The 72,089-nt window shown below is 45.8% G+C and overlaps 1 protein-coding gene and 1 pseudogene across 1 annotated transcript; both read right to left on the reverse strand.

Annotated features, from left to right (window-relative positions):
* Positions 1–34,091: 34,091 nt before the first annotated feature.
* LOC147973876 (uncharacterized) lies at positions 34,092–49,803 on the reverse strand (annotated as a pseudogene).
* Positions 49,804–70,828: 21,025 nt separating this feature from the next.
* Positions 70,829–71,375, reverse strand: LOC147973877 (uncharacterized). The gene is made up of 2 exons (XM_087524816.1): positions 71,240–71,375; positions 70,829–71,136 (listed from the first exon to the last, which is right to left on the reverse strand). Exons 1-2 carry the CDS (start codon positions 71,373–71,375, stop codon positions 70,829–70,831), a joined length of 444 nt encoding a protein of 147 aa, XP_087380942.1.
* Positions 71,376–72,089: the final 714 nt, after the last annotated feature.

Here is a 72,089-nt window from a genome sequence, read left to right on the forward strand (position 1 = left end):
AGATAGTCGGGCTTCTCAGCCTTTTTCATTTGTAGTTGTCTGTACTCAGACAAGTTAAGCTTCCACATGTGCTTGTTGCTTGTATGCTCTGTATGTTGGTCATGAGACCATGTTTGTAATATCTCGCTCCTCGGAGCCTAATGAATAAATACTTGAGTAGTAGAGTTATGTTGTGATGCCATGTTGTATTTACACATATCGAGCATATTGTGTGTATGATTGAAATGCTTGGTATGTGTGGGATCCGACAATCTAGTTGTTATCCTTGGCAACCTCTCTTATGGGTAAATGTAGTCTAGTGCTTCCATGAGACACAGTAGTCCGCTACAGCCTGGTTCACCGGAGTCCTGCTAGCCCAGCACTACTGCTCAGGACACTTGATTGGCCGGCATGTGTTTCACTTCGTTCCTGTGTTTGTCCCTTCGGGGAAATGTCACGCGGTGACATCCGGAGTCCTGCCTAGCCTGCTACAGCCCGGGTTCCCGGAGTCCTGTTAGCCTAGTGCTACAGCCCGGATTCACACGCTGCTGACCGACATGCTCGATGATTCATGTATGCCTGTCCCCATAGGTTGGTGCCACTTTGGGTTCACGACTAGCCATGTCGGCGCGGGTTCTCTGTCATATGGATGCTAGCAACATTATCATATACCTGAGCCAAAAGGCACAAACGGTCCCGGGCCAGGTAAGGTGGCACCCATGGGAATACCGTGCGTGAGGCCGCAAAGTGATATGAAGTGTTACATGCTAGATCGGTGTGACTTAGGATCGGGGTCCTGACAGCTTTGGTATCAGAGCCTGACTGCCTGTAGGGTTACCAAGCCAAACTGGTCGAAGTTGAGTCTAGAAATTCCTTAGTTATATACGGGGATTGATTGTGGAAGGGTACGTAAGGCTCTTTTTACTCCTTTACCTTATGCCCTTCTGGTCTGAGTCATCCTCTTCTCTTCTATGGGGATTGTAGGATCGAAAGTATGTCTAGAGGGGGGGTGATTAGACTACTTGATCAAATAAAAATCTAGCCTTTTCCCAATTTTAGTTCTTGGCAATTTTAGCTATCTTAGCACAAGTCAAGCAATCTCCACACAATTCAAGCAAGCATGCAAAAGAGTATATGAGCAGCGGAAAGTAAAGCATGCAACTTGCAAGAATGTAAAGCGAAGGGTTTGGAGGATTCAAACGCAATTGGACACAGGGATGTTTTTGTCGTGGTTCTGATAGGTGGTGCTATCGTACATCCACGTTGATGGAGACTTCAACCCACGGAGGGTAACAGTTGCGCGAGTCCACGGAGGGCTGCACCCACGAAGGGTCCACGAAGAAGCAACCTTGTCTATTCCATCATGGCCGTCGCCCACGAAGGACTTGCCTCACTAGCGGTAGATCTTCACGAAGTAGGCGATCTCCTTGCCCTTACAAACTCCTTGGTTCAACTCCACAATCTTGTCGGAGGCTCCCAAGTGACACCTAGCCAATCTAGGAGACACCACTCTCCAAGAAGTAACAAATGGTGTGTTGATGATGAACTCCTTGCTCTTGTGCTTCAAATGATAGTCTCCCCAACACTCAACTCTCTCTCACAGGATTTGGATTTGGTGGAAAGAAGATTTGAGTGGAAAGAAACTTGGGGAAGGCCAGAGATCAAGATTCATATGGTTGGAATGGAATATCTTGACCTCAACACAAGTGTAGGTGGTTCTCTCTCAGAAAATGTGTATTGGAAGTGTAGGTATGTTCTGATGGCTCTCTCCATGAATGAAGAGTGGGTGGAGGGGTATATATAGCCTCCACACAGAATCTAACCGTTACACACAATTTGCCAAACTCGGTGGGACCGAATGGTTAAACTCGGTCGGACCGATTCAGCAAACCTAGTGACCGTTAGGATTTTCGGTGGGACTGAGATGCAACTCGGTAGGACCGATATGGTTAGGGTTAGGGCATAACGTAATCTCGGTGTGACCGATTACACAAACTCGGTGGGACCGATTTTGGTAATAAGCTAACCAGAGAGTTGGTCAGGTAAACTCGGTGGGACCGATTCGCTCATCTCGGTGAGACCGAAATGTTACAAAAGGGAAACAGAGAGTTTACAATGCAATCTCGGTGGGATCGATCGCTCATCTCGATAAGACCGAAACGTTACGAAGGGAAACAGAGAGATTACAATCCCATCTCGGTGAGATCGAGATCCCTATCGGTGAAACCGAATTGCTAGGGTTTGTGGCAGTGGCTATGACATTTGAAACTCGGTGGCGCCGGATAGATAGAATCGGTGGGGCCGAGTTTGACTTTTGGTTTAGGTCATATGTGGATGTGGGAAGGTAGTTGAGGGTTTTGGAGCATATCACTAAGCACTTTGAGCAAGCAAGCCATTAAGCAACACCTCATCCCTCCTTGATAGTATTGGTTTTTCCTATAGACTCAATGTGATCTTGGATCACTAAAATATAAAATGTAGAGTCTTGATCTTGAAGCTTGAGCCAAACTTTTTGTCCTTAGAATTTTGAGGGATCCACTTTCCTCATCCATGCCATGCCATTCATTGAGCTTTTCTTGAAATATTAATCTTGGGATAATGTTAGCTCAATGAGCTATATGTTGTTAGGAATTACCAAAACCACCCAGGGAAAGTTGCACTTTCAGGGATTAAGAACTAGGCTTCTCATCTTTCTATCAGGAACACGTGTTGCTAATCCATAGACTTATAGAATTGATAGTTTCAAGCCTCAGTTCCGTTCCTACTACTTCCGTATGTTGACAGTTGATCTTGGAACCTTGATATTGTGTTATTGAGTGGTTATGCCACCATTTTGCAGGATGTCTCAAATCTTTTGAGCATTTACATCCGTTATGCTGTCCGAGTCATCCCAGGTTTCTAAGTAGTCTGATGCATTTGCAAACCCCTTCCTCATGTTTCTGATGTCCATTTGGGCTAGATTAATCACACTATCGGTGAGTTGAGGTACTCTGTTGCCTCGACATATATGGTGGAGCTATTATTATGACCCTAGGTGTTTTAGGGAGTCACCTAGTAATCTAGCCATGTTTTGTGTTCTGGTGTGATGATTCTGGCCACCATTCTCGAAAGCATTCCATGATGCCATTTAGTAGTAGGTATTCTATTCCTGGGTTCTTGAACCCGAGATTCACCCTACTTACCTCATGTTGATAGTGTTTGCTCGTTCCTTTAGGATATTAGTAACCTTGCGACAGTCCTCGAGGTCCGTGGTATTTCTTTCTTCCAAATACCATGAACCATTAAGGCAGCAGTTCTTTGAACCAAAATATTACAATCAGAGTACTCTTGAGGAGTTCTCCATTCATAATTGTGATTCTGCCAGTCCTACCTTCCTGCATGGGTTGTCTGGAAGAAACTTGTTGAACTTGGTTCGACATACTAATCTATGCATCCACAACTCAGAAAGATATATGTCCTCTTGAGTTGTCCCTCTTCATTTGTATTCCGACCATCGCCTATCAATTGATAGTCAGGAGTAATTGTGCATCCATGTTATCGATGCTTATTATTCTTGTGGTCCGTTAAGCCATTCTATTTCAGAATGACTAGGAGAAACAAACTCCAGTACCTCATCCATATCTAGGATTGGGTCAGCAGTTGTATTCCGCAGATCAAATGCAATCAAGTTTTTGTTATGTTCTACCCTGAAGTATTACCCACTTTATGCTAGGAATGTCATGAGAATTGCACCATCTCTTATACATTCTTGACGCAGTGATACTTCTTGCCATCATTTTTCATTCCTCGGTTTCAATCTCCCCCATTTTGGTAATTGATGACAACATATAGATCAAAGCTTCGACAAATGATAATAAGAGTGAAAGATATTGTCGCTTTGAGAAGTATGTGAAAAGCAAGAGCTCCCCCTAAATTTGTGCATATCTTAAGATTTGCTTTGGACTGCAAATGCACAATGAGTTAGGATCATGGGTTACTCTTCCATGTCACATACATCTTGGTGGAGCGCTCAAAATGAGAAGAATTAAATACATGCACCGATCACCAAGCAAAGTGAATGATCATATAAGGATAAGTAAGATAATATCATCTAACAAGCATAAGTGTAGCTTATGATCAACCACATGATCATCAATGTCTCACAGATAATAGCGTAGTATCTTAAGCAATCAAAAGACAAACAAAGTTCAACCACCAAAGCAAGAGAGAATAAAAAGCAACGCTCTCTCTCGAAGCCTATGATCTATACATTTTTCTCCCCGTTTGGCAACAAGTTACCAAAAAGTTCATAGAAAATGCATAGCACTAAAACGACTCTCAGGCTTGGTCTTCAGGTGGTGGTGTCCGGAGAACTCCAAGGACGAAGGCTTCAGTTGAAGTAGATGGAGCTGCTGGGGTAGGTGCTGGAGCTGGTTGCGCTGGAGCTGTAGCTGGTGCAGATGAAGTGGCTCTAGTGTCTGGTACAGGCACTACAACAGATCTCTGAGCTCGAGGCACTCTGGAAAATGCATCAGTGGTTGTCTTGCCCTTCCTCTCCTGCATGTCATCCTGTAGCTGCTCCACAACAGACTGAATCTCAGTTACTTTGACATCTAAATCATAGAATTTTTGTTCCACGATTCTTTCCAGGCTCTCCTGGTTTTGAGTTAGGGTGGCCAATCCCTTCTCAATTCTCAGAGATGATGCTATCAAGTAACCAAGCTGGTCCTGCTTGCTTTTCAAAAGGTACTCAGATTCCTCCTCTTGAGTTGGCATCTTGGCATCCTTCTCTTTCTTTGCCTTCTCCTTCTTTGCTTGTGCTTGCACTGAGGAGGGTTCATCTTCATTCATCACAACTTGGTTGTCCTCAAAGTCAGGATAGATAGGCAAGTGTTTATTATCCAACAAGTATGTGCATGTGCCCATCTTTGAGTTTATCAACTCCTGGATCTGTGGGGCATATCCACAACTTCTTTTCTGGTCAGCTGCATTCCTCTTGATAGTCTCAACTATAAGGCTCATGACCTTGAACTTCTGTGGCACATCAAATATATGTAGCAAGTTAATTGAATGGCCTCTGTTCATTCTGTGATCACCCGACTTAGGCAAGAGAGTGTGCCTAAGGATCCAATTGATTGTAGGCAGCCCTGACAGCAAGTGTTTTACTGACCCAAAATGTTAAGTCTGAAGATCATCTTCAGGAATCTCCTTGTACATATTTTCCATAGAGTTGTGATCCATCTTCTTCTTGGCATAGACATCCAAGTCATCTTCTTTTTCCTCAGGAACATTGATCAGATTTGCCCATTCCTCAATAGTTGAGTGGTACCTTGTACCTTCAGACATCCATACTATCCTGCCATCTGGACAGAAGTGTGCTATGGAGTAGAATTGCATTATGAGCTCCTCATTCCACTTTGTGAGCTTCTGCCCAACAAAGTCTGCAACTCCACAAGCACTGAAGCTGTCAAACACACCAGGATCGTGTTCCTCATTTTCCTTGATATACTTCCAATCGACCCACCTCATTTCACACACTATAGGCTTCTTGTCCAGCAGCACTATCTCATAGAAATCCTGCTGTTCCTTTGTGTGGATCCTGTAATCAACAGCAGTCCTTCTCCTGGTAGCATATGGATCTGTTTCTCTCCATTTCCTCAGTCCTGAGTCTCTCCTGATCTTCATGTTCTCAGCCACAGGATGAGCATCATTGTGGTCTGGAATTTTTGGCTTCAATTTTCTCAGAACATGCTCTTCATCTTCTTCTTCAGCAACAGTCTCAGGCACTGGGGCCTTGTTCTTCTCAGCAGCTGGTATGTTTCTGGTATTTCTCTTTGGTGCAGTCTTGGGCTTGGAGGCAGCTTTGGGTGCTTCTTTGGGCTTTGATGTTGCAGCCCCTGTCCTGATAGCATCACCCATAAGCTTCTGTGCCTTGGGTGCTGGTGCAGCAACCTCTTCTTCCTCTTCTTCTTCCATCATGGAAGCCTTTCCCTTCACTCTGGCCATGGTCTTCTTGACCCTTTCCTTCCTTTTCTTCCCTTCTGCAGCAGGCTCTTTGGGTTGAGATTCCAAAGATGCTTGAGAGGATGCTCTGGCCTTAGACATTGGTTGTCTTCCTGCTGGCCTTTTGATCTTCATTCCTGGCTTAACTGCAGCTGAGCTGTACTCCTTCTTAACCACTTTCTTCTTTGATGTGGCCTCATCCTCAGTGGCCACATAGTCTTCATCCTCAGACTCTGAAGTTTTCTTCTTACTTGCTCTAGTGGCAGCCTTTGGCAAATTGCTTGGGGTGCTCCTTCTACCATCATCTGAACTGCTAGAGGGACTAGTGCCCTCACTCAGGTGAACCTGCTCCTCTGACCTGTTCTGGCTGTCACTCTGGTCAGACATGTTGCAAACACTAACTGCAGACCCTGTGAATAGATTGTAGATGAGATAGAGTGGATGAGCATCACAAAATACAGAGATTTTTGCAAAAGAATGAGTCAAAAACTTAGTTTTAGTTTTCCACAGAAAGCATTTCGGAACAACCGATTTGCAAACTCGGTGATACCGAAGCAGCTGTTGGAACCTAAACTAGTGAACTCGGTTAGACCGAGTCACAGTTTGGTGGCACCGAGACTGCTAGGGTTTCACAAAGTCCTGAACTCGGTCACACCGATTTGCAATTCTCGGCCAGACCGAGAACCACATGTGCAATGGCCTTGGCCGAATCGGTGGAACCGAGTTCTGCAACCCGGTGGGTCTGAGATGGTTTCGGCGGAAACCTAACCCTAAATTTTCGATTCAACTCTAATCTACGGAATGTTTTGACAAGATAGAAGCGTTTCAATTGTGGTAAGAATCATAATGAACACAATGTGCTAGGAATCGGACAGGGATAGCACTGTGATCGAGTCCATACCCTAGTTCGGCGATGAACTCGCTACGGCGGCAACGGCGGGGAAGAATTCCATTGACGGCGGCGGAGACCAGCGACAGGAGGCGGCTGGCGACGAGGAGGACGATCCGGAGACCCAGGAGGCAAAGCGAGCTATGCGCGGGCGAAGGGGTTTCGGACAAATTTCCAAAATTTTGCCCATGAGTATATATAGCCCGACCGTGTCGGTGTGACCGAGTGGAACATCTCGGTGGCACCGAGATGCATAACTGTTGACAGTTACAGCAACTCGGTGTGACCGAAAAGTTCAAATCGGTTGCACCAAGATTGAAAACCTAGATCTACTTAGTGATCTCGGTATGACCGAAATGGATGAATCGATCAGACCGAAACACACAAAGAAGTTTTGGAAGTTTAAGTCTATGATGAATCAGGGACTCCGAGTGCTCCTCACACAGAGTGGTTTGAATCTGACTTGATCAAATTTTGTGATGTAGCATGAATAGAGTTTGAGACGAGAAAAGCATAGATAGCTAGAGAGGGTTCTTAGGCATTCTGGTCCATCCACTTGGCAAAAGAAAAGAAAACCAATCAATCAAAACAACAAGTGGATGTCCTCGTATAAGTAAAATATGCAATCAACATGCTCACACAATAAAATGGCAATTGAAATATGTGGCAAAGCATGCACAACCAATTCTAGCATCTATCAAACAATTTGCAATGACTAGGTCATCTATATATGAGTATATTGACTTAGGAGTCAAATGAGAACATTTGATCATAGGTCATACTCATCGTTTAAGCACAAGTGGGGTTACCACTTTTACATAAAGCATTGTTGTGTTCACACCATTAGAGTTGCTTTAGCTCAATTCTTAGAGTAAAGCTCCCCCTAGATGTGAGATCCCCCCTAAGAGGGATGAACTAACCTAGGGTTTTGTCCATGATGACTTCATGTAGATGTTGAAGATGTGGATGCTCAATGTTGATGTAGATCATTTGGAGCTATCCATTGGAGTGAGTTGCACTTTCAATGCCTACACGGGTTAGTCCCAGAAGGAACAAACAAGGATATCCATAGACATAGAGTGATGCACACACAAGATGATGTCTATGAAAGCTTTTAGGTTACCTTGTCCCTTGTCTTACCAACAAGAGGGTTTGTGACTCCTTGAACTAGTGCAAGATGTGGAAGTTGATTGGACTTGTTCTTGCCAAGATGATAAGAGTGAAGTATGTTGGCGGAGTCACCCTCAAGAACTCTCTAGTTCTTCTTCTTCGGGATCCACACCATCTTGATGGAAATCCTCGGTGTTGTAGTTGTACTTGATGAAGTGGAACTTGAAGTAGTCTTGGGAAACCACTTGACCAAGGCCTTAGGAGCTTCTTCAAATGCATCAATTTCCTCTTGAAGCTTGTCCTTGCCTTTGTGCTTGTGGTCCTGTGGTGGAAGATCATCTTGAGCCTGTGTCCCTTTGAGAGAAGTAGGATCATACTTCTCTTATTGAGGAACAAACTTCGTCTTGGGGTATTGATCTTCTTCACACTCAACTCCATTGGCATTGAACTTTCGTTCAAAACCAACACCTTGATTCTTCCGGTGCCTTCCTTGCTTGCGTACAATTTCCTCGAATTGCTTACTTCCGGCAAGGCTCTTGTAAACACCTTTGTCTATAATTCCCTTCAATAAGCTATTTTCTTGCTCAAGTGTAACTTGGCTAAGAGAATCATTAGTGGAATCAAGAGAACTACTAGAAGCAACAATATTGGATTTAGCATGATTATTGTTACTACTAGAGGAAGAATCTTTCTTGTTCTTGTTACTAGACTTGACTTGAGGCATGTAAGTGGATAAGAGTAAACGCTTGGCAATGTAAGAAGAACTTTTCTTGCGAAGATCATCATTGATTGCTTTTAAGAACTCATGCTCTTGCTCAAGGTTGAGCATTTCAAAGCGCAATTTCTCATGAGTCCTTAAAAGTTCTCGATGATCTCCTAAGATAGTTTCATGAGCTAACTTAAGAGTGTTTAGTTCTTTAGTTAGAGACTCAATATTCTCCTTATCATTGTCATTCGTTTTATCTTGATTAGCATGATTAATTGACGTTTCATCATAGTATTCATCACTAGAGTTGTCAACAAGTAAATCATCATCACCAAACAAGTCATCTTCATCACTATTGAAATCAACATACTCGGGGTGTGATACCTTTGGGCCTTTAGCCATGAAGCATGTTCCAACTCCTTCATTTGGTGAATCAAATATGTTGTAGGAGTTGGTTGTCACAAATGCTAGACCGGCAACACCTTCATCTTGAGTATATTCGGAGTCGGAGTGATAGCTTCCCTCGGAGTGGTTGTCGGAGTCGGAGCCGGATACCCATTCACCAACATGAGCTTGATGTCTTCGTTTTGTGTAGCTCCTTGATGACTTGTCCTTTCTTTCCGAATCCTTGATTCTCCATGAGGGTCTTCGTTCATAACGACCATCTCTACTCCTTCTTTCTCTAGATGGTGATTCTTCTCTTCTACTTCTTCTCTTGGGAGAATCTTCTCTTCTCTTGTAGGGGGGCGTACATTCATTGGAACAGTGTCTGGGCCTTCCACAATTGTAGCAGTTTCCTCTCGACTAGAAGATCTTTTGTCATTGTAGGACCTTGATTTGGAGCTTCTCTCTTTGCTCCTACTCTTCTAGAACTTGTTGAACTTCTTCACCATTAAGCTCAATTCTTCATTGAAGGTTTGTTTCTCACTCGATGATGTGGGGGCTTCACATGAGCCTTTGTAAGCACCACTTGATTTGTTGTGAAGTTCCTCTTTATCCTTGAGTGACATCTCATGAGCAACAATTCTTCCGATGACTTCCGTTGGCTTGAGATCTTTGTAATTGGGCATCATTTGGATCAATGTGCACACAATATCATATTTTCCATCCAAGGCTCTTAGGATCTTCTTGATGATGAATCTATCGGTCATCTCTTCACTCCCTAAGCCAGCAATCTCATTTGTGATAAGAGCAAGCCTAGAGTACATTTCAGCGACACCTTCACCATCCTTCATTTTCAACTTGTCAAGTTGACTTTGAAGCACATCCAACTTGGATTCCTTGACGGAGTCGGTACCTTCATGCATGTCAATCAAAGTATCCCAAATTTCCTTTGCATTCTCAAGACGGCTGATTTTGTTGAATTCTTCGGGGCACAATCCGTTGAAGAGGATATGACAAGCTTGAGCATTGTATTGTAGCATCTTCAACTCATCCGCGGTAGCTTCATGATTCGGTTCTTTCCCATCAAAGAATTCACCTTGCAAGCCAACACACACAATAGCCCAAACGGCGGGGATATGTCCAAGAATATGCATTTTCATCTTATGCTTCCAACTAGCAAAATTAGTACCATCAAAGTAAGGACCTCTATGGTGATAATTTCCCTCGCTAGACGCCATACTCTCCTAGGTTGTGAAACCAAGGCTATGACCACCAAAAGCTATGGAAATCAAAGCAAATGGAGACCAAAGCTCTGATACCACTTGTAGGATTGAAAGTATGTCTAGAGGGGGGTGATTAGACTACTTGACCAAATAAAAATCTAGCCTTTTCCCAATTTTAGTTCTTGGCAGATTTTAGCTATCTTAGCACAAGTCAAGCAATCTCCACACAATTCAGGCAAGCATGCAAAAGAGTATATGAGCAGCGGAAAGTAAAGCATGCAACTTGCAAGAATGTAAAGGGAAGGGTTTGGAGGATTCAAACGCAATTGGAGACACGAATGTTTTTGTCGTGGTTCCGATAGGTGGTGCTATCGTACATCCACGTTGATGGAGACTTCAACCCACGGAGGGTAACGGTTGTGCGAGTCCACGGAGGGCTCCACCCACGAAGGGTCCACGAAGAAGCAACCTTGTCTATTCCATCATGGCTGTCGCCCACGAAGGACTTGCCTCACTAGCGGTAGATCTTCATGAAGTAGGCGATCTCCTTGCCCTTACAAACTCCTTGGTTCAACTCCACAATCTTGTCGGAGGCTCCCAAGTGACACCTAGCCAATCTAGGAGACACCACTCTCCAAGAAGTAACAAATGGTGTGTTGATGATGAACTCCTTGCTCTTGTGCTTCAAATGATAGTCTCCCCAACACTCAACTCTCTCTCACAGGATTTGGATTTGGTGGAAAGAAGATTTGAGTGGAAAGCAACTTGGGGAAGGCTAGAGATCAAGATTCATATGGTTGGAATGGAATATCTTGACCTCAACACAAGTGTAGGTGGTTCTCTCTCAGAAAATGTGTATTGGAAGTGTAGGTATGTTCTGATGGCTCTCTCCACGAATGAAGAGTGGGTGGAGGGGTATATATAGCCTCCACACAGAATCTAACCATTACACACAATTTGCCAAACTCGGTGGGACCGAATGGTTAAACTCGGTCGGACCGATTCAGCAAACCTAGTGACCGTTAGGATTTTCGGTGGGACTGAGATGCAACTCGGTAGGACCGATATGGTTAGGGTTAGGGCATAACGTAATCTCGGTGTGACTGATTACACAAACTCGGTGGGACCGATTTTGGTAATAAGCTAACCAGAGAGTTGGTCAGGTAAACTCGGTGGGACCGATTCGCTCATCTCGGTGAGACCGAAATGTTACAAAAGGGAAACAGAGAGTTTACATTGCAATCTCGGTGGGATCGATCGCTCATCTCGAGAAGACCGAAATGTTACGAAGGGAAACAGAGAGATTACAATCCCATCTCGGTGAGACCGAGATCCCTATCGGTGAAACCGAATTGCTAGGGTTTGTGGCAGTGGCTATGACATTTGAAACTCGGTGGCGCCGGATAGATAGAATCGGTGGGGCCGAGTTTGACTTTTGGTTTAGGTCATATGTGGATGTGGGAAGGTAGTTGAAGGTTTTGGAGCATATCACTAAGCACTTTGAGCAAGCAAGTCATTAAGCAACACCTCATCCCTCCTTGATAGTATTGGTTTTTCCTATAGACTCAATGTGATCTTGGATCACTAAAATATAAAATGTAGAGTCTTGATCTTGAAGCTTGAGCCAAACTTTTTGTCCTTAGAATTTTGAGGGATCCACTTTCCTCATCCATGACATGCCATTCATTGAGCTTTTCCTGAAATATTAATCTTGGAATAATGTTAGCTCAATGAGCTATATGTTGTTAGGAATTACCAAAACCACCTAGGGAAAGTTGCACTTTCAGGGATTAAGAACTAGGCTTCTCATCTTTCTATCAGGAACACGTGTTGCTAATCCATAGACTTATAGAATTGATAGTTTCAAGCCTCAGTTCCATTCCTACTACTTCCGTATGTTGACAGATGATCTTGGAACCTTGATATTGTGTTATTGAGTGGTTATGCCACCATTTTGCAGGATGTCTCAAATCTTTTGAGCATTTACATCTGTTATCATGTCCGAGTCATCCCAGGTTTCTAAGTAGTCTGATGAATTTGCAAACCCCTTCCTCCTGTTTCTGATGTCCATTTGGGCTAGATTAATCACACTATCGGTGAGTTGAGGTACTCTGTTGCCTCGACATATATGGTGGAGCTATTATTATGACCCTAGGTGTTTTAGGGAGTCACCTAGTAATCTAGCCATGTTTTGTGTTCCGGTGTGATGATTCTGGCCACCATTCTCGAAAGCATTCCGTGATGCCATTTAGTAGTAGGTATTCTATTCCTGGGTTCTTGAACCCAAGATTCACCCTACTTACCTCATGTTGATAGTGTTTGCTCGTTCCTTTAGGATATTAGTAACCTTGCGACAGTCCTCGAGGTCCGTGGTATTTCTTTCTTCCAAATACCATGAACCATTAAGGCAGCAGTTCTTTGAACCAAAATATCACAATCAGAGTACACTTGAGGAGTTCTCCATTCATAATTGTGATTCTGCCAGTCCTACCTTCCTGCATGGGTTGTCTGGAAGAAACTTGTTGAACTTGGTTCGACATACTAATCTATGCATCCACAACTCAGAAAGATATATGTCCTCTTGAGTTGTCCCTCTTCATTTGTATTCCGACCATCGCCTATCAATTGATAGTCAGGAGTAATTGTGCATCCATGTTATCGATGCTTATTATTCTTGTGGTCTGTTAAGCCATTCTATTTCAGAATGACTAGGAGAAACAAACTCCAGTACCTCATCCATATCCAGGATTGGGTCAGCAGTTGTATTCCGCAGATCAAATGCAATCAAGTTTTTGTTATGTTCTACCCTGAAGTATTACCCACTTTATGCTAGGAATGTCATGAGAATTGCACCATCTCTTATACATTCTTGACGCAGTGATACTTCTTGCCATCATTTTTCATTCCTCGGTTTCCGTGTTATTGTAACCGGAATGCCGACAAGTGAATCATGATGTGTGAAATCAATACTCCGAGCAACTCGTTGCTTGGTAGTAAATGGATAATATTCTCATTCTTAGCGTGTTGGTTATTGAACTACCATTCTAAGATTAATCTTGCTACCTAGTCCATATTTCCTGGTGCACTCCTCGATCTTTGAGTTAGGATTGAATCCCTTGCTCTTCTGATCATGTCGTCTTGCCTTGAAAAGCAAGATTGATCTCGAGCTTAGAGACATATTGTGGTTTGTGATGTTCTGAATGTCTTCTCGGAAGTATTACCAGGTTGTCACCCGACCGCTATGTTGAGTTCGTGATCAAGTTGGTTTCTTGCAAACCACCCTTTTTCTCCAAGAATCTGTGTTGGATACCCTGAACTAGTCGCTCGAGCTAAACAACAACTTGCAGAGTTGGAAGATAAAAGCTTAATCCACTTAGTTCATTCCAAAGGGATATCCTTGTGTTTGTGTGTTAGTTGAAGAAAGATGATATCTTCATCGATTGTTCCTCGTGATCGGTTGTTGGATCTGTTGTATTCTCAGAACTTTGATTTGAGTGTGGGCTTTCCTGAAATCAAATCAGTACCAACGATATTCGTAATGTTGTCTTACTCTTGGCTGACTCCTCGAGCATACACCATTACATCTTTTGGTCTGACCAATACTATCACATTGTTCACATAATGGGGAAGTCCAGTGATATGGAAATTCCGATGAGTTGCTATTGAGCCCATCAGCAGCATTTTGTCTCCTCCATGATTTGTGTTGAACATCCAGCTAGTGTTGGAAACTTGTGTAAGCATTTTCTTCATGCCCCGTTCATGAAGTATATGTTTGGATGAAAGAAGTGACTTCCTTTGATTCACGTGCATTTGATGTAAGTTGCCGCCGTGAATTCGAGAAAGTTTGTTCTGCTTCCTATGGAATCATCCCAAGTCAGTCATGCATGTGTGAAGTATTCTATGGTCTGATAGACTGATCATGTTCATTCTATACGCATCCCTAGCACACCAAGCCACTGATTGATTTGTTCAAGATAAAGGAGTCTGTTCTAAAGTGTTAATCCTTTAGACTTCCGCGTGGAGACTTCAATATCCTTAATTATGGTTCCCCAACCTGAACTTGGTAGTATTTTATTATAAGACTACCACGTGGTCACGCTTGTCTCGGACAACATATTCACCTGTTTGTAGCAAAACCAGCTCATATTTTGGAGCTTACTACCGTAGTCCATTTCTCGAGAATCTCGCAACGTAGTTTCATCGATTCATGTTGCAAACTATCATTTTTCTTTCTAGATTCGATGAGTCTGGAATATCCTGACACCAACCAGATCTGAATCTCAGGCAGATGTGATGGTTGGGACGTTTTCCCAATAGCTATAATATTGGTCTCTCGGTAACCGGTAAATTGGATGACGTGGCCAACATACCCAACCGGAAGACCTATTATTGTAGTATCTTGTTTGAAGAAGTTGGCCACTTCCCCACAAGGATCTCGTAGAATTTATTCCAATAGTAGTTCCTTATGGATTTTTGTGTTCCCGAAGTCCGACCTTTTACTTGATGTCCTAGATACCAAACCATATCAATAAATGGGTTATGCTAGCACATCAAGGAGAACATTAGAAGCGGAGTGCTAAATGTCTCTCAGTCGATCATCCAGATTTTGATCCCTTGGCCTCGCTAAGGTGAAATCTGAGAAAGTGTTATCTTTCTTTGCATCTGCATCCTCCACCATTATTCATCATGGTAGTATGTTGTGTTGCCAGGATCGTTGACATGGATATTGGTAAAACTTATTGAATATGGGAATGCTCAAGTTCTTGAGAGCATGTGCAATCACTAGGATTTATCATCGGCATTAATTGGGATCTGCTCTCAGTTTCCTCGGTTATGCTATAACCTTTCCGATAGTGGAATCTCTCTCTACTGTTGGGTTTCTCCCCAGTTACTAGAATCATTCCCAACATTTGCATTTTGTCCCCAGCTTGCACCCACCATTGTGCCCTTTCACTATGATCCGCCTTCTCAGCAGTTATTGTCCAAGATCATCTTCAAAAGTGGACCTCCCATGGGTCCCATCCATCTCCGATGATAAGCAAAAATCATCCCTTGCGTTGTCTTCAACAAGGTAGTCCACATCATCCATCCTAGTCCGGGTATGTCATCCCTTCGTATTCCGCCAAACGATTATTCTGATTTTCCCTAGGCTGGTATGAAGAGTTTCAATGATCTCTGAATCAAAAGTAATTCTTTTTGCCACTTAAGGGAATATCTCTGCGAGTCACCTTATTCTAAGATGTCTCGTTATGGTATCATGGCAACTCAACTCCTCGCTACGTTGACAACCGTTCACCACCTTCTTAAGCGTGAAATTGTTGTCTATCTAGTGAACCATCGTCATCTTTTACACTCCATCCCCCTGGAAGTATGTTTCATGTCTCAGCTCGAGAGATGTTTTATATCTCACCCCAAGAGTTGATCTTGAGTTGCCCGATCTTTGAGAAGATCGATTCCGGTAGAGTTCCTGTCCGTCGTCATTATGTTGGATGAAGATCTTGAAAGGAAGGACGCCAAGATTGATCTGAAGCAGTTGGATCATGAAGATTGTGTTAAGCCTTGCATCCCCTTTGTCTTCTCAGCTCACGTCCTGAATCTCGGGACGAGATTCTTGTATAGTGGGGGTGAGTTGTCACATCCCTAGCTTCTGGCATTGCACTAGGTTAGCTTCATGTGTGCATCATGTTTAAATTTTGCCTAAACTTCAAATGGGGATGTTCAAACCCTAGCACCAAATGAAATCCAACTAGGATGACAAGGAAATATTCTCAATGATCCCAAAATTCCTTTGGAAATGTTCATCATTTCTGATAAAGGTAAAACCCTCTGCCAAAAATGATAAACATATTTCTAGGTCATTTCTGGATTTTTTGAATTAACTCATATTGTACTTGAATTGGGGCATTTAAATCCTATAAATATTTTAAATGCTCTAATAATTCTGAAACTAGTTGAGGGCTGTTGGGAATAATTTCAATAGTGCCCACAAATATTTTTAGGATTTTTGGAAATGCTCTGGCATTTTTAATAAAGAAAAAACAATTGCAGAAAATAGAAAATAGAAAAAATTAATAAAAGAGAGATAGAGAGAGGGTTTTTACCTGGCACTCACCTGGGCCTCACCTGTTTTGGCCCAGCCCACCACCTGGCGCTGCCAGTTGTCGTCCAGCTCCCGCCAGTCAGACACCGCGCGCGTGGTCGCCGCGCGTCGGCACGCGCCCAAGCCACCTCCTGCTTCCGCCGACGCTAGAGGCTAGCTGGACGCGCCACGCAACCGCCCCAACCCCTCTGGCCTATCCACTCCTTCTCTCCCCTCCTCTGCTCTCTCCTCGCAGCGCACCCGAGCACAGCTGCAGCCGCCGCTCGCCGTAGCCATGGCCACCGGCCACCCCACGCCTCGCCGACGCGCCCAGAAGCTCCGCCACCTCATCCTCCACCCCCTCCCCGAGCCACGCCCCGTCGGAAGCCCTGCAGCGTCATCCCCGACCTCGTCTTCAACCTCTGACCGCCGGCAAACTTACCAGGGATTCGCGAGCTCCAGCCCCTCCCCGGCCTCGCTGTTGCCTCTACTGGAATCGTTGTGAGCCCCTGCCCCTTTCCCCTCTCTCCCCGTGCTCGTCCGCGCCTTCTAACCACCGTAGCCATCGGAGCCCATAGCTCCTCGCCGCCGGCCATGTCGCCACCGCGACCACGGTCGTGCAAGCACGCGTCCGAGCCCACCGCTGCACTCGCTGCACTTCCGCAGATTGATCACGACCATCCACGGCTCCAGACATGCCACGCAACGCGCAAACCGCTGTTGGCCGAACTCCGGCCGCCGCTGCGAGCTCCCTTCCGACGAGCTCAGTCCACCCCGGGTGCTCCCGCTTGCCCCGTTAGATGCGCGTGATCGCCAGCTCCCCGTAGAGCCTCTCCACCGCTCATTTGGTCGCCTGAGTTGCGATTCCGAGCGACTCCGCCGTCTCTGGCGTTGCCGATGACGAGCCGTGGACCAAGTCCGGCGAGGTTGACTCGTTTGACCTGGGGTTTAACCCCCAGGGTCCCTGACGTGCGGGCCTGTCTCTGTTAATGTTTAGCTAGATTAGATTAGTGCTAATTAACCCTGACAGTTGGTTTAGAAACTGACATGTGGGTCCCCGAGCATAATTAGGTTAGTCTAAATTTCTGTTAAGATTAGTACTAATACGTGTGGACCCCACATGTCAGCTTTGACTTTGGTCAAGTCCATGTTGACTGGTCCCACCTGTCATCCACCCAAACCAGCCTGAGTCACTGACGTATGGGTCCCACATGTCAGGTTTGACTTGGCCGACCCAGTTGACCTGCTGACGTCACACCTATGTCATGCTGACGCAGTAAAACATTTTTTGGATTTAATTTTATTCAGGAAATTCCACACAATGCCCAAAACTTCTAAAAATCATAGAAATTAAACTGTAACTCCAAATGAAATAAATTATATATGAAAAATTATCAGAACAATCCAATCTATCCACCTGTACCATTTTCATGCATGTTAGAACAACTTAAGGCCACTGTTTAGGACAAATCAAATGAATGGTATTTAACTAACCACATGTGGAGTTTGAATTTGAACTTTGGGTTCAAACCAACTTCATTTAATTGTGTTGCTAGTTGCATTAGCTCAATCAACAACACATTGCCATGTCATTATCATGCATCATGTTGTGCATTGCATTGCTTGTGTTCCTTCTCTGTTGCCGGTGGTTGTCCCCTCTCGATAGACGTTGTACCGATGCTGTAATCGTTGACACTGATGAAGACCCAATGATATTTTTAGAAGTGCCAGGCAAGAAAAACCCCCTTGTTCATTTCCATACAATCCCACTCTCTTGCTCCTGCTCTCTTTTACTGCATTAGGACAACAACGTTTCAACTTTTACATGCTGCGGTAGTTGAACCCCTTTCCTCTGCATGACCTGTCATTGCCATAGTAAATAGATGAAACCCACTAGCATGAGTAGGAGTTGTTTGAGCCCTCATGTGCCTACTCATTCATGCTTGTTTTTCATGCCTGCTATTGCATAGAGTTGTGTTAGGTCTGATTCATCGGGGATGAATCAGAGGTGTGTGAACATGTCCTACTGTGTGTGAGCTAAGATGTGAACACGATTTAGTAAAGGTAGCGGTGAGAGGCCATGTAGGATTACATGGTGGGTTCTCTCATTGAAACCATCCTTAGGAACTGAGTTCTGTGTTTGTGATCCATGAAACAGCCACTACGACACATTGGGCCCTAAAATATGACCCCGATCGACTTACTGACCCCTCTCGTCCTCTGTCCAGGAGTTGCAACTAGTTTCTGGTGTTTATAGGTTATGTGTTGGCGGCCGTGCGTAGTGCTGACCCTAGGGGCGGGCTATGATGCAGTAGATACACCGTGGTCGGGTATGCCGGGCGCCCGTTTGGCGTCTCGGGACCCTGTACACATAGTTTGGGGCCGTTGAGGACACCCCGGCCGGATTTCCTTGCGGATGGAACCCGAATAGGCGATAAACCTGGACTAGAGGCTTGTGCGGTTAGTCAGGTCGTGTTCTACACCCACGTCAGCTTTCGCTTGAAGTCTGCCGAGCATGTCGTGTGCAGACGCTAAGTGGTGCAAACATGTGTGACGAAGTACACCCCTGCAGGGTATAAAACTATTCGAATAGCCGCGTCCACGGTAAAGGACTTCTGGGTTGCCTATAACAGTTCATAGACAAGTGGAAGTGGATACTCTAAAATGCGCAAGAGAAGCGTGAGTGCTATGGATGGCATTCTCGTAGGTAGACGGGAGCGGATCCATAGTGGCGTATGGATTGGTGAATATGTGCACTCGTGTGCGCCACCTCAAAAGAGTTACTTGCAGTCGTAGTTTAAGATAGCCACTGAGTCAAAGCTGGCTTGTTGTAGTTAAACTCCACCCCCCCCCCCCCCAGTTGATACCGATGCATATGTAGCTAGTTCTGATGTAAGTCTTGTTGAGTACTTTTGTACTCACGTTTGCTTAATTTATGTTTTGCAGAGAGACTTCAGTCTCGCTAGTAGTTTCGCGTGGGCTTCGACGTTTATCTTGATACCTCAGCTTCGATCTTGTGCCCTCGGCGGGATTTGGTAGATAGTCAGGCTTCTCAGCCTTTTTCATTTGTAGTTGTCTGTACTCAGACAAGTTAAGCTTCCGCATGTGCTTGTTGCTTGTATGCTCTGTATGTTGGTCATGAGACCATGTTTGTAATATCTCGCTCCTCGGAGCCTAATGAATAAATACTTGAGTCGTAGAGTTATGTTGTGATGCCATGTTGTATTTACACATATGGAGCATATTGTGTGTATGATTGAAATGCTTGGTATGTGTGGGATCCGACAATCTAGTTGTTATCCTTGGCAGCCTCTCTTATGGGGAAATGTAGTCTAGTGCTTCCATGAGCCACAGTAGTCTGCTATAGCCTGGTTCACCGGAGTCCTGCTAGCCCAGCACTACTACTCAGGACACTTGACTGGCCGGCATGTGTTTCACTTCGTTCCTGTGTCTGTCCCTTCGGGGAAATGTCACGTGGTGACATCCGGAGTCCTGCCTAGCCTGCTACAGCCCGGGTTCCCGGAGTCCTGTTAGCCCAGTGCTACAGCCCGGATTCACACGCTGCTGACTGACATGCTCGATGTGATTCATGTATGCCTGTCCCCATAGGTTCGTGCCGCTTTGGGTTCACGACTAGCCATGTCGGCCCGGGTTCTCTATCATATGGATGCTAGCGACATTATCATATACGTGAGCCAAAAGGCGCAAACAGTCCCGGGCCAGGTAAGGTGGCACCCGTGGAAATACCATGCGTGAGGCCGCAAAGTGATATGAAGTGTTACATGCTAGATCGGTGTGACTTAGGATCGGGGTCCTGACAATATATGGTCGAGGAATAACACCAATGCTGGCCCGCATTGGGGATGCTCCGGTTGTCCCACACTTTTTTCTTAAATGTGTATCGGTGGTAGGTTTGGCTATGGTCCCCGATCACTAAGCGATTGCTGCGATCTGCCACCGCTAGCTTCGTCATGATGCTGCAAAATCCGTTGAAGCCTCTTAAACCAACATGAACTGGCTAGCTTTGGAACTCCGAGGATGTGGTGGATCCACGGCCTGCCAACCACACAGTTCAGCTTCACCGGGACTGTCACGGTGTACCGCCTCTGAGACACCACACAACCGTCGTAGATCACCTATTACCACCATAATTATGTAACACGTCGCTTCCAGCCTCCCAAGACTCACAGCAACGTAACGTGCCCCTTCCAAGACACACGCCACCACTGCTACAACAGATGGTATTCTAGATCGTCTGTATGCCCCGTCTCCATGTCGACCACACGGGCTTTGTTGGGCAGCGGGGCGCCGAAGACCAATGAGGACAGTGCTTCCATTCTTTACCCAACATATACTCCCTCCATCCAGAAATATTTGTCCGAGGAATGGATGTATCTAGATGTATTTTAGTTCTAGATACATCCATCTGTATCCATTTCTACGACAAGTATTTCCAGACGGAGGGAGTATTACATAATAGTGAATCTAATAAGAATCCTCTGCTAGTTATGCCATTATACAAATTGTCCAAATGACTAAGATGCTAATTAGACTGAACACACTAGTAGAAAAGGGGGCAAAGGTCCAGGCCGGGTCAGCCCATTAGTCCCTGTTCAGTCCAGAACCGGGACCAATGGGGGCATTGGACCCGGTTCGTGAGCCCAGGGAGCCGGCCGGGCCACGTGGGCCATTGGTCCCGGTTTGTCTGGACCTTTTGGTCCCAGTTGGTGGGACGAACCGGGACCAATGGGCCTCGCTCCTGGCCCACCACCATTGGTCCCGGTTGGTGGCTTGAACCGGGGCCAAAGGATCCCCTTTAGTCCCGGTTCATGCCACCAACCGGGACCAATGAGGTGCCTATATATACCCCCTCGCGTAAGAGCAGAGCACACTGCTCTATTTTTTCTGGCCGAGGGGGAGAGGGCTTGGTGGTGCTCTAGCTCACCTCCTATGCACACAAGGTGTTCGATGGAATGCCCGAGCCACACTACTTAAGCTTTCTCCTCTCCAAGCTCGACCTCCAAGCTCCATTTTCCTCAATATTTGACTAGGTTTAGTGGTCCGTCACACCCCGTCCCCGTCTTCACCGCCGTCGATCACCCGCGCCGAGCTCATCGTCGGCACCACCGTGGTGAGCCTCTTGTTCTTATCTTCTTTCTGAAAGAAAAAAATATTCTTACTTGTATGTTTACACATATACTTGTATTATTTTCTTACTTTTATTATTTCATCTTATATAGTGCGATGGTTTTGGTACCCGCCCCCGTCGGCCCTCGTCATGTCTATGATTCGAATGTGGTATATATATTATCTTTATAACTGTTGGTTCATTTATTGTTTATAATGTGACATAGATTTTATTTATCTAGGATGTATGTGAACCGGAAATTCCAACCGACCCTATTGTCGAGAGGATAAATTTAGTTGAAGAAGAAAACAATTTCTTGAAGGAAAAATAAAAAAATTGAGGAGGAGAAGAAGATATTGGAGTTGCATGTTGCGGATGTCGTCGATGATCACAAGATCAAGATGGATGCAATGCGCTTGAAGATGAGAAAGATTAGAAAATATGCCATTCATACCGAGGCTTGGTATCATTATGTCGTTGGATCAATTGTTACCTTGGTTGCGATTATGATCGCATTTATTTTCGCATTGAAATGTTTTACATAGTTTCAATGTATGGTTTAATTAATTAGATGCTCTGGAGAGCTATATGTTGTTAGATGAGAACTATGTATGTACTTTTGTTTTAATGTGATGATGAACTTCTATTAATTTGGACACTTAATTATATATAATGCACGCAGATGAACCGGCAATGGATGTACGGTGACAAACACACCTCCGAGTACCTTAAGGGCGTGCATGAGTTTCTCGATGCGGCTGAGGCAAACAAGCAGAATGGTTTTATGTGTTGTCCATGCATTGAATGTGGGAATACGATGTCTTACTCTAACCGGAAAATCCTTCACTCCCACCTGCTTTACAAGGGTTTCATGCCACACTATAATGTTTGGACAAGGCACGGAGAAATAGGGGTTATGATGGAAGACGGTGAAGAAGAAGAGTACAATGACAACTATGTGCCCCCTGAATACGGTGATGCTGCAACGAGGGGAGCTGGTGAAGATCAAGAGGAACCAGACGATGTGCCCAATGATGTTGCAACGGGTGAAGCTGCTGAAGATCAAGAGGAACCAGACGATGTGCCCGATGATGATGATCTCCGCCGGGTCATTCTCGATGCAAGGACGCAATGCGAAAGTCAAAAGGAGAAGCTGAAATTCGATCGCATGTTAGAGGATCACAAAAAAGGGTTGTACCCCAATTGCGAAGATGGCAACACAAAGCTCGGTACCATACTGGAATTGCTGCAGTGGAAGGCAGAGAATGCTGTGCCTAACAAAGGATTTGAGAAGCTACTAAAAATATTGAAGAAGAAGCTTCCAAAGGATAATGAATTGCCCGACAGTACATACGCAGCAAAGAAGGTCGTATGCCCTCTAGGATTGGAGGTGGAGAAGATACATGCATGCCCTAATGACTGCATCCTCTACCGCGGTGCATACAAGGATCTGAACGCATGCCCGGTATGCGGTGCATTGCGGTATAAGATCAGACGAGATGACCCTGGTGATGTTGACGGCGAGCCCCCCAGGAAGAGGGTTCCTGCGAAGGTGATGTGGTATGCTCCTATAATACCACAGTTGAAACGTCTGTTCAGAAATGGAGAGCATGCCAAGTTGATGCGATGGCACAGTGAGGACCGTAAGAAAGATGGGAAGTTGAGAGCACCCGCTGACGGGTCGCAGTGGAGAAAAATCGAGAGAAAGTACTGGGATGAGTTTGCGAAGGACCCAAGGAACGTATGGTTTGCTTTAAGCGTGGATGGCATTAATCCTTTCGGGGAGCGGAGCAGCAATCACAGCACCTGGTCCGTGACTCTATGTATGTATAACCTTCCTCCTTGGATGTGCATGAAGTGAAAGTTCATTATGATGCCAGTTCTCATCCAAGGCCCTAAGCAACCCGGCAACGACATTGATGTGTACCTAAGGCCATTAGTTGAAGAACTTTTACAGCTGTGGAATGGAAACGGTGTACGTACGTGGGATGAGCACAGACAGGAGGAATTTAACCTAAAGGCGTTGCTGTTCGTGACCATCAACGATTGGATCGCTCTCAGTAACCTTTCAGGACAGACAAACAAAGGATACCACGCATGCACGCACTGTTTAGATGACACTGAAAGTATATACCTGGACAAATGCAGGAAGAATGTGTACCTGGGCCATCGTCGATTTCTTCCGACCAACCATCAATGTCGAAAGAAAGGCAAGCATTTCAAAGGCCAGGCAGATCACCGGAAGAAGCCTGCCATGCGTACCGGTGATCACGTACTTGCTATGGTCAATGATTTACACGTAATCTTTGGAAAGGGTCCCGGCGCACTAGCTGTTCCGAATGACGCTGAGGGACACACACCCATGTGGAAGAAGAAATCTATATTTTGGGACCTACCCTACTAGAAAGACCTAGAGGTCCGCTCTTCAATCGACATGATGCACGTGACGAAGAACCTTTGCGTGAACCTGCTAGGCTTCTTGGGCGTGTATGGAAATACAAAAGATACACCTGAGGCAGAGGACCTGCAACGTTTGCACGAAAAAGACGGCATGCCTCCGAAGCAGTATGAAGATCCTGCTAGCTATGCTCTTACGAAAGAAGAGAAAGAAATCTTCTTTGAATGCCTGCTCAGTATGAAGGTCCCGATTGGCTTCTCGTCGAATATAAAGGGAATAATAAATATGCTAGAGAAAAAGTTCCAGAACCTAAAGTCTCATGACTGCCACATGATTATGACGCAACTGCTTCCGGTTGCATTGAGGGGGCTTCTACCGGAAAACTATGTGCATTGAGGGGGCTTCCGATTAGCCATTATGAAGCTATGTGCATTTCTCCATGCAATCTCTCAGAAGGTGATCGATCCAGAAATCGTACCAAGGCTAAGGAGTGATGTGGCGCAATGTATTGTTAGTTTTGAGCTGGTGTTCCCACCATCCTTCTTCAATATCATGACGCACGTCCTAGTTCATCTAGTCGACGAGATTGTCATTCTGGGGCCCGTATTTCTACACAATATGTTCCCCTTTGAGAGGTTCATGGGAGTCCTAAAGAAATATGTCCATAACTGCGCTAGGACAGAAGGAAGCATCTCCATGGACCATCAAACAGAGGATGTTATTGGGTTTTGTGTTGACTTCATTCCTGGCCTTAAGAAGATAGGTCTCCCTAAATCGTGGTATGAGGGGAGACTGACTGGAAAAGGCACTCTTGGAAGTGACCCAATAATATGCAGGGACGGATATTATTGGTCTCAAGCACACTACACAGTTCTACAGAACTCTACCTTGGTGACCCCGTATGTCGATGAACACAAGAACAGTCTACGCTCCAAACACCCGGAGCAGCGCGACGACTGGATTACATATGAACACATCAGGACTTTCAGCAGTTGGTTGGAAACACGTCTCAGAGGTGACAACACTGTTTGTGATGAGCTGTACTTGTTGTCCAGGGGACCATCTTTGACTGTATTGACTTACAAAGGATACGAGATAAATGGGAATACATTTTACACGATCGCCCAAGATCAAAAGAGCACCAACCAAAACAGCGGTGTCCGCTTTGATGCAGCAACTGAGAGCGGAAAGGACACATATTATGGTTACATAGTGGACATATGGGAACTTGACTACGGACATGATTTTAAGGTCCCTTTGTTTAAGTGCAAATGGGTCAATCTGTCAGGAGGCGGGGTACAGGTAGACCCATAGTACGGAATGACAACCGTGGATCTGAAAAATCTTGGGTACACTGACGAACCGTTCGTCCTAGCCAATGATGTGGCACAGGTTATCTATGTGAAGGACATGTCTACCAAACGGAGAAAAAGAAAAGATAAGGAAGCGAATATATCATACGATGAGTCAAAGCGCCACATAGTTCTTTCAGGAAAAAGGGACATCCTGGTAGTGGAGGGCAAGACAGACATGTCTAAAGATTATGAAAAGTTTCATGAAATTCCTCCCTTCAATGTCAAGGCTGACCCAAGCATCCTGATAAACGATGAAGATTATCCATGATTACAGCGCAACAAGCAAATGACACAAGCGAAGAAAAAGTGAAGACTTTCTCCCGCAACTATTATGATGATACCATGCCAACTTTGTAACACATGAGTATGCTATGCCAACTTTTTCAGAGTTCATTTGAAAACTATGAATTTAGGTCGAATTTTCTCTATAGGTGCATCTATGTTCATTTTTTTAGTAAAGTTAATCACAAACTTGTGATTCACACAAATTTCAAAGAATTCAAATTTTAACTATTCAAATTTGAAAACTAATGGCATTAACAGAAAGTTTATAATTTTTCTAAAACTAATGGCACTAACAGAAATTTTATAATTTTGCTGACCTAAAAGCAAAAAAGAATTAAAAAATAAAGAAAAAAACAAAAGAAAATAAATAATACCGAAAACAAAACAAAAAAAACTGGAAAAAAATTAAAATAGCAACAATAAGTATTTTGTTGTAAGTAGAAACAAAATAAAATAAATAAAGCAACAAAGAAAACAAAAAAAACTAAAAAGTGTTTTCAAATTTGAAAACTAATGGCACTAACAGAAAGTTTACAATTTTTCTAAAACTAAAAGCAAAAAGAATTAAAAAATGAAGCAAAAAACAAAAGAAAATAAATAATGCAGAAAACAAAACAAAAAAACTAGAAAAAAATAGGGCTCGCCCCTGGCCCATGACCATGTGCCACAAACCGGGACTAAAGGGTTGGTCCTCGTTGCGCTCAGAGTTTAGTCCCACCTCGCCAACCGAAGGGCGCCCACACCGGTTTATATGTCCGTCCCTCTCTGCCTTGTTGAACTCCTCTCAAAGTGAAAATAGATGCCCCTATACAGGGAATTTGACCTAAATTCATAATGAATTTCTCTGAAATTCATAGAAATTGATTATGAATTTAGGTTGAAATTTCTCTATAGGTGCATCTATGTTCATTTTTTAGTAAAGATAATCACAAACTTGTGATTCACACAAAATTTAAAAAATTCAAATTTTAACTATTCAAATTTTAAAACTAATGACACTAACAGAAAGTTTTTAATTTTTGTGACCTAAAAGAAAAAAGAAATCACTAAAAAACTATAAGTATTTAGTTCTAAGTAGAAATGAAAAAATAAATAGCAAAAAATAAAAAAAAATGCCTATAATATTTTTTATGACTAACTAAAATTACCAAATTGAGTATAATGATAAAACACAGTAATATTAAATAGCAGGAAAAAGAATGACTCAAAAATCAATTTTTATAGTAAAGTTATTCATAAACTATTGATTCACACAAATTTAAAAAAATTCAAATTTAAACTATTCAAATTTTAAAACTAATGGCACTAACAGAAAGTTTGTAATTTTTGTGACCTAAAAGAAAAAAGAAATCACTAAAAAAAACTATAAGTTTTTAGTTCTAAGTAGAAATGAAAAAATAAATAGCAAAAAAGAAAAAAATGCCTACAATATTTGTTGTGACTAACTAAAATTACCAAATTGAGTATAATGATAAAACACAGTAATATTAAATAGCAGGAAAAAGAATGACTCAAAAATCAATTTTTATAGTAAAGTTATTCATAAACTAGTGATTCACACAAATTTTAAAAAATTCAAATTTAAACTATTCAAATTTTAAAACTAATGGCACTAACAGAAAGTTTATAATTATTGTGACCTAAAAGAAAAAAGAAATCACTAAAAAACTATAAGTTTTTAGTTCTAAGTAGAAATAAAAAAGTAAATAACAAAGAAAATGCCACCTACTGGGCCAGCATGGCCTGAATACGACTAGAAAACCCAATCATGGGCCAGGATTTAGGCCCGCAGCAGGCCCAGTAGGCCCGCAGGCATTACAGTGTCTCATTAGGCCCGTAAGCCTGCAGTTCAGAGGAGTTCGAAAGGGAACACAGAGTAGGGCTTATAAACAGGTGCGGGAGCTCTTCAGCTAGCGAGGTGGGACTAAACTCCCACCACCGCACCAGCGCAAGGCCATTGGTCCCGGTTGGTGCCACCAACCGGGACCAAAGGCCGCCGCTTCCCGCCCTTTGGGCTGCTGAAAAGAGGCATTTGGTCCCGGTTGATGGCACCAACCGGGACTAAAGGGGGCATTGGTCCCGGTTTGTGTCACAAACCGGGACCAATGCCTTTGCTATATAAGCCAGCACTTAGGAAATTTTCACATTTCCCTCGCAGTTGCCCCCAACGACGCCGAGCACATCGACGCCGCCAGGCTGCCCCGACGCCGCCCGCCGCCCCCGCCGTCGCCCGCGCCCGTCGTCGTCGCCCGCGCCCTCGCCGGCCGTCGCCCGCGCCCTCGCCCGACGCCGACGCCCGCGCGCCGCCGTCCCCTACCCCGACGTGCGTCGCCCCTGCCCCGTCGTCGTCGCCCGCGCCCTCGCCCGACGCCGTCGCCCGTGCCCTCGCCCAACACCGTCGCCCGCACCCTCGGCCGACACCGACGCCGCGCGCCGCCATCCCCACCCCGACGCGCGCCGCCCCTGCCCCGTCGCGCCGCCGCCCTTGCCCCATCGCCGTCGCCGTGCCGCCGTCCCCAGCCCCGACGCGTCGCCACCTCTGTGAGCACCGCGCATCTGCCGCCCCCGCCGCCGCCGTGCAATTTTTTTTAATTATACATGCTATTTTTTACATGTTTTTAGATTTTCATATATATATAAACATATATATATATATTTTTTAGATATATGTATTTTTTTATGTATGTTCATATATGTATATGTATTTTTTACATGTTTTTTGTATGTATGTATGTATTTTTTCAATTGTAATGATGTTTTAAAAATACATATATGCAAAAGTTAGATTTTTAATTAGAAAAGTTTTATTTATATATGTTCTCTGATTTAGTACATTTTAGGTTAGTTTCATTTTAAAAAAAGTTTTATATATTTAGGAAGAAGGAATAGAAGGAAGAAGAAGGAAGAAAAGGTTTTATATATGCAAAAGTTACATTCTTAGAAAAGTTTTATATATCTTATGAACGAGGGTCGTCGAGGGTCGCCGAGCGGTAGAGGAAACCCTAAATAGCAAGTATCGTCGGTGTGAGATACATGTGGCCATCGGTGTCGGACACTATATCCACGTCCCACAAGTGACGTGGGCGTCGACGACCCTCGACGACCCTCGTTCCCGATAAAAAAAAGAGGAGAAGAAAGAATAGAGGAGAAGAACTCCTCTATTCTTTCTTCTCCTCTTTTTTTCTTCTTCCTCTTCTTTTTTTATCCTTGAAGCATTGTCGAGGCCACCCCAAACCCTAGAGAAGCAGCGTCGAGGCCACTAATTAATATTATTTCTACGTTTGCCACTAATATATCCATCTGTCATGTTTGAATAATAATTGCCATGTTGTAAATATTTGTAGAAACTATGGACACCGCCCGAGACGAAATACAAGAAGAGTTGTTGGGGGACATAATCGCACGAGGAAGTGATGCCGTCTGCTCGTTGTTTCTCAACGACACCGATGGTCTGGAAGCAGCTGGCTATGATTATGATGGCTCCGGTGACCCAATGCCGGTGCAAGAAGGAGACTGTGAGGACGGCTCCGGTGACCCAATGTCGGTGTAAGAAGGAGACCGTGATGACGGCTCCGGTGACCGAACCGAGTCCGGCCAGGTATATATATTAGTTAAGCATGTGCTGACTAGCTAATTGATGCATTCATTGTTTTGGTATGTACACATATTAGTTAAGTCTTTGTTCTTTTTTCTAGCCCTCCGGATCGAGCACAACTTCGGTAAAGAGACGAGGCCTGAAGAAAAAGTTAAGCTCGGATGAAAGGTTTGAGATCATAGCAATCGCGCCCGACGGCCAACCGATTGAACCCATCCGGACAAAGAGCGCATTTGTTGCTTAGTGCAGGGTTCTGGTTAGGGACAAGATCCCGATCAGCATCCAGCAATGGTTAAAGCCGGCTACAGAAGGCCCTGAGGTGTCTTATGTCAATGATATGCAGAAAAATGATCTTTGGACCGAGCTGAAGTCAAATTTCACCCTACCGCTAGAGGATGATCCGGAGAAGCCAGTTAAAGAGCAATTAATCAAGTCTTTTGCTCTTAAGAGGATCGCAGACCTATTCAGGAGGTGGAAGAAAGAGCTGAATAAGTTTGTCGAGAAAAAAGAGACACCAGAATTCAAGGGCAGATATGAGAAGATCAGAGATCACTGGCCCACATTTGTGGCCCACAAGACATCGGAAAAGAGTAAGAAGATGTCGGCGACAAACAAGCAAAATTCTGCGAAGAAGAAGCATCACCATCGCACGGGGTCAGGTGGGTACCTCGTAGCCCGGCCTAAGTGGGCCAAGACTGAGAATGATCTGGTTGATAAAGGGATTGAACCAGAGACAATTAACTGGCCAAACCATTGCCGGACTTGGTTCTTCGGGGCTGGCGGAACCTTGGACCCTGTATCAGGGAAGTGCATTTGGACGGACGAGCAAATGGAAATACCAGTCAAGAGGCTTAAGCACTATATCGGAGCAGTGCAGCAAGAGACGTTCATTCCAGACAGAGAGAACGATGAGCTCACAATGGCCCTCGGGAATCCTGAGCACCCTGGACGGACATGACGCACGCCAGGCTCCATTCCGTGGAAGGCTGGGTTTCCGGACGCAGGCGGTTACAAATTCCACGAGAGGAGGAAGAAAGTGGAGCGGACCCAACTGCAGGCGTTGCACGCTAGGGTACAAGCGATAGAGGAACGAGAAATAAATCGCAGCAAACGAACTGCCGAAGCTTTCCCCGAAGCTACCCCGCCATCTCAACGGAGAAGCAGCGTGGCTTCCACCGAGCTGCTTCAGCCGGAGCATGTCTTGACGGCTCCTGCCAGCTATCCCGTGGATGCTATCACGGAATCTCAAAATTGCCACCTTATGACGCAATGGATTAATATGAAGGTCAAGGCGGTTGTTGGCTCTGTTTTTCCTACTGAACCCGGCGCAACTTTTCACTGCCAGTCGATTCTAGAAGGATATGCTAGGGTGATGGTGGATGAAATAACAGAGGGATTTGAGGACCTCCAGCTTGACCACCCTACCAGTGAAGGGGAGACTCGGCTGGGTTCTGCTCTGAAGACTCCATGCCTATGGCGGAAGGAGCTCATCAACCTTCCGAACTGGACGCCTCCGCCGCCTCCTCCTCCGGCGAGTCAGGGCGCTCCGCCTGGGCCTCCACCGCCTCCTCCTCCGGTGAGTAACGATCAGGGCACTCGGCCGGCTCCTTCTCCGGTGCGTGGTGGCACTCCGCCTCCTTCTCCGCCTGCGCTGGCGCGCCCGAGCAGTCAGCCTCCTCCTTCTCTGCCTCGTCAGCAAGGGCGGAAGAGACCCACCGCCGCTCCGGCTGCTCTGGCGCGTCGTAGTCCTTCTCCTCCGCCTCGTAAGCAAGTAAAGAAGACAGCCGCTCCGTCTGCTCTGCCGGCGTCTAGCAGTACAGCCAGAGGCGGGAGGACATACAGATTCGGTCCTTCTCTGAAGACTCCAGAGAAGTTACCATACGAGAGGACCCCGGAGGAGAACGCCGAGATCGCGCGAGAAGAAGTGAGGAACTTCTTTGAAGGGGTGAAAACAAAGAAACATCCACCTCCGAAGGAGAAGGTAGATCCGATGAAAGTGAAGCGCACTCTGGCTGCCCTGACAAAACCACCCAAGTCTCCGCCGAAAGGCAACTATGAGCGCATTATTGGAAAGGCATTTGCCGAAGCGGAGCGGTCGGGAAGTACTGTCAGTGATCAAAGGATGAAAGAACGACGAGCTGGGAAACAAATTGCCCAGCTCGGCGAACAAGCGAAGCAATCGTGCCCCCACTCAAGGTGCCTAGCGACATCGTCGCTAATGATCTGAGGATGGTGCCCGGTTATAGCAATCTTGGAGATTACCTGCCCAACGATGAAAATTGTGATTTCTTGGAGGTGCAGATACAAAGATACGAGTACGGGAGGCCTCTCGTCAAAGATGAAAGATCTCTATCAACGATGATGCGAAGATTACATGATTGGTACTTGAAAATCTGCAGAGAGTCTGGGGGGAGGAATACTTTGTATGTGAGAGTTAAAAAGGAGCATGACCTCGTTGGAATTGAACTGTTGCCTATTCCATTTGAGGAGTTCTTTCAGTTTTTCAATCAATTGGCCCTCGATAAAGCAACGGTCACCTGCTACTGTCTGTAAGTAGTACTACTTCTGTCATTAAGTCTCTCTATATAGCTCAGCTCTTTCATTGCATGTATTTATAATTATCCTCACTATATTATGCAGATTGAAGATTGTCGAATTGAAGAAAAGACAAATCGGTGATATTGGGTTCATTAACACAAATCTCATAGATGCAACTGAGGTTAAATTTCATGTCGCAGATACCGAGGCCAACTTGCTACGATCGTTGGTAATAAATGAAAATAAAGACATAATACTCTTTTCTTACAACTTCAAGTGAGTGTTACTGTCTTGTGCATATTCGGTTTCCTTTATATATTAGTCAAGGTTATAGAAATGTAATTGATGAGTTATGCATGTGTGCGCAGGTTCCACTATATTCTCCTAGAGATTAAGCTTGAGCAGGGAGTAGTAATTGTCTTGGACTCGAGACGAAAAGATCCCCAGGAGTATGCGGACATGACTCAAATGCTCGAGAAGTAAGTTAAATCGATCATTATCCACCATATCAGCAACTTTGTTCATTTCTGATATCAAGTAATTGTTTTCTTTGTCTGGCAGGGTTTGGAGAAAATTCACCAAAGCTCCGGTACTGCCGAAGAAGCTAGAATTTAGACACCCGAAAGTAAGTACTATAGTAGCATGTTCCGCGCATCTCCTAGTGATTCAAGCGCTAGTTTCATCAATACCATTTGGCATTCTTGCTTATCAGTTTTATTGACCTCTATTTCTTGTAAAGTGGTTGTGGCAGGAACAAGGGAATGATTTATGTGGATACTACATTTGCGAGTCCATCCGCCACACGACTTGTGAGCGGGGCTACTCTGACGAACAATATGAAGTGCGTAAATAACAATATTCACAATTTTATTTTATTACCATCATTTGTGTTGAGTTTCATTCATTCATTCATATATATATATGTGTGTGTGTGTATTGACCCCCTTCTTCAAATTAGATGTTTCGGAAGCGGGATGAACTCCTAGCACCAGCTCGCATGCGAGCAATTCAAGAGGAATTGGCGGCATTCTTTCTTGACCACGTGATCGCTGAAGACGGAGAATACTATGTGGACCATGCGTCCGTATGTTAGGAGATTATATTTGTAAGAGATAATTATTGTATATATGTAGCCGGTAGTGTCGGATAGATATACGAGAACTTGTTGTTCGACCAATCTCTCGGAGAAGGAGAGGTGGTCGATATCACTTCTCTCTGTATGCATATATATTCATGACGATCTTCTGTTTCCTTCGTTTGCTTACTAGCTAGCTAGTGTGTCTAGTCCTCTCTATACATATGTATAGTATGTAGCGTCGACCAAGCATGAACATAAGAGAGGACACTTCTCTATATCAATTATAGCTAGCTAACACAATATATGAAACACCTAAATTAACCCCCCAAAACCCCACAACCCCCCCCCCCCTCCCTTTAAAAAAAACAAAAATCCCAGCCACAGAAATGCTGACGCGTGGATGCCTATTGGTCCCGGTTGATGCCACCAACCGGGACCAAAGGTTCTTCTGTCTGGGCTCCGCGCACAGGCCACGTGGAGACTCATCTGTCCCGGTTCTGGACTGAACCGGGACTAAAGGGACAGGGCATTAGTACCGACCCTTTAGTCCCGGTTCAGGAATCGAGACAAAAGGCCCTTACGAATCGGGACAATAGGCCTGTTTTCTACTAGTGACAGTTCTATGAAAGACAATGCAGGTTGCCTAGGCTCACAAGTTCACTCATACATTTGCACCAGCGGCCGTTCAATTTAGTCTTTCAGAAACAAATAACATACACCATGAAGAATAGTGTCACGGCGCACGCAGTTCCGGTTCCAACACACCATGAAGAATAGCGTCATGACTTCATGGACAGAGATAGCTCACAGCCGTTTTGGCTCCTTTTGGCCTAGAAGCTCCTCCGCTTCTTTCACTAGAGAAGCAAGAGTTCTGCCAGGCTTCACCGCGCCACGATTCGAGCTATAGAAAATCATAGAGACTTCGAGGCACGCCATCTTTTTGCAAGCAGTGGACAGAGAGTCTATCAAGTCATGGAAGCTCACCAAGTGTTCTTCCAGGTAGTTGCCATTGTGTTTCATCATTGACACGACCATCCTGCTTGTATTCTTCATTATCCTCAGACAGCTTGCTGTGGGGTCACTGTTTGCTTTCACCATTACATTGAGCTTTATGGCGAAGCTAGTCGGATAATCTCCAGGAGAAATTGTGTTGACCAGTTGAGCCAAATCATGGTTTTGGCTGGTCAATTTATCGAATATTGCCGTAGCAAGAGATAATAAAGCTGCATGCAATTTCCTTCCCACATGCTTGTCATCGTTCTGTCGACACGCATAAGTGTTGTTATCACGGCCATCATCTTCTGGAGCATCACCGTCTTGGGCTTCTACGTCGCCCGTGCCTAGCAAAGGACCAACATCCTTTTATGTTCCTTTTTCTGTTGGTGTTCCTTTCTTTTTTGACCCAAAAGAAAGTATTTTCGGGAGAACCTACCACGATAACAAAAGTATGTTTAATCTGGCATATGAGAGACGAAAATCAAAATAAAGCAAATGGTATCTGATACTCAATACCTTTCGCATGATGCCCTCCATGGCCTCCTTGAGTTTCTTGTGATGGTCGTCATTTTCTTTGTAGTGAATATACAGATGCTCCAGGGTTTCAGCTGCATTGATTCGATGTGTGTTGTAAGCCTTATCATCTAAAAGGATGTTGGTGAGATCTTGGACCACATTGACATTTGCCCTCAAGATGATGGCAACATTACTTTGGTTTAGACTTAGGTCTCCTTTGGTTTGTAGGAATCTTATAGAAATTTCATAGGATAGGATTTTCAAAAAAAAAAATTCTATGAAGCCCTTTGGTTTGTAGGAATGGATTCCTAATCCTATGTAGGATAGGGTCCAATCCTTGTTCAAAGGAAAAAAACATTAGCCTAGACCCAACGAAAAAATTCCTATCCTATGCATCAAATGGCATCTTTTTTTATAGGAATTGAGATGCATGTCATCTCACTTCCTATGAAGTTCCTATTCCTATAATATTCCTATCCTATGAACCAAAGGAGGCCTTAACATGACCAGTGCTTCGCCTGCCAATTTTCTGATGGAGCTGTCCTTACTGTCACAAGTGAAGATGTCTGGGAGCATCTTGACAAAATTTCCTCTGCTTTCTGTGTTCACAGCAGTCGGACATACATCCACATCCATGGGCAGCTGCGTGAGGATCTTGATGGTCAGGACCTGGAGCTTTTCCTCACATTCGTCGCATTTGAGAATCCCCTCCATGCTATTGGTCCCTTCCTTGTTGCTAGAGATTTGGCTACGTAGCTTGGCACCGGTCTCTCCTGGAGCAGCCACGAGGCGGCACATGATCTGCAGTGACGCGGCCACCACAATTGACCAGGCATCATGGTCGATGAGGTGGAGCAGGTCGCAGCTTACAGGCGCCACGACCTTGGCGAGCAGGCCCTCGGCGTCGCCGAGGACTCTGCAGTTGTGCTCATCGGCGGCGAGCCCGTCGAGGATAACCAGGCCTTTCTCCATGAGCTTCTTGTAGTCGTAGTCAGCAGACGGCGCACACTGGTGGCCGTCTTCAGCTTGCCCCTGAGATATCTCAAGCAGCGAGCCTATGCACTGGATCGCACGAGGGAATCGCTTCAGACGGATCTTGCCGGCGAGGTGCGCCACTATGTTTGCGGCGACCCCCCTCATCTTCTCGTCATGTGGGCTTCTGGAATCCAGTGCCCGGAGCAGTTTCTCGAGTACATGGGTGGAGGACGCCGAGCCGACGAGCTCTGCTATGAGCGCGTGCTCTCCTCCAGTGGCAGTGGGTGCTCCAAGAGGGCGTCCAAAATCCTCGCCCCAGAAAGAAAGCTTTTAGACGACTCAGATTTCATCATTCCCACGGCATACGTGACTAGGTTCCTTCCCTTGACGAATAATAGATCCTTCTCGCACCCGATCATGGTCTCCCGCAAGTACTTCTTCACCGATTTGTGCGCACCGCCATTCATCTTGTACTTCTCCGCCACCTCGCTCGCTAGCCCTTTGCGCGCAAAAGACGAGAACAGCCTGTTTTTTGATACAGGAAAACATATATAGTCATGAAGATAATATCATGTACGACTGGTGTCAACAAGAATGAAATGCAAAGAGTTATATAGTCAGGTTCTAGACCCAGAAAAAAATAGACATATTCCTCAATTAACGCAAAAGTACAATTCTAATCGAAACTTCAGAAACTACAACCAAAATTTAAGAAACAACAACCAGAACTTAAGAAAGTTTTGATTGTTGACATTATTATAGAGAAAGTAATCCAGCTGAGACATCGATCGAGAAGCCAAATTATTAGGAGCAAGAAAAAGACGAAATTAACCTGTAACAAAAGAGCGAACCCTGGAACAGAGCCAGCGAGTACAAGACATTCAGGGCCGGCTGCAGGTTCGCATATCCATCCTCCGCCTTGCGGCCGTAATCACGTTGTATTAGACACCACACCGAAATCCCAGTGGTGAAGAGCAGCCCACAAAGATAGAGGAGTCACTAGTAGAAAAAGGGTCAAACGTGAAGCATATTAGTGCCGGTTTAAATTTGAGCCGGCACTAATGGTATCATTAGTGCCGGTTCGAACGGCTATGCATTAATGCCGGTTCGTGTTGAACCTTTAGTACCGGTTCGTGTCACGAACCGGTACTAAAGGGGTGATGGCGGGCTGGCGTCAGGCCGGGGCCCCACGATCACCTTTAGTACCGGTTCGTGTCACAAACCGGTACTAAAGGGCTAACCTTTAGTACCGGTTTGTGCCACGAATCAGTACTAAAGGGGTCTGACCTATAGTACCGGTTTGTGACACAAACCGGCACTATAGGGCAATTTTAAAACTCTACACCCCCCCCCCCCCCCCCCCGCCCGCGCGTGTCGCCATTTCAGTTCTGAAAAAATCAAAAGAAAATGATAAAAACTTCAAAAAATAAAATCCTTCGAGAGGTAGTTATATTACTACATCTACTAGTTAGGAAAATTTGAAAACTTAAATTTGGACATGTTTTGCAAAAAGTGTAGGGAAAATGTAAAACGGCTATAACTTTTGCATACGATGTCGGAAAAAAACGTATAATATATCAAAAAGTTCAGCACGAAAATCCGCATTCGGTGGAGACGGCCTATGGCCTGTTTGCAATTTTTTAGAATCCTCAAATTCCAAAAGGAAAAAAAGATATGGTCAAATTTAAGTTTTTTTAAAAAAAATTGTTAAATCTGGTTAAACTACTTATTCAAGAAGTATTAATGTTACTACATAATTATTCAAGAATATTAGTGTTACTAAATAATTATTTCAATTTTTTGAATTTTGGTCAAATCTGGCCAACTATGGTCAAACTGTGGTCAAACTATGGTCAAACTTATTCAAGAAATATTAGTGTTACTAAATAATTACTGTTTTTTAGAATAATAGTTTCAAACTCAAACAGTGAAATGTGTGACTTCATGCTCAAGCTAAACTCCTGAGGGTTAATAGGATTGGCATCTTACTATTGTTAGAAAAACAACAAGTGCAGACTTGTAAACGAAGGAGAATAGAACCCGAAAGTTAAACGTGCTCGGGCTGGAGTAATGAGAGGGATGGGTGACCGGTCGGGAAGTTAGATGATTTGGAATGAGTGATCCACACTTGAGCAGTTAAGAGAGGTGATTAGAGACTAAATCACCAAATAATTCAGAAAAATTAAAAATCGAAAAAATAAAAATAAAAAAATTCCAAAATTTTCAAAAAAAAGAATTAAAAAAAAACCTTTGGTAACACCAACCGGTACTAAAGGTCCCCCATACCAGGGCGCGAGCTCACGCCACGTGATGGCACTTTAGCGCCGATTCGTGCCGAACCGGTACTAAAAGGGGGGGGCCTTTAGTGCCCACCAATTAGTGCCGGTTATGGAACCGGCACTAAAGGCCCTTACGAACTGGTTTTAAAGCTCCGTTTCCTACTAGTGAGTCAATATCACTTGAAGTCATACAACTTGCATTTGATGTGTAGTTTGGTTCTAAAACTTGCAAAATACGGAATTGCGATCATATAACTTGTTCGCGCATTCAAATACGGTGCTTCCTCTCGTATCTGGATGCATGGCCTGCACATGTGGCCTACCAGCATGGCGTAGGCCCACCTGTCAGTGGCGGCTGGAAGCATTTTTTTTCCAGATAACTCCCTTGCATTTTATTTACTCACGTACAAAATCAGTCAAATAAAATGAAAAAAAGACACCGCAGTGTGAATCAAACGAATGATCCCCTACTAAACGACTAGCATGGATAGCCACCAGACTAATCATGACTCTTGTTAAACTTTCACAACTATACATGATATGTCCTTTGAAGACCATACAAAATAATATCTAAATCTGAACGGAAGATTGTGAGCCCCATGGTTCAAACCTTTGTGTCCTGCTGGTGGCTGGCTGCATGTGCATGGGCTAACCATCCGACCATGATGACACTTGTTACTATAAAGGGACCCAAATCTTTGTTGTCTAATTTTTTTTTCTTTTACTTATGTAAGAAAACAACATATATTTTTTTAAAAAAAATTAACAATTTATATTCTCATGTATTTTGTTTTTTCTTTATGTTACCTTTGCATTTTACATTGTTCACAATTAGCTGAAGACAGACTAGATTTTGTTTCTTAGAGATAAATATAGATAAAAGTGTTTTGTGTTGTATAGTTTCAAGTTTATGAGCCCCAAGTCCAGCCAGCTATATATAAATTTTATTTTGTAGGAAAGCTATATTTAAAAGTTAGGTACTGTGTGCAAATTTGTAGTCTTAGCCACCCTTTTATTATCTACTAGGGATACTGCCAGCTCAACCTAAATATAGTAAGTAATCTTAAGCTACATCACGATGAAAAGTTTCACTATTCCACAGAAAATTTAGAAAAAACATAATTTAGTTTTGGATAGACATGACATAAGAACTGACAACATAAAAATAAAATTTGCGAGGTCTGACAGCATAAATGTTGTTTGTCCATTTAAAACATGAAGTGTGATAGGTTATCCCACTCATACGCGACCTTCATTCAGAAGGTAACAGGTTCGAACCATGGTGCTCGCGTCTTCCGTCTAGATTTAAAATTTAGTATAATTTGTACAGTCCATATTTATAGGATATATAGTTGTTTTTGTAAATACTAAGCATCTAGCCAACTTTGTCTGGTGGTAATGTATGTGAGTAACTGGGCTGCAGATTGTGGGATCAAATCCCTATTGTTGCAGTTTTAAATTTTATTTGAGGAATTTTGTGTGTAAATAAATAAAATGAAAGGGAGTTATCTAGAAAAAAAATGCTTTCGGTCATTGATAGGCGGGCCTATGCCGTGCTGGCACGCCACGTATGCAGGCCGTACATCCTGAAATGGTAGAAAGCACCGTATTTACACATTGAGACAAGTTAAGTGACCAAAATTTCGTATTTTACAAGTTTTAGAACCAAACTGCACATCCAGCACAAGTTCTATGACTTGCACTGATATTACCTCAAGGTAGAGAACCGATAGAGGCAACAATATAACAGCGACCACCAGCAGGTGAACCAACCATACAATCAGCCCTACCACTAGGCGTGGCACGGAGGGCCCATCGCCATTAGCATTTTTTCTATCACCGTTAGTGTTTTTCCTGATCAGCATGGCATATATAGCACTCTGGAGGCCATAGCGTGATGTCCCAATATATCTCATTTTCTCTTTCAGAGAGACATCAAATACCCTGTGCATAGAAATACAAGTTCCAGTTAGACCAGTCAGTCCATGATAATATTATAAGTTGGTGTATGTTACCAGCCAGCAAAAATAAAAAAAAAGGTACTAAACCACAGAATACTCCGTGCTTGGGGTTATTAAGTACAGTATTGCAGTGCTATTACAGCAAATTTCTTATTTGCCACCAACAAACTCCCAGTTTGCTGAATCGCCATCAAACAGACGCACTTTGCTTATATGCCACCGCATAAACACAAGTTCATACCAATTTGCCAGACGCAGCTAAAGGGTGTGAAAAAATTGTGTGTACAAAGACAGGTCAGCTCTCATGGCATATAAGCAAGTGACTTCACAGCAAGCTGCCTCTTTCTACATGTGACAACATGAAGCATATTTATTTATTGAAAAAACTGGCAACACTTCCCATGTAATTTCAGCATGACAGTTCACATGATACCATTTCAGCAATGACAATTCAAAACTACAATTTCAGCATGACATGTACATCCATACAAAAACACAATTACACGGTATCAGTAGGAGGACCGAACCGCTAAATATAAGTAACAAAAGTCCAAATAATCTCCTCATTCAAGCTAACAAAATGTTAATTCATAACTGAACGCTCTGGCAGTTCTTTCAGACAAACAACAAAAGTAAATACCGCATGCCAAGACCATTTGTTCCATGGCTTATCGTCAATTGAGTTGGTTGTTGATGGGAAATAACCAAATAACCAAATATATATATATATATATATATATATATATATATATATATATACTCTATTAAACACCCAGGATGAAGAATAAGTTATTCTTCACCCTGGTCGATGGAATGAGCCTGACGTTACGTCCAACCAGGCCGTCGTTCGATTGGAAAAAATCCCACCGCCCCTCGCTGTAAAATTACCTCGTTGTCTTTTCTCGAAAAAAAATCATAGTATCATAGTCGTGCGTTGAATCGAACCCAGCCCACCTCCCCGTCCTTTTCTAATCTGCTGCAAACGGTTTTCGGCTGGTGGGCTCGACCTCGTGTTCGTCCCTGAGCAGATGGGCGGCGTGACGTTCGGCGGCTGCCTAGGTCTCGGGCGGCGCCGTGGTTGGTGATGGTTCCATGACGGTGCAGGCTCAACGGCGTGAGCTCTCCGGGTTCTTGGATACCTGGAAACGCAGCGGGGATGCAACGACTACGAACTCTTCCTGCCCCGGCGACGGCGGTGCTGCTCCATCTCGCCGGGTACGTCGATGTCACGGTGAGGTCTCCAAACTTTGCTTCATTGTCAGGATTTGTGCCCCTGTAATTCTCCTCCCGTCCTGTCCAAATCTAGGATTCTATTTTCCCTATCCATATAGGAACTTAGACATAGTATCATGGGCATAACTTACCGGCTGCGGCTGCTGCCTTGGTCTAAATTGTGGCGCGTGTATTTAACTATTTATTTGTGCCACAATGATGTTTTGCTACAATTACTGATATATTGACTCATTGGTATTGCTAGCTTATTGCACATTTATTTTTCTACTAGAAGCGTTCCACGCGCTTCGCTGCGGCATCTTGTGAAAGATGCAGTGCTTCCAAGATTTATATCAAAGAGAGGCACAAAGATGCAGTGCTTCCAAGCTGATATGCAATGCTTTATAGTATGCCTTATACGGTAAGAGTATTTCCCCATTCTCTAATCCACACCTTAACTCATTGGTTGTGAATTTATAGCAGCAACAGTTGATGGACTTAGAAAAGTATGCTCCTGAACCTGCAAACAACAATTAACATAGACACTTAGGAGCATCCTAACTGCCTCAAATGAGCAGCAAATAGATTACATAGGCAGTTATCCTACATATCAATTTTTGTACACGATTATTGAGAAGAGTATGATTTCTCAAATGGGTTTGATCCTCTCCAAAGGAAGCTTCACGGTACAAATTTTTTTTTGAGGTAAAGAGCAGATTTAGCCAAATCGCTCCTGGGGCTTTCTACCCCAGGGAGCTTAGTGATTTAGGTGATATAGTATACATTTACATTGCATTGCCAATTTTTTTTACAATGAATACCCAGCACCAAATTCCTGGCCACTGAACATACAGGGTAACTTGTATTACTTCTATAGTTCAGTCCACTTCGATTCTTACTATTTATTCAAGTTTCTGTTATTTACAAACAATGCTTCAACCATTGTTGTTTGTGTTCGCGTTATGACCTGTTGTGGCCTAAGGTGAGCTCGAGCCTGAACCCATTAGTTTCGATTCTACTACTTTTCTCGTATAAGATTTCATGGTCAAGTTAATTTTCATTGCTCCAAACCTAGCATTTGCAGTTGCTTGTTTCAGAAATACAGGTTTTGCGTCAGATTTCGGCCGTCAAGGTAAATCGTTCCAGCTGTTGTGTATTATGGGCTTACTATCTGTGCAGTCGTCTCATAGAGTTACCACGACCCTAATTTTCTATGGAATTTTCCTCCATTCACCTTTTATATTTCCTTCAGAAACTCTATCAGTTTTTTGGGAGGTCAGGTCCACTTATAAGCATTTGTGTATTACAGGTTGATATTCTAAAGATGCTTGTAAGGTGCCTTATCTATATTATTTTACTGATGCTGACTAATCAAAGACTGCCTACACAACTTGTCTTGTATAAATAAAAGAAAAAGTTGGCTCACTGACGCATCAACTTCCTGATGTAAGTGTTTTCTCATATACTCTTTCTATTCCAGAATGTAAGGTGTATTGGTTTCTGTGCAAGTCAGCCATTTAAGTGTTTGACAAAGATTATAGAATAAAATAAGTATATCTTCAATACCTAGTAGATACAATTTGAAACTACTTTTCATGATGGACCAAATGATATAAATTTCATATTGTGAATTTTGATATATTTTCATAAAAAGTCGGTCAAACTTGTGCTCATTTGACCTTTCAAAAAACAATACATCTTATATGAAGGAACGGAGGGAGTATTTGTTTTCATCTTCTCCATGATATGTTCACTCGTTCTCTTCAGAGATTTGTTCAAGGGATTCCTTTCAAAGGATTGCACTTTTTTTGACAATTTTTTTCAAACAATGACACCTTTGTGATAAATTTCTCATGTGATATAGGTTGTGTACGACTGTAAATTACATTGGTATGTGCAGTGTCTCCCCTTTAATCCATTGGTTTACTTGTTTAACTCTGTTTTTTGTGTATCCCTTGCTTCTGATGCTTTTCTTAATCGGCTCTCCTCTTTGTTTATGTGTGATTTGAGTATGTTCATAGTTAACATCCACCAAAAAATTAGTAGATGTCAGAGATAATGTGGGGGTGAAAATACATTGGCTAGCGAGTGCCATCTTTATCTATAACGAAACAGCTGTCGAATGGTTGAACTTTCCTGCATGATATTTCTTTAGTACGCCACCTCTCAATCTTATGAAAACAAGAGTTGATGTGATTGTACATTGATCACATTCCATTTCTATATCATTGGCTCCTTGCACATCGTTAGTATAAATTAAAATTCCCAAGAACCCATTTTGGTTCGGATAGCGATTCAGAATCTTTTTCTTGGTTGTCCGATAACAATGCTACTATGAATCATATTCATATCCTTGTTCCAATGTTTGCAATTTCTGCTAGAGCATCTGTGAGTTGAACTAACAAGGATGCAGCCACATTTGCAGGCATATACAGTGCAGGAGGATGCAGATATGGGCACAACAATGGAGCTAATACTTCTACGAACATGGTCAATCCCAAAGAACATTTTTGTTACAAAAGAACATTTTTGTTACAAAAGCTGGATTTCGCTAAGACTGGAGGTGTCAACCTAAATGCACATATATCACACGGAATGACAGCAGTCGAAAACCATTTTATCTGCATTGTATAATTTTCCACATAGATTAATTACAATATTTATTCTATGTGCATGAGTCCGCGCTTTGTGACATTTGGTTACAGTTGTTATGTGGTGTCATGTTTTCTCAGTGCAATCTAATGACATCGGAAGGCTTAAAAAATGATATTTACACCAAGAATACTTATGTCGGCAAATGTTTATTTTACATTGGCACGGAGAATTCTTACCATTGTCAACCGTTGGTCGCACACATCTTTCCGTCCGACGTTTTAGTTTATTTGTGTTGATTGTTAGGAAAACCCTCTTATTTACACCAGCTGGTTTTTCTGTTTTGAAGTGGCTCCAATATTCCAAGTTTAACGATAGATTACACGGTACAATGCAGCAATCACAAGAAGATAATATGGCTCGGGATCAGAAACGAATATTTGTAGATTATAGGCTAATTTATGCTGGCTCAGTTACATAGTCTTTTTTTTCTTAAAATGGCCATGGGAAGGTACGTGTACAATGGTTGGGGATTTGGGGCATCCGTAAAATTACATCGTTATGGAACAAGTCTTACGTTTCATCTTAGTAGTTCAAGGCGTGCAAAAAAAAAAGTGGTCCAAGGCGTGTGGGCTGGCTGGGGATGGGAGTCTCCGTAAACTTACTTTCAATGAAAGGAATCTTACGTCCATGGCGCAGGTGGTTGGCAAACTGATTCGTTCGACTGAAGTCTTGCATGCAGCGTTGCAACGGATGGGCTGGGGTGAGGAATAGCTATTCCTCCCCCTGGGTGACGAATAGCGCGACCTTATATATATGTGTGTGTGTGTGTGTCTATATATATATATATATATATATATATATATATATATATATATATAACTAATATGAATTCTCTAACTTACTAGAATTTTCTAAAGTCCGTAAGAAATTTTAAACAATTACCTTAAAATTCTGAACTTGATACAATTTCAGTATAAATAGAAGAAATTTCCAATTTCAAAATAATTGTATTTGAGTTCAAAGTAATGTTTTAGTCAACCTCAAAGTTCTTATAATGTATTCCTTTGTAATTCTAAACTCCCTTCCTTTCTCCAGCCTCCCACGGTGGATCGACAAAAGATAACTCGTGTAAATACTTTGATATTATAATGATACCAAGTACACCCGCCTTTTGCAGCAACACATGTCAAGAGGGAGTCAAGGTATACAATGTTATTAAAAATACGAAAAAAAGTTGTTGATCAAAAGCACTAAGCATCAACCATCAACATCAATCAACACCTAGACTTGGAGAAGGTGTCCCTCTCCAAGAAGAAGAAGAATACAAATAGCTGTAAGTTAAAAGTGACCGCTGCAGAAAGAAATACACATTTAGAGACTCCTGGCTAAAAGCTCTTGGATATTGTGAGGCATTTTATAAGGCCCTTAATATCTAGTATGTTGTTGTGAACTTGTGGTTCAACATATTTTCAGCAGAAAGGCAAAAACGCCAAGGCAAAGAAGCACTACCACAAGTTTATAAAAAAAAATCACTGAATCACAATTATTCCTAGTCCATGTAATACTTTATCAACATTTTAAAACTACTTCCGTCTAACCATAGTCTCTGTCTGAAATGTGTGGAATAACCCAAATTGCGTCAGATGTCTCACGATTTCATTAGTCTAGTAAAAAGCTGACCGGACTAAATTACATAGTGAGGAGACTTACCCGGCTGTTTGGACGAGGGTGATAATTGTGAGACACCAAAAGTCTTTGTTCTCCAGCACGGAGACGAAGCCACCCAGGAGAACGACGGTGGACAATGTATGGGACAGAGGTAGTATATCAGTTCTTGACGGGATTAGAAAAAAATCAATCAAAGGCATTGTTATTTAATGGGAAAAATATATTTTTCGTTCCTAAACTCTTTCAAAAGTATTGAAATGGTCTCTCAATTGTAAAACCAGTAAAACTTAGTCCCTTAAATTTTGAAACTGGATAACTTTAGTTCCTTAACTTTTTAAACCGGATAACTTTAGTCCCTCGTATTGCTTCATACGGTTTTGTCTGACGTGGACACGGTTTTTGTCCAAAACTTGACCAGTCACCCAAGATTTTGACCAAATATTGAGAGAGTTGAGGCATGGGAAATAAATAAGAACCTGCGATATAAAAAGAACAGAGGCATTCGAACTCCAGACGTCGCGTCAGTTGCACACTCAAGCTAACCAACAAATCTGAAACACCGAGCTACTACGTTGACATGGATATCCACAGCATTTATTCTTTGCGCCATCTGTCATGTACTTCCTCCGATCCTTTTTAGTCTGCATATAAGTTTTGTCTGAAGTCAAAGCATCTTTACTTTGACTGAATTTATAGAAAAAAGTATTAACATTTACGATGCCAAATCAATTTTGTTAGATTCATTACGAAATGTAGTTTCATGAGATATATATTTAGTATGGTAGATATTGATATTTTTAATATATATTTGGTGAAACTTTGCAAAGTTTGACTTGACCCAAATCTAACATGCAGAGTAAAAAGGACCGGAAGGAGTAGTAGCCCTTGTGCAGCATCCAGTAGAAGAGCAACGCTGACATGCGGGCTTAGTCATGCACGACGTCCAGGTCGCGGTGCTCGTCCACGACGAGTTCGAGACGCTGTAGTTGACGGTAGATCGCGGCACGCGGACGGCGCACGCATATCGCAAGCCCATCAGGTTACGTGAATATGTTTTTTTTTTAGACAAGGTAACGTGAATATGTGATACATGCTACGTAGTACGTATAAAAAATTATCTGCTGAACACAAATAGCTCTGGGCTGAGCTGGCTTGTGGACGGGAGCTCCCAGCGTGACGTCGATCGTTCGAAAAATCCCACTGCTGCGTATTTTAGTGTATCCCTCTAATGTTTTTCTTCACAAACTGACAGGAGGGTCCCACACAAAACCACCGTGGGATAGTAACCACCGAAAGTGGTACGAGGGACTAAAATTATTCGGTTTTAAAAGTTTAGGGACTAAGTTTTGCTGGTTTTACAGTTGAGGGACCATTTCTATACTTCCGAAAGAGTTGAGGGACGAAAAATATACTTATCCCTTTAATTAGAACATGCAGCTTCTTCCGTTAAGCAGCAAGCAAAGCTAGGTGTTAGCTAATTACTCTCTCCGTCCCGTAATAAAAGAGCGTTTTTTATACTGTCAGAAATGTTCTTATATTATGAATGGAGGGAATAGTTTGATTTGTGGGAACGAGGGAACATTAAACATATTTTTTTCCTTGGCAAATTAGCAATGCGAAGCATGAACAGTCCAACAAACAGATCTTGTAACAATAAAATGCTCAGTATTAAAGCTTTAGAAACGTTCTTATATTATGAATGGAGGGAATGATTTGATTTGTGGGAACGAGGGAACATTAAACATATTTTTTTCCTTGGCAAATTAGCAATGCGAAGCATGAACAGTCCAACAAACAGATCTTGTAACAATAAAATGCTCAGTATTAAAGCTTTTCCTTTTCTACAATGTGCGCCTAATCGCACTTTATTTGATAGAATATAGAAGCACTATATTTTTTGGTATGGGACGAGAAGGTAGACTCACTAGCCTCCCCCCCTCCCAGAAAAACAATTGAAGACATAAATAAAGGAAGAGATGGTCATGGACTCACTTCCTCCACGTGAGAAGATGAGCGCACTAGCTGCAGAAAGGCGGAGAAGAATGTCTGTCAGCTGCTCTCTGGTCGGACCCTGGAGACGCATGGGCGAGGAGGAAGATGGCGTGCTAGAAACCTTGGCATGGCGGGCGTCTTCAAGCCTTGAGAGGAGGAGAGTGGGATGGAGCAAAGGGAGTGATCCAACTGGCAGGTGGGTTCATTTAAGTAAGACTAGATAGAGCATTGGGCACTAGCTCACGCCTGCGTGTGTACGACGAGGCATTGGTCCGGCCTTACCTCGCACTGGCCCGCAGACTGTCTGCAGTACTGCTCCGACTTCAATGATGTTCACACACACCCAACGGGCCAAGGGCCAGGCCAACACGCAAGACGCAAGCATAGGTTGTCACCTACGACGCAAGCATAGTCGTCGTCACCCAACTTCAATGCTGGCTTCGAAGGAGGTCATTTCCACTTACTCTAAGCATAGAAGGAAGAAGATTGAAAAACATGTGGTCAAAGTTATTCTCGAAAAAACGCATTAGGCCCAATATAGATGAATAGAGGGAGTATATTCCTCTCTAAAGTGACTGCTTCGCTCCAAAAAATAACTACTCGTATTACCTAAGCTCTAGATTACCTTGTTGATACAGTCCTTGCAATCTTTCTCTCGATTTTTTACTCACGGGTAGGTGCAGGGTCCAGGATACAAGTTCAAATCAGCAAGAAATGTGTCTTCAATGGTAGGGGATCCGAAACAAGTGGTGCACGCCCAGCGGCCCACCACCTGTTTGGCGCTAGGCCTCACCGGAACAAAGACCGAGCGGCCGGTCACGGCGGCGTCTGCGTGCTGGAGGTGGGCCTTTCTCACCCTTCTTCTGCAACTTTTTACTGTAACCTTTAACCATTATCCTTGCTGCTTGCTAGCTTTTGATTGATTGATACTCCCTCCGTTCCACAATGTAGTGCCTATATATTTTTTCAGAAGTCAAACATTACAAACTTTGACCATATTTATGAAGAAAAATAGGTACATCTAGAATACCAAATACACATTATTGAATACATCATAAGTTATATTTTTAGAATGTACATGTTTGGTATTGTAGGCGTAGAGAGTTTTTTCTATACACTTGGTCAAAGTTGACAAAGTTTGACTTTCAGAAAAAATCTATAGGCACTAGATTGTGAAATGAAGGGAGTATAAATCTTCTAACAGGCTGTTGAGGATCTTCGTACAAGTTACCCATCCTTGACAGTTGGGGTGAGTCTCGGGCATTACTGTCATAGGTTTCTGCATCATTTCCTGCATGTATGGTTTGTCAATTAACTGCTTCCTTCTTAGCACCGCTATATATGTATGTGTACTGAAGCCCGGTCATTTTTGACAGTCTTAAAAACTTGATACTCTTACTAACAAGTACCATGTCCATAATTTTCTACAGTCTTTACGCCTCAACTACCACACTTGTCGTGTCAGTGCGACAATGCCCCAGTTTGTTTTTCGAAAAGTTCACAATGTACTACTCCATCAGAGCTGATTCGCACCATCTCAGTTATCCTAATTATAGGCCACGATGTTAATTAGTTGCTCATGATACGTCCTAGTCTTTCTGCACCTTGTACTCCTTTTGTACACTTGAGCAAAGAACAGAAACGTCAGCCATGATACATCAGTGTGCAAAATGAGGCAAAACCAAAAACTGAGTAGTGTGCAAGCAATGCACTTCAAAAAATGGGACAGAGTGCTTGCCTAATATTGCTTGGCTTGGGATTAACAAGACTATTGGATGTGAGAATTGCACGATGTATTAATTCAGTGCAATGTGCACGGTATATATGAGTACAATGTGGGGCCTCTACCTCAATCTATACAATAAACTAGAGAGGTGGGCCTAATGTACAAAAGACAATATACATGCACAAATAATATCCTCAACACCCCCCACCCCCCCCCCCCCCCCCCCGCAGTCGAAGCGGCACCGTGACTGACGCAAAGACTGGACCGGAACTCCTCAAATGACGCCGTAGGCAAGCCCTTGGTCATGATATCTGCAAATTGGTGGGAAGTAGGGACGTGTAAAACACGAATATGACCAAGAACCACCTGTTCCCGAACAAAATGAATATCCAACTCAATATGCTTGGTCCGTCGATGATGCATCGGGTTAGCGGAGAGGTAGACCGCCGAGACGTTATCGCAGTAGACCACCGTGGCACGGTCAACAGGGCAAGACAGCTCCTGAAGCAGCTGACAAAGCCAGGAACACTCAGCGACGGCGTTGGCCACCACACGATACTCAGCCTCAGCACTGGAGCGAGAGACCGTAGGCTGCCGCTTGGACGACCACGAGATAAGTGAGGGTCCAAGGTAGACACAATAGCCCGAGGTGGAGCGACGGGTGTCAGGGCAGCCCGCCCAGTCTGCATCGGAGTAGGCTGTGAGGCGATGTCGGCGGAGGCGTGAAGCGTGACTCCAAGATCCATAGTGTCACAAACGTAGCGGAGAATCCGCTTGACAGCGGCCCAGTGAACATCCCGAGGAGCATGCATATGAAGACACACCTGCTGCACTGCATACTGGATCTCTGGTCGAGTCAAAGTGAGGTACTGAAGAGCACCAACAATAGACCGATAGAAAGCAGCATCCGAAGCAGGGGAACCATCCGTGGCAAAGAGCTTGGCCTTCGTATCAACAGGCGTGGCGACGGGCTTGCAGTTAAGCATGCCAGCGCGCTCCAGGAGCTCATGAGCATACTTCCGCTGATGAAGAAAGAAACCATCCGGACGGCGCACCACCTCAACACCGAGGAAGTAGTGCAAAGGACCCAAGTCCTTGATGGCGAACTCAGCGCGAAGACAAGCCGTGAGCTGACTGAAAGGCCAGCCGTACATGCCGTCAGGATGATGTCGTCGACATATAGCAGCAAGTAGGCCGTGTCGGAGCCCTGGTGATAAACGAAGAGCGATGCGTCCGAGCGAGTGGAGCGGAGCCCAAGCTGATGAAGAAACGCCGCGATGCGTTGGTACCAAGTGCGCGGAGCCTGCTTGAGTCCATACAAGGACCGCGAAAGCAGGCACACGTGGTCGGGAAGTGCCGGATCAACGAACCCAGTGGGCTGCTGGTAGAAGACCTGCTCCTCAAGGTGACCATGAAGGAAGACGTTGGAGACGTCCATCTGGTGCACCGGCCAAGCACGGGAGAACGCAAGGTGGAGAACCATGCGTTTCGTGTCGGGCTTGACGACCGGAGCGAAGGTGTCTGTCGGTGTCAAAACCAGCGGATCTCGGGTAGGGGGTCCCGAACTGTGCGTCTAGGCCGGATAGTAACAGGAGGCAGGGGACACAACATTTTACCCAGGTTCGGGCCCTCTTGATGGAGGTAATGTTGGGGAACGTAGTAATTTCAAGAAAATTCCTACGCACACGCAAGATCATGGTGATGCATAGCAACGAGAGGGGAGAGTGTTGTCTATGTACCCTCGTAGACCGGAAGCGGAAGCGTTAGCACAACGCGGTTGATGTAGTCGTACGTCTTCACGGCCCGACCGATCAAGCACCAAAACTACGGCACCTCCGAGTTCTAGCACACGTTCAGCTCAATGACGATCCCCGAACTCCGATCCAGCAAAGTGTCAGGGAAGAGTTCCGTCAGCACGACGGCGTGGTGACAATCTTGATGTTCTACCGTTGCAGGGCTTCGCCTAAGCACCGCTACAATATTATCGAGGATTATGGTGGAGGGGGGCACCGCACACGCCTAAGAGATCAATGATCAATTGTTGTGTCTATGGGGTGCCCCCTGCCCCCGTATATAAAGGAGTGGAGGAGGGGGCCGGCCAAGGAGGGTGGCGCGCCCTAGCACTACTAGGGAAAAGCCTAGCAGCAGCGCGGGTTTTCGGCCTTTTAGTAGCGCGGGGGCCGGCGCTACTAATAAGGCGCTACAGCTAATGTATAGCAGTAGCGCCGGTCCACCCGCGCTACTGCTACACAAGTGTTGCAGCAGCGCGCTTAAAGAAACCTCGCTGCTGCTAATAGCTATAGCGCGCTTCCCCTGTGCGCGCTACTGCTACAACCGCGCTGCTGCTAACTTTTCTCCACTCACTACTGCTAATTTTAGTAGTTTTTTGTTTTTATCGGCATATTTGTTTTGTATTTGAACAGGCTTTATAGAAGAATCTTTAGCACATACAAATGTCATCATGATACACATACAAATGCCTGCGAGACCACAAATGTAATCATAGCATATAAATACAAATAGTCTCGTCATAATCATCATCCAACACAAAGTGGTATCTTTTCATCATCTCGAAAATAGTGATACATGCAAGTCTCGAATACTTGCAACTACAACGTCATCCATCTAAAAAAAGGTATACGCGAGAAGAGCTATCACTATGAGTGAGAGCAGAACTGTGCAGTACATGAGATGGCGGTTACGAGTCCTCTCTCGCGCTAGCGTGAACCTTAAGTAACTAGCTTCTCCTTCTTGTTTGCTTTTGAAGCCTTTATGGCTGGCGTCCGAGAACCCATTCACTTGCGCCTGACACTCATGCCACTCGTTGTACACCCCCGGAACCTTCCCTTTGTACACGACATAGCAGTTCCATCTCGCCATCAAGAAACTAGGTACCTGTTAGAGATGCATGTTCATGAAGAGGATGTACAATCATATATATGCAACAAAATATACTAGAGAACACCGAAAAAGAAAGGGTTAGCAACTAGATGCAACATACAGTACGCAAATTAATTAACTAGAGGTACACAGGTCATCGTACGCAAACTAACAAAGTAGCGTTACGCAAGTTCGGCAGGGATCGTGGACATCACAAAGTTGCATCGCTACAAATAGTATACAAGTTCAACCGACACATATCATCATCATCGGCATCATAAATCACTAGAAGTTCCATCCTTCCATATCATCGAGGATGGACCCTAGCTTATTGAACGGCGTGAGGTCTAGACGTTGCATGCCTATGCGAGTTCGGACGTCAGCTCGCGATATAGGGCCGTGGTGGAACATCCCCTTCTCATCGACGACTTCTTTCATGATGATCGTCGAAATGTCGCTTTGGATGCGAAAGAAGTCATCTCTAGTTTATAATCCGCTTCTCCATGAGATTCTAGCCACTTGTGGATATGATCATCATTTCTGCTTCTCATGCGAAGCTTTTGGTGATCCGTGTTGAACTGAATCATGAGATGGAGGATGTACAATCCATCCTTCTTGCTTGGTTTTGGGACTTGGATACAAGAGAAGTTAGTTTTATGCGCGAAACCCATCTTCTTGTTCCTTTGTTTCCTGATCTGCATGTGGCCACCTCTAAAGCTGAAGCCTTGGAGAGCATCATCTAGAATATTCATTATGTTGGTGTAGTCTTTTTTCTCATAGTCTCTGGAAGGGTCAAAATACACGGCGTGGGAGACTTGCGGATAAAGAACGATAAGGACGGCGCGCCCGTTGCTGCGGGGAAAAGACACCTCAAATTATTCCCCATAGAGAGAGAAGGAATGATTGAAATGTATGAAAGGGTTGTTCGAAACTGACTTACTTTGGATGATAAGGCACGAGGACAATTTCCCGGTCCTTATTCTGTACCATGAAGTTTTGGAGGTAGTCCCTAGCAGTTTCACGCTCAAAGTCGCCGAGACTCAAGAAAGACTCGTGCATGTAGTACGGATCCGCCACACAGATTTGCGAGACTTCTTCACTGTTCATGACAGAGCTCATATGTAGCGCAAAAAGGCGGACGATTGTAAAATCGAGCCGCCTTGTCAGAAACATCTCAAAGATATGGTCAAACCGCAGGAAGAACACCTCTGCACTTGCGAGGTTCTTCCGGCTCTAATGGCTCAAACTTACCAGGTGCCATCTTTGTGATCACAAGTCGTCCAATCCCTAGTTTGTTAGGTTTTCGTATCCTCTGCTTCTTATGCCTCTTTTCGGTACCGGCATCGGCGCCGGTATCTTCCCCGGCGGTACCTTCCCCACCGGTCTCGGCGCCGCCATCGGTGCCGGCGCCGTCGGTGTTGGTGTCGGCGTCAGTACCATCATCGAGGTGGACCTGCAAACCTTGCTTAGCAGTCAAAAAGTCGAGGTAGTCTTGTTCACCCTCATAATCCATCTCGTCTGCATCTTGGTCAGAAGGCCCAGTTTCTTCGTTGTTCGACTTGTTTCCTATGATTAAGTGTCCTCATTTATTTCTAAAAGTATGAATAAATGAGAAATGAGATAAAAAAGAAATCTATGTGCCAGCACTCGATATGCGACCTATGTAGCACAAATCATGCCTTTATTCACGGGAAATTTCGGCATGACCTTTGCTAAAAAATGGACATATCAAGCGCCTGAAATTCACCGGAACGGAAATGAATCAACATTGCGGCGTAACATAGGCAACTCGGATCATTTACCAAAACATGACATGTCCAAAACATGACATATCCACATATCACATGTCCAGTTCAAATTTGCATATAAATTCACAAATTTTGAAACCTATCTAAATTCATAACTAAATAGATAACCTAATTAACATAACTAAAACCTACGTAAATTAACCCTAGCTAGCAGAGAGAGAGAGGGGGGTGGTTTACAGAGGGTGCAGGGCGAGGAGGCAGGCCCGACGACGGCCGAGGTTGGGAGGGGAGGAAGCAGAGGAGGGAGGCGAGGGCCCACGGGTCGGGGGCGAGCGCCCGCACCGGGGGCGAGCGCGCCTGGGTCGGGGCGGCGGGGTCGGGGGCGAGCGCGGCGGGGTCGGGCGCGGCGGGGTCGGGGGCGAGCGCGCCGGGGTCGGGGGCGAGCGCGCCGAGGTCGGGGGCGGGCGCGGCGGTGCGACGGGGCCGGGGAAGAGAGAGTGGAGATTTGGGGGAAAAGAGGCGGGATGAAGTAGGGAGAGGGAGAATTTTGGGTTAAGTGGACGTAGCAGTAGCGCGTTTACACGAAACGCGCTACTACTATTACGAGCGGCTATAGCGATTTTCTGCAGAAACCGCTACTGCTACCTTGACTAGCTGTAGCTCTTTTTCACTAAAGCGCTACTGCTATAACCAGTTTCCTTTTTTCTTTTCCTCAGCATAATAGGAACATATATATTATATCATTGGACCCTTGCATAATAATGGCTAAGTGTGTATACAAAATAGGAACATATATATATTACATCATTGGACCCATGCATAATAATGACTAATTAAGTGTGTATACAAAATAGGAACATATATTTCCATTTTGCAAAAGCATGAAATATTAATCACACCTCTATCTCGAGATCGAGCACACGGTGGAGATGATGATGTAGGGAGGTCAAAAGTGCACAAAGCTCTTCTTGACAAAGAAAGATCTAGTTAGGGGGAAAATAGGTCACTTAACTAAATGCTACATCTATCTAGCTAGCTAATTTGGGAGGAGACAACTTCAACTAGTGGAAGGGGGAGGAAAAAGAGAAAGGAGATGAATTAATGGAGGTGGTGTAGTTATAGCTAGGAGTAATGAAGAGAGAGAAAGGTAGGTAGAAGAGGGAGAGTAATGGGGGGAGAAGTATTGAGGAAGAAGAAGAGTGAGAGAGGGAGGATGTGGGAGGTAGGGGAAAGGGAGGAGAGGAGATGGGGAGGGGAGGTGGAAAAGGTGGTGGGTGCTGCGTCTTAGCAGTAGCGCGGGAGAGAAAGCGCGCTGCTGCTAAGAGCGTAGCAACAGCGCGCTTTCCTGTCACGCGCTACTGCTAAACGGGCCAACCCTGTGCACAATTTCAAAATTAGCAGCAGCGAGGTGACAAAAAAGCACGCTGCTACTATGGCATTAGCAACAGCGCGCTCCATGGCGCCGCGCTACTGGTAAACATATGTCGTTGTGTACTGTCGGTGGATTTTTGTAGCAGCGCGGTTTAAGCGTCACGCGCTACTGCTAAGTTTGCACCAGTAGCGAGCTTTCCGTAGCCGTGCTGCTACTACTTAGCAGCAGCGCCTATTTTTATGCCGCGCTGCTGCTAAGATTCTGTGTATAAGGTTTTCCCTAGTAGTGTAGGGGGGAGTCCAACTCCCACAGGGAGTAGGACTCCCCTTTTTCCTATTAGGAGTAGGAGAGGGGAGGAAGAGGAAGGAGGGAGGAAGGAAAGGGGGGGCCCTCCCAATTCGGATTGGGCTTGGGGGGGCCTCCCTTGCTCCTTTCCCCTTCTTTCCACTAAGTCCCAATAAGGCCCATATACCTCCTGGGGGATTCCGATAACCTCCCGGTGATCCGGTATTGTCCCAATCTCACCTGGAACCTTTCCGGTGTCCAAATATAGTCGTCCAATATATCGATCTTTATTTCTCGACCATTTCGAGACTCCTCGTCAAGTCCGTGATCACATCCGGGACTCTGAACAACCTTCGGTACATCAAAATATATAAACTCATAATGAAACTGTCATCGTAACGTTAAGTGTGCGGACCCTACGGGTTCGAGAACAATGTAGACATGACCGAGACACGTCTCCGGTCAATAACCAATAGCGGAACCTGGATGCTCATATTGGCTCCTACATATTCTACGAAGATCTTTATCGGTCAGACCGCATAACAACATACGTTGTTCCCTTTGTCATCGGTATGTTACTTGCCCGAGATTCGATCGTCGGTATCTCAATACCTAGTTCAATCTCGTTACCGGCAAGTCTCTTTACTCGTTCTGTAATACATCATCCTGCAACTAACTCATTAGTTGCAATGCTTGCAAGGCTTAAGTTATGTGCATTACCGAGAGGGCCCAGAGATACCTGTCCGACAATCGGAGTGACAAATCCTAATCTCTAAATACGCCAACCCAACAAGTACCTTCGGAGATACCTGTAGAGCACCTTTATAATCACCCAGTTACGTTGTGACGTTTGGTGGCACACAAAGTGTTCCTCCGGTAAACGGGAGTTGCATAATCTCATAGTCATAGGAACATGTATAAGTCATGAAGAAAGCAATAGCAACAAACTAAACGATCAAGTTCTATGCTAATGGAATGGGTCAAGTCAATCACATCATTCTCCTAATGATGTGATCCCGTTAATCAAATGACAACTCATGTCTATGGTTAGGAAACATAACCATCTTTGATCAACGAGCTAGTCAAGTAGAGGCATACTAGTGACACTCTGTTTGTCTATGTATTCACACATGTATTATGTTTCCGGTTAATACAATTCTAGCATGAATAATAAACATTTATCATGATATAAGAAAATAAATAATAGCTTTATTATTGCCTCTAGGGCATATTTCCTTCAGTCTCCCACTTGCACTAGAGTCAATAATCTAGTTCACATCGCCATGTGATTTAACATCAATAGTTCACATCACCATGTGATTAACACCCATAGTTCACATCGACATGTGACCAACACCCAAAGGGTTTACTAGAGTCAATAATCTAGTTCACATCGCTATGTGATTAACACCCAAAGAGTACTGAGGTGTGATCATGTTTTGCTTGTGAGAGAAGTTTAGTCAACGGGTCTGTCACATTCAGATCCGTAAGTATTTTGCAAATTTCTATGTGAACAATGCTCTGCATGGAAATATTCTAGCTAATCGCTCCCACTTTCAATATGTATCCAGATTGAGACTTAGAGTCATCTGGATCAGTGTCAAAACTTGCATCGATGTAACCCTTTACGACGAACCTTTTGTCACCTCCATAATCGAGAAACATATCCTTATTCCACTAAGGATAATTTTGACCAATGTCCAGTGATCTACTCCTAGATCACTATTGTACTCCCTTGCCAAACTCAGGGCAGGGTATACAATAGGTCTGGTACACAGCATGGCATACTTTATAGAACCTATGGCTAAGGCATAGGGAATGACTTTCATTCTCTCTCTATCTTCTGTCGTGGTCGGGTTTTGAGTCTTACTCAACTTCACACCTTGTAACACAGGCAAGAACTTCTTCTTTGACTGTTCCATTTTGAACTACTTCAAAATCTTGTCAAGGTATGTATTCATTGAAAAACTTATCAAGCATCTTGGTCTATCTCTATAGATCTTGATGCTCAATATGTAAGCAGCTTCACCGAGGTCTTTCTTTGAAAAAACTCCTTTCAAATATTCCTTTATGCTTTGCAGAATAATTCTACATTATCTCCGATCAACAATATGTCTTTCACATATACTTATCAGAAATGCTGTAGTGCTCCCACTCACTTTCTTGTAAATACAGGCTTCACCGCAAGTCAGTATAAAACTATATGCTTTGATCAACTTATCAAAGCGTATATTCCAACTCCGAGATGCTTGCACCAGTCCATAGATGGATCGCTGGAGCTTGCATATTTTGTTAGTACCTTTAGGATTGACAAAACCTTCCGGTTGCATCATATACAACTCTTCTTTAATAAATCCATTAAGGAATGCAGTTTTGTTTATCCGTTTGCCAGATTTCATAAAATGCGGCAATTGCTAACATGATTCGGACAGACTTAAGCATAAATATGAGTGAGAAACTCTCATTGTAGTCAACACCTTGAACTTGTCGAAAAACTTTTTGCGACAATTCTAGCTTTGTAGATAGTAACACTACTATCAGCGTCCGTCTTCCTCTTGAAGATCCATTTAATCTCAATGGCTCACCGATCATTGGGAGAGTCAATCAAAGTCCATACTTTGTTCTCATACATGGATCTCATCTCAGATTTCATGGCCTCAATCCATTTCGCGAAATCTGGGCTCATCATCGCTTCCTCATAGTTCGTAGGCTCGTCATGGTCAAGTAACATGACCTCCCGAACAGGATTACCGTACCGCTCTGGTGCGGATCTCACTCTGGTTTACCTACGAGGTTCGGTAGTAACTTGATCTGAAGTTACATGATCATCATCATTAGCTTCCTCACTAATCGGTGTAGTAGTCACAGGAACAGATTTCTGTGATGAACTACTTTCCAATAAGGGAGCAGGTACAGTTACCTCATCAAGTTATACTTTCCTCCCACTCACTTCTTTCGAGAGAAACTCCTTCTCTAGAAAGGATCCATTCTCAGCAATGAATAACTTGCCTTCGGATCTGTGATAGAAGGTGTACCCAACATTTCCTTTTGGGTATCCTATGAAGATTTACTTCTCCGATTTGGGTTCGAGCTTACCATGTTGAAACTTTTTCACATAAGCATTGCACTCCCAAACTTTAAGAAACGACAGCTTAGGTTTCTCACCAAACCACAGTTCATACGGTGTCGTCTCAACGGATTTAGATGGTGCCCTTTTTAACGTGAATGTAGCTGTCTCTAATGCATAACGCCAAAACGACATTGGTAGATCGGTAAGAGACATCATAGATCGCACTATATATAATAAAGTATGGTTATGACGTTCGGACACACCATTACACTATGGTGTTCCAGGTGGCGTGAGTAGTGAAACTATTTCACATTGTTTTAACTGAAGGCCAAACTCGTAACTCAAATATTTTACTTCTGCGATCATATCGTAGAAACTTTTATTTTTGTTACGATGATTCTCCACATCACTCTGAAATTCTTTGAACTTTTCAAATATTTCAGACTTGTGTTTCATCAAGTAGATATACTCATATCTGCTCAAATCATCTGTGAAGATCAGAAAATAATGATACCTGCCATGAGCCTCAATATTCATCGGACCACATACATCAGTATGTATGATTTCCAACAAATCTGTTGCTCGCTCCATTGTTCCAGAGAACGGAGTCTTAGTCATCTTGCCCATGAGGCATGGTTCGCAAGCATCAACTGATTCATAATCAAGTGATTCCAAAAACCCATCAGCATGGATTTTCTTCATGCGCTTTACACCAATATGACCTAAACGGCAGTGCCACAAATAAGTTGCACTATCATTATTAACTTTGCATCTTTTGGCTTCAATATACTGAATATGTGTATCACCACGATCGAGATCCAACAAACCATTTTCATTGGGTGTATGACCATAGAAGGTTTTATTCATGTAACCAGAACAACAATTATTCTCTAACTTACATGAATAACCGTATTTCAATAAACATGATCCAATCATATTTATGCTCAACGCAAACACCAAATAACACTTATTTAGGTTCAACACTAATCCCGAAAGTATAGGAAGTGTGCGATGATGATCATATCAGTCTTGGAACCACTTCCAACACACATCGTCACTTCACCCTTAACTAGTCTCTGTTCATTCTGCAACTCCCGTTTCGAGTTACTACTCTTAGCAACTGAACTAGTATCAAATACTGAGGGGTTGCTATAAACACTAGTAAAGTACACATCAATAACATGTATATCAAATATACCTATGTTCACCTTGTCATGCTTCTTATCCGCCAATTACTTGGGGTAGTTCCGCTTCCAGTGACCAGTCCCTTTGCAGTAGAAGCACTCAGTTTCAGGCTTAGGTCCAGACTTGGGTTTTTCACTTGAGCAGCAACTTTCTTGCCGTTCTTCTTGAAGTTCCCCTTTCTTCCCTTTGTACCTTTACTTCAAACTAGTGGTTTTGTTTACCATCAACACTTGATGCTTTTCTTGATTTCTACCTTTGTTGATTTCAGCATCACGAAGAGCCTGGAATCGTTTCCGTTATCCCTTGCATATTATAGTTCATCACGAAGTTCTACTAACTTGGTGATGGTGACTAGAGAATTCTGTCAATCACTATTTTATCTGGAAGATTAACTCCCACTTGATTCAAGCGATTGTAGTACCCAGACAATCTGAGCACATGCTCACTGCTTGAGCTATTCTCTTCCATCTTTTAGCTATAGAACTTGTTGGAGACTTCATATCTCTCAACTCGGGTATTTGCTTGAAATATTAACTTCAACTCCTGGAACATCTCATATGGTCCATGACATTCAAAACGTCTTTGAAGTCCCGATTCTAAGCCGTTTAAGCATGGTGCACTAAACTATCAAGTAGTCATCATATTGAGCTAGCCAAATGTTCATAACATCTGCATCTGCCCCTGCAATAGGTTTGTCACCTAGCGGTGCATCAAAGACATAATTCTTCTGTGCAGCAGTGAGGATAAACCTTAGATCACGGATCCAATCCGCATCATTGCTACTAACATCTTTCAACTTAGTTTACTCTAGGAACATATAAAAATTAAATGGGGAGCAACATCGTGAGCTATTGATCTACAACATAGATATGCTAATACTACCAGGACTAAGTTCATGATAAATTAAAGTTCAATTAATCATATTACTTAAGAACTCCCACTTAGAAAGATATCCCTCTAATCCTCTAAGTGATCACGTGATCCAAATCAACTAAACCATGTCCGATCATCACGTGAGATGGAGTAGTATCAATGGTGAACATCAATATGTTGATCATATCTACTATATGATTCACGCTCGACCTTTCGGTCTCCGTGTTCCGAGGCCATATCTGTTATATGCTAGGCTCGTGAAGTTTAACCTGAGTATTCCGCGTGTGCAACTGTTTTGCACCCTCGAGCTCTAGCGCCCAAGTCCGCACTTCCCACCTCAACCTTCTCCAACCATGTCCGGAGCGGGAGGCAGGTGGATGGTCTCCTCCGTCACGGAGGGAGACATCAAGAAGCTGCGCGGAGCCGGATACTTAGCCGCGAACATCGCGCATCGGCTGCCCGCTGCGGGGCAGATCGTCCCTATCCCGGAACCTCACGAGAGGGTAGTTTTCCTTCACCACTTCCTCCGCGGACTAGGGTTTCCCCTCCATCCATTTGTCCGTGGTCTCATGTTCTTCTATGGGCTGGACTTTCATGATCTGGCCCCGAACTTCATCCTCAACATTTCGGCGTTCATCGTCGTGTGTGAGGCTTTCCTCCGCATCCGGCCCCACTTCGGCCTATGGTTATAGACCTTCAATATCAAGCCGAAGGTGGTACGAGGCCAACAAGCAGAATGCGGCGGAGCCATGGTGGGCAAGATGCCCAATGTTATATGGCTCGAAGGCTCCTTCGTGGAGACAATAAAGGGATGGCAATCGGCGTGGTTCTACATCACCGAGCCGCGCGACGCCAAATGGGTGGCAGCCCCCGAGTTTCGATCCGGATTCCCTACATGGCTCACTTCCTGGAAAGAGAAGGGCTTGTCGTGGGGTTTGTCGGTGGAGCTGGATGGACTCCAGAAATGTACCCGGAGTATGGCGAGCAAGAAGCTCAAGCTTGTCAACATAGTCCAAGTTATGCTCATCCGCCGGATCCTCCCGTGTCAACAACGGGATTTTACCTTGTGGGAGTTCGACCCGGCCCGGCACCAGACTCTGAGTGAGCTCTTTGATACGACGCACAAGGACGTCTGGAAGGTGCTGTTCAAGGGCGCCGAGGTCCCTCCTTCTCTCGCCGAGGACCGCGGACTAAGCGCAAAGCGCCTAGCGCGTTTGGTGAGTTCAATACGTCCCGTAGGACATTTATTTTCCCTAGCTTAATTATGTGCAGGGTCTAATCTCCATGCCTTTGACAGAACTGGGTGGAGATGTCGGGGCAGATTAACTGCCCAACCCCTTTGCCCGAAGATACTGTGGGCGCTCTCCTGACGGAGATGCTGACTCCGGCTCCTTACAAGGTGCCGGAGAAGACCAAGAAGGCCAAGGGAACCCGAAAGAGTTCCCGGCGCCAGGTGTTATTGGACTCATCGTCCGATAACTCTGCGGCACACTCCTCCCTTGAAGACGAGGAGGAAGAAGAAGATGCTCCCCCTTCAGGCGGGGGAGACAAGAAAAGGAAGGCCGCCCCAACTGGGGAGGCCAAAGGGTCCAAGAAGGGGAGGACTCTCCTTCCGGACAGTTCCACCGCCGCCGACGTGGGCGAAGACGAGTGGTTGTCCTGGGCCAAGCCCCCGGGGAGATCATAAGTATTCGGATACTAGAGTAACTCATAGAATTCCTTTGTCGCACTGTTTTTCCTAACGCCGAACATAATTATGCAGGCCGCCACGAGCCAGTATCGATGTATCATCGGACGGCTCCCTGGGCTCGTCGGACATGGATAGCGATCCAGTCCCGACCGCCACCTCCCCTCATCCTGCTGACAACGCCGAGGTGCTGTCTCAAGAGGCACCGGGTCGAGGGGAGACAGTCCTGGAGGCGCCTTAAGGCGACCTTCCGGAACCCGGGAGCCGAGGGGACAGGGCCCCTGAGAGCTCCGAGTTCGGCCCTCAGCCGAACACCGCGCCGGAACCTCCAGCGGTTCTAGGCTCGGGCAGGCCTCCTCCTCCTAAGAGGGGCAAGACGCCTGTGCCGGTGACCTCTGTCCGTCCAGAGGCGCCGGACAATCTGCTGAAAGCGCTTCGCAGCGCTTCCATCCACGAGGAGCACCACACTATCATGAGTGCGGTGATCCAGAAGGTTCAGTCCGCCAAGAGCGGATTGACTGAAGCCTGTGCCAGCCTTCTAACAGGCTTTGAGGTAAGTGTTTTAAAATGTAGTAGAAATATTACCGCATAGACAGTAGCCCCTGATGCTTTGTTTGGTGTTCACAAAGAGAAGCCGAGCAGAGGATTAAATAATATCGCAGGAGTCTAATATGAGTATGTCAATATGCATATGTAGGCTTCGCTGCTGGCGTCCGCCGCACTGACTGCGGAGGTCGCCGTACTAAAGCAGGACCTCGAGGGGTCCAGGAAAGAGCTCAGCCTTGCCAAGAGGCAGCTCGAGGAGAACAAGGGTAAGTAATACCCTGTCTATAGATATGTATATATAAAAGAGGATGAGATTGCAAAATGACAGGATCATCGTATGTTTGCCAGAGGCCACGACCGAGGTGGCGACCCTGAAGCAAGCACTAACCAAGGCCGAAGATAAAGCGGCCAAGGAGCGCACCGAGCGAGAGAAGCATGAGGCTCGGGTGGGCGAGGTGCAGCAAGAGCTCCAGACTCTCGTGGCGAAGTACGAGGCGTTGGAGCTTGACTCAAAGACGCGGGAGTCCGAGCTTGCCGCGGCCCTCGAGAGTGCAAAAAGTGCCAAGGCCGAAGCCCAAAAGGCCCTCCAAGAGATCAACGCGATGAAGAAGATAGCGGCGGGTAAGGCTTTCTATATGCAAAGCAAGCATGTAAAAGTAAATTACCGATTACTTACCCGAACCCGGAGCTCTCCAGGAGCATTCGCAGATTTGCCCCGCAGTGTGTCCGATGCCGCACAATTTTACCAGGCCGAGGATGGAAGCTCAACGGAGAAGTTCTTTTGGTCTCAGTATGCTGAGGCCAAACACCCGGTGCCAATGAGCGACCAGTTGAAGCAGATGGTCGAGCTACATAAGGCGGCCGATCGGGCCATGAAGAGCTTTATAGTCCGGCTGTGGCCTGGCGACGCCCTTCCGAACAGCTTCTTCGGCCTGGTGAGGTGGCTTGTGGATGCCTGCCCGTGGCTGGAGGCCGTCAAGCGATCTGTCTGCATTGAGGGTGCACGCCGGGCTTTCGCCCGTGTGAAATTGCAGTGGGTCAAGCTGGACGCCGTGAAGCTGATCAAGGAGGGGCCGCCGGAGGGCAAGGAGCACCGCCACCCCGAGATGTACTACGAGGGTGTTCTGCCGGGTGCCCGTCTCATCGCGGACGAGTGTTCAAAAGATGTAATATTTGAATGAGACTTGCTAATTTTATCCTGTGTTTATGAAAACTTGATTCATATGCGCTATGCAACGCTTGTTGGAATCTAAAATATTTCCTTCTGTTTGGCTGTTTATCCAATCTGAGAGATGGCTAGTCCTCGGCTTCTGCCCCCATGCCACGAGTGCTGGGGTGTTCGGGATAAACCTGAGCACTCTTGTTCCCATGTTTGGGTCCTTCGAGGGAGGTGCTCAGCATAGCGAACAAGGCAACCAGACTAATAATGTTTTATCACTCTCACTTAGCCATAGAATTCTATAATTTTAAATTTCGGCGAAGCCCCTGGTATTCGGAAGGCCGAATTTGGGGCGCGATACACGCCTTTAAGCCGGACAGGGCCGGCCCTTCGCTCTAAGCGGCATAAGTCTTTAGGGACTCGAAAACCTCGCCGAACAGCGACCAGTCTCTCGCCTTATCATGACAGTCAGTTTTAGCTTTCTCTACTGAGGTGCTGAACCCAGCAGAACCGGGGCACAATCGCAGTAGTTCTCCTAGCGCTACCTTAGCCGATAGAGCGGAACGTAAGGTACCAAAACATAGGAGCCGGGCAAACCCAACATTTGACCAAAGACATGATTCGGAGCTGATGCATATAATGCTATAAGTTCGGGGTGCCGCACTTGTGAAAGTGTTCGGACTTTTCACACCGCATTGTGGGGTACGTAAGCCCCTAGTGTATTGGCCGTACCAAAGTGTACGGTTGCATGGCGTCATTAATGAACACACACACACATATATATATATATAACAAGAATGCAATAATAGTCATAATGTCATGCGTTGTTTATTCAAAAAATTGCGTTAAAGAAGAATGATACAGATAGTGCAATAAGCAAAGAGTAGGACTATGTCCCTTCCAAGGGCAAGCTGAGGAATGATATTAAATCGAATATTTCGCTCATTACTGTAATCCACCTGGGAATTTCGTGGTATGACGTAGCTCTCTGCCTCCTTGGTTGCTGCGTCACGTGTTCGGCAATAGTGCTGCCGAACAGTGTTTCCAGAGATTAAGGTCCTGAAAAAAGGAAAAATAACCAAACGGGAAGCCCCTAGTGCGGTTTAAGCCGCATCTTGGGCGTGCTGCAGTTGTGCCACCTTCCCCACCTGTGCCCATGGTATTTTTAATGCGTAATTATGTACGTGCGGCATGAGTTTCGCCGTTGGGCTGGGCTTGGGGTGGCCGCCGCATTGCTACGTGAGCTCAGATCGCGCCAGGCGGTCTATTTGCCGATTGCTCCGAGGGCGCTTGAAGGTGTCCGGGCTTTGAAGCGCCGAACTGGTTGATTGCCTTGAGAGGCTACTTTGCGCTTCTGCTGCGAGGGCTGCGGTGTGCTCCTCTATTCGGAGGGAGCGCTCTGTGTTTCCATTAACTGTAATAACTCCGCGAGGTCCTGGCATCTTGAGCTTGAGGTATGCATAATGCGATACCGCACTGAATCTAGCAAATGCAGTTCGCCCGAGCAGCGAGTGATAACCACTACGGAACGGGACTATATCGAAGATTAACTCTTCGCTTCGGAAGTTATCCGGGGATCCGAAGACCACTTCCAGTGTAATTGAGCCTGTGCAATGGGTCTCTACACCTGGAATGACGCCTTTAAAGGTCGTTTTTGTGGGTTTGATCCTTGAGGGGTCTATACCCATTTTGCGCACTGTGTCCTGATAAAGCAGGTTTAGGCTGCTGCCGTCATCCATAAGGACTCGAGTGAGGTGAAATCCGTCAATGATGGGGTCTAGCACCAGTGCGGCGAATCCGCCATGACGGATACTAGTGGGGTGGTCCCTGCGATCGAAGGTGACAGGAGGACCAATGGTTGAATTTTGGGGTGACTGGCTCCAACGCATATACGTCCCTGAGCGCATGCTTCTGCTCCCTCTTGGGGATGTGGGTTGCGTATATCATGTTCACCGTCCGCACTTGCGGGGGAAACCTCTTCTGTCCAGTGTGCGGCTGCCGGGGCTCCTCCTCGTCATCGCTATGCGGCCCCTTGTCCTTGTTTTCGGCAATTAACTTGCCGGTATGTTTGAACACCCAACAATCTCTGTTGGTGTGATTGGCTGGCTTGTCTGGGGTGCCGTGTATTTGACACGAATGATCGAGTATACGGTCCAAGCTAGACGGACCCGGCGTACTTTGTTTGAATGGCTTTTTCCACTGACCAGGTTTAGAGCCTTTGAATCCGGAATTGACTGCCGTATCCTCAGTATTTTCGCTGTTAATGCGGCACTTATGTTTGTTGCGATGTGACCTGCTATTGCCGTCCTTGGTATCTGAGGTGCCATGGTTCTTTGATATGTTATTACTGCGAGCCAGCCAGCTGTCTTCTCCCACACAAAAGCGGGTCATGAGCGTCGTGAGAGCTGCCATAGATTTCGGCTTTTCCTGACCAAGGTGTCGGGCTAGCCACTCGTCTCGGATATTGTGTTTGAAAGCCGCTAAGGCCTCCGCATCCGGACAGTCGATGATTTGATTTTTCTTTGTAAGGAACCGAGTCCAGAATTGCCTGGCCGACTCTTCTGGCTGCTGAATTATGTGGCTGAAGTCATCGGCGTCTGGTGGTCGAACATAAGTGCCCTGAAAGTTGTCGAGGAATGCGACTTCCAGATCTTCCCAACAGCTAATGGAGTCCGCTGGCAAGTTGTTAAGCCAATGCCGCGCTGGTCCTTTGAGCTTTGGTGGGAGGTATTTGATGGCGTGTAAGTCATCACCGCGGGCCATGTGGATGTGGAGGAGGAAATCCTCGATCCATACTGCGGGATCTGTTGTGCCGTCGTATGATTCAATATTTACAGGTTTGAAACCTTCTGGAAATTGATGTTCCATTACTTCGTCTGTGAAGCATAGGGGGTGTGCGGCGCCTCTTTATTGGGCTATATCGCGACGCAGCTCGAATGGGTCTTGCCCGCTGTGTTCGGCCCGGCCGGATTTGCTTTTACTGTATCCGGCATGACGTTTATCGTCTCGCAGAGTGGTGCGCCATCGTGATCCGTAGATTGATCTTGCATGCTTTGCTATGTCCTCCAATATGTCTCGCAGGTCTGGCGTATCTCCCCTTGCCTTTTTATTTGAATGGCGTTGGGGTGGAGGCTGAGCTTTTGGCTGGAATGCCTCTCTATCGCGGCCACGAGGTGGCCGATCAGCCGTATCATACGCTTCTTCCTCCAGTCGAGGTAGTAACCTACACTTTGGGTAATTCTTGGAGGGGCGCTCGAGTTTATATTCCTCGGCCGCGAGGACTTCAGTCCATCTGCCAGCTAGCAGATCTTGATCAGCTTGAAGCTGCTGCTGATTTTTCTTCAGGCTATTTGCCATGGCCATAAGCCGGCGCTTGAAGCACTCTTGTTCGACGGGATCCTCTGGTACGGCGACTTCGTCGTCGCCGAGGCTTGCCTCATCTTCGGAGGGGGGCATGTAATTGCCATCCTCCTCCTCTCCGTCTGCCGCTCTCTCAGGAGAGCCGGCTCCTCCATCCTCCTGCTCTAAATCTTGCTGGAGGGGATTGTTGTTGTCTTCGGCACTATCCGGAGTGTTATTATCTCCTGTGCCGGTATCACCACTTTTGCTTTGGCGGGACTTAGAGCGGCGCCGCTGACGTCGGCGCTTGGGTTGCTTCTTGGAGGGGTCATCCTCCGCTATCTCGTCGCCATTGCCTTCTTTGGGTGTATCCACCATGTATATGTCATATGACGAGGTGGCTTTCCAGTGCCCTATAGGTGTTGGTTCTTGTTCGTCTCCTACATCGTCGTCCATACCGTTGATGTCTTCGGAGTCGAAGTCGAGCATGTCGGTTAAATTATCGACAGTGGCTACGAAGTGGGTGGTGGGTGGGCGTTGAATTTCCTCGTCGTCCGCATCCCAATCCTGTTGGCCATAGTCCGGCCAGGGCTCTCCTAACAAAGAGAGAGACCTTAGTGAATTCAGAATGTCGCCGAAGGGCGAGTGCTGAAAGATATCCGCGGCGGTGAATTCCATGATCGGCGCCCAATCGGATTTGATTAGCAGGGGCGCAGATGGTTCGGAGTCTGGAAAAGAGTCCGGCACCTTGGAGTCACGGGCTTCGCGGAGAATTAGGCGGGTGTTCGGCTCGATCGCCGTTGAGACTGCAACCCCTGAGGCGGTGTCTAGCCACCCGTCCTCGATTGGCGCAGTTGGCTCCGAGCTAAGGGTCGGAGCTGATGCGGGCGCGGCCTCTGGGGTACTGTTCGGCGGCAGAGCTAGGTCATACCCATCGTGATAGTGCGGCGCGCCCGGCTGTGGCTCGAATCCGTCGAAGATCAAGTCTCCGCGGATGTCGGCCATGTAGTTCAAACTTCCAAATCTGACCTGACGGCCAGGGGCGTAGCTTTCAATCTGCTCCAGATGGCCAAGCGAATTAGCCCGCAGTGCAAAACCGCCGAATACGAAGATCTGTCCGGGGAGAAAAGTCTCACCTTGGACCGCATCGCTATCGATGATAGTAGGAGCCATCAAGCCTAACGGCGACGACACAGAGGAACTCTCAATGAAAACACCAATGTCGGTGTCAAAACCGGCAGATCTCGGGTAGGGGGTCCTGAACTGTGCGTCTAGGCCGGATGGTAACAGGAGGCAGGGGACATAATGTTTTACCCAGGTTCGGGCCCTCTTGATGGAGGTAAAACCCTACGTCCTGCTTGATTAATATTGATGATATGGGTAGTACAAGAGTAGATCTACCATGAGATCGGAGAGGCTAAACCCTAGAAGCTAGCCTATGGTATGATTGTATGTTGTGGTTGTTGTCCTACGGACTAAAACCCTTCGGTTTATATAGACACCGGAGAGGGTTAGGGTTACACAAGGTCGGTTACAAAGGAGGAGATATACATATCCGTATTGCCTAGCTTGCGTTCCACGCCAAGTAGAGTCCCATCCGGACACGAGACGAAGTCTTCAATCTTGTATCTTCGTAGTCTAACAGTCCGGCCAATGGAGATAGTCCGGCTGTCCGGAGACCCCTAATCCAGGACTCCCTCAGTGTCGGTGAAGTCGATGCCAGCACGCTGTCGGAATCCACGAACGACCCAGCGCACGTTATAGCGATCAAGGGTACCATCGGGACGGAGCTTGTGTTTGAAGACCCACTTCCCGGTAATCATGTTGGCTTGCCGGGGACGGGGAACAAGCTGCCACGTCCGATTGCGCAACAGGGCGTCAAACTCCTCTTGCATCGCAGCCATCCAAAGCGGGTCACGAAGAGCGGCTCGGACGGAGGATGGCAATGGCGATGGCTCAGAGGTGGATGCCGCAAGGACGTAGTCATCCGCGGCGTAGCCTGAGCTCGGGCGAAAAACGCCCGTACAGGCACGGGTGACCGGACCGGCCATGGGTGCCGGAGGCGCGGGGGCCGGGGGCGCCGAGGGGGGCATCAGGGCCGGGGGCGCCGAGGGGGGCATCAGGGCCGGGGGCGCCGAGGGGGCCGCGGGCGCCAGGGGGCCGTGGCTGTAGGAGGCACCGCATGCGGGCGCGCGCCTCAAAGCCAGGGGCGGGCCAAGAGAGGCGCGCGAGCGCCCTGGGAGCGGCGTCGAGGAGCCCGCATCACCGGTGGCGGGAGGAACAGCCGGAGGTACCTGCTGAAACGGAAACACATGCTCATCAAAGTAAACGTGTCGGGAAGTGAACACACGGTGGGAGACAGGATCATACCACCGATATCCCTTGGAGTTGGAAGGGTAGCCGATGAAGATGCAAGCGACAGAACGAGGTGCGAGTTTGTGAGGAGCGGAGTCCGCGGTGCTAGGATAGCAAAGGCACCCGAAAATACGCAAGCCATCATAAGATGGGGGCGTACCGAAGAGAAGATGGTGAGGTGCATAGTTCCACCGTGGGCGGCAAGGGCGAAGGTTAAGGAGAAGTGAAGTAGTAGCGAGTGCATCCGGCCAGAAACGAGGCGGCACATTAGCGTGGAACAGGAGCGTCCAAACGCAGTCGTTCAGAGTGCGAAGGACGCGTTCGGCTCTACCATTCTGCTGTGAAGTATACGGGCATGTGAGACGAAAAACGGTGCCGTGGTGCGACAGAAAAGTGCGGAAAGCAAGATTGTCGAACTCTTTTCCATTGTCAGTCTGAAGAGCAAGGATGGGACGCCCAAACTGCATGCTGACATAGGAGTAAAAGGCCGACAAAGTGGAGAGTGCATCCGACTTTCGTCGTAAAGGAAACGTCCACACATAGTGAGAATAATCATCAAGAATAACCAAATAATATAAATAGCCCGAATTACTAGGAACCGGAGAGGTCCACACATCGCTGTGAATCAACTGATAAGGAAAAGAAGCTATGGTGGTGGAGTTATTAAACGGAAGGCGGACATGTTTGCCAACACGACAAGCATGACAGGTGTGATCCTCTATCTTATTACAACTGAAACTGAAACTCTTAAGAATATGACGAAGTGTGACGGGGTTGGGATGACCCAAACGAGCGTGCCAGAGATCGACGCCGGCGGAGAGAGCAACCAGTGCGGTGGTGGAGGTGGACGGCGGATGCACCGGATAGAGCTCGTCGAGGCTGTCACATCGGTGAAGAACCATCCTGGTTCGAGCGTCCTTGACACAAAAACCAAGCTCGTCAAATTCAACAGTAACAGGATTTTCACGGGTTAAACAACGAACGGAAACAAGGTTCTTAATAAGATAAGGTGACACAAGAATGTTAGACAAAGAAATAGGCATAGAAGTAGAGGGAAAAGAAGTGTGCCCGACATGTGTGATAGGTAGTGTGGAACCGTCGCCGGCAATGATGCGGCGGTCGGTGGTGACAGAAGTGAAGGAGGCAAGATTACCAGGATGAGCAAACATGTGAGCCGTAGCACCGGTGTCCATGTGCCAATCACCGCCTCCAGTGTAGTTGTTCGGCGTAGGAGCAACATGCAGCGCGGCGAGAAGCATCGGATGCCGGCGGCAGGGCCGGCGAGGGCGGCGACGGGGCCGCAGAGAGACCGTAGGCGCCGCTCATCTGCGGCAGTGGGTATCCTTCATACGGCTGCGGAGCCGCGTAGTACGCTTGGTGCGCCGGTGGGCGTGGCACGGGAAGCGTCGGTGCAGGAGCCCGTGGAACGGACATGGTGTATGCATGTACGACACCGGTCCAGGGGTTGTAGCCGGAGGCCCATGGGGGCGGCACCTGGAGCTGCGGCGGCGCCTGAAACTACTGCCGCGGGCCAGCTTGCTGCGGCTGCTGCTGCTGACCACCGCGGCGGCCACCGCGCCGGCCCCCGCGGCACTTTTCAGCCTGAGGAGCGGGCGGGCTGTACGGCAGTGGCAGGAGCCCCGGCTGCTGGGGCGCCGGGAAAGGCGCCTGATGACGCTGCTAGGGTGCCGGGGTAGCGGGAGGCGCCGAAGGCCCGCCGTGGGTGGTGCCGGCGGCGAGGGCGGTGTGGAGGGCGCGCGTCTTCGCCTGCTTCATCCGCCGCTCCTCCAAGCGGAGGTACGCAACGAACTTGACGAAGGACGGGTTGGGGATGAGGCTGAGGTTCCCCGCGGCGTTGCCCAAGTCCTCGTTGAGCCCGGCGGTGAGCGTGCTGAGGAGGAGGTCATCATCGACCTTGGCGCCGATATCCCGAAGCTCGTCAGCGAGAGTCTTAAGGCGGCGACAATAGCCGTGATGAAGGTGTTGTCCTGATGACACCCAAAGTACTCTTGCTACAAAAAATGCGACACTGGAGCTTGTTGTCGGTGAAGAGGCCATTCAGCTTGGTCCACACGGCGCAGGCATCGTCACCGTCCGTCACGACCGTCTGGAAGAGGTCGGGCGTGATGGTGAGGAAAAACCAGCGGGTGATCGTGATGTCGATGGTGGACCAGTCGTGAAACTCGGGGACGAGGCTGGAGTCGACGGTGCCGTCCACGTGGTCCATGAAATGATACTCCCGGAACACGAGGGAGAAGTACGTCTTTCATATGTAGTAAGAGGAATCCGCCTGGGAAAGACGAACCGGCACCCGCTCGAAGATGTTGAGCTTACGGATGTCGTTGACGTCGGAAGGATTGGCGTCGGCGAACGGGTTGAAGTTGGTGGACGTGAATGACGTGACGGACGATATGGCGAGGACAAGACGGCATGGGTGTTGCGGTGAAAGCTGAGAGGAAGGGGATGGCTACGACACGGAGCAGCGCCGGCGGCACTAGGTAGCGGCGGCGGCTGCTTGGTGGAGCAGCTCGGACTAGCAGGCTATCGGGGGCGGCGTGGCGCTTCGGTGCGTTGGCCGCGATTGATCTGGTAGCTTGCGGAGCGAGCTAGCGATGGATGTGGTGGCTTGCGTAGGTATTGATCTGGTGGCTTGCGTAGCTAGCTAGTGATTGATCTGGTGACGGGCGGTGTTGACGGCTAGCGGGAGCGATCGGGAGACGCACAGCTCGCGGGAGCGGGTAGCGCTAGCGTGCGCAACCGGCGTGGGAGACGCACGGGCGGCGGCGGCGGCGCGAGAGGAGGCGCGCGGCGGCGGCAGCGGAAGATTAAGGTTAGAACCTAAAAACTGATATCATATTGAATGTGAGAATTGCATGATGTATTAATTCGGTGCAATGTGCACGGTATATATGAGTATAATATGGGGCCTCTATCTTAATCT

This window comes from Triticum urartu, chromosome 5A (assembly GCF_056163025.1).
Source record: "Triticum urartu cultivar PI428250 chromosome 5A, HENAU_Tu73, whole genome shotgun sequence".
Taxonomy (NCBI): Eukaryota; Viridiplantae; Streptophyta; class Magnoliopsida; order Poales; family Poaceae; genus Triticum; species Triticum urartu.

Bases quoted from the DNA above. Each gene is read 5' to 3' on its own strand.
- LOC147973877 (XM_087524816.1), bottom strand. From the start codon at position 71,375: ATGGACCACGTGGACGGCACCGTCGACTCCAGCCTCGTCCCCGAGTTT. The intron at 71,137-71,239 runs GTGACGATGCCT...GGGTGTCATCAG, and splicing joins CCAGACGGTCGTGACGGACG to GACAACACCTTCATCACGGC.